This window comes from Coloeus monedula, assembly GCF_965178545.1.
Source record: "Coloeus monedula genome assembly, chromosome: 2".
Classification (NCBI taxonomy): domain Eukaryota; kingdom Metazoa; phylum Chordata; class Aves; order Passeriformes; family Corvidae; genus Coloeus; species Coloeus monedula.
Window position 1 is genome coordinate 63606011 of NC_138782.1, and position 72089 is coordinate 63678099.

Genomic DNA, 72089 nt, shown 5'->3' on the forward strand with positions numbered 1-72089 from the left:
AGGTGGCTGTGGCTGTCCCTTGAGCGATGTACTTCACAGAGAAAACTCTGTCAAGAGGCTGTGAGCAATAAACTAGCAATTTGCAGGGAAGTCTGGGTTTGGACTGCAACCTCACATCCTACCAGGGATAACAAGAGTATGGTGCTAAAATAACACAGATGCTCCTGAAAAATGCTGAGGAGTCAGACTCTGGCCTATACTTAGCACTGTGAAATTGCAGTACAACACCAACAAACTAAAACTCATCACATGTAGACCTTCTATTTAATTGAAAACTGAGAGTTTGGCTATTGCAATGTCAGTCTTGTAAGAATGAATGAATGAAGCCAAACAAAAAAAAGTCATTATGATTTAAAGTCTGTGAAATGCTGCTATGTACTGAAAATGTACAAACCCCAATACATAGTGTATCTGGGTTGGAAAGAAGAGGTCAGCAACAGCATTGGTATCAAATGAGCCTTCTGAGGTTGTGACCACAGATGGATGTGTGCTGTGACCGCCTTCTCCAGCTTCCAGAGTGTCTGGGAAAGGTGCTGAATTCACTGTTTCCTTGAGGAACTCTGTTTCTAAAGCAGAACCATTATGAGTCCAGATATGTGACCTCCAGAGTATTACGCTGCCAGAAGAAAATGTTGATCTCACTATGGTGATATTTTTATCCTGCTGAAGGAAAAGGGAAAGAAAAAAACAAAAAAAAGCTTCTTTTCCTCATAGACTAGTGTATGAAAACATTACTTGTCTTCAAAATGCTGTATCATAAAGAAATCATGGACTGGGGGAGAATTTTCTGTTCACAAGGTGCTTCACAGGCTCCATCATCACACAGCAATGCCCAAGTTAGCTGCTTGAAATCTTGGCACCAGCAAAATCCCCCAATCTTTTGCAAAAATGCAGTCTGGGGAGGCCTCTGACTTCCCTTGGGAGGGACATTTGAGAAGGATGGTTTGTGCACATGTATTCACATATCTGGGTTGCACAGGAGCCACTGCTCTTATATTTTTGCTGTTAATGGTTTGTATGTTTTTTGCTGCCGAATCTGCTTTGAATACATTGGAGCCACTGGCTTTGCGAAAGGAGCACCCCTGTTAGTTTACAGCTTGTAGGCTAGATCTGACCCCACAATCCTGCAAGAATGGGGGTCAGAGCTCTTGTCCTGTCTTTATGGGTTTTTTCTCACAGAAATCTTTTCTCTTTGGTAGTGGGAAAGGACAGCCCCTGCTCTTTTTTGTAGAGGAGCAAGAGTGGAACAGGGGGGCTCCCTTTCTCTTTGTGCAACCTCTCCCCTACTTTCTTCCACCCCAATCACAAGATAATCACAGAACCTGAGCTGAAGTAAAGTTAGGAATCAAGTAATCAGTCTTGATCCTCATATTCAAAGTAAGTGTTTACCTAAATTAAAATTAATATTTAAGATGTTTTGGGGTTTTTTAATCACCTCTTCATAATAAAAAGCTGCAGCTCCTGGAAGTGCAGAGCAAATTTGGTTACCTAAAGAGGGAGTTTCTTTTTTCCACAGCCCATCAATTTTTTTTCAAAATGGGATTAACTGTGTTATTTTGTTAATATCATGACTTGTGGCTAATACAAAAGGAATTAAAGCTTCAGTTAAAACAAAAGCCAGCACAGAGGCAGATGCTTCTGCATGATGTTTGTTCTCCCCTCACACCCACACAGCTTAGCATGCCTGGAGACACATGATGGCTTATAATGCAAGCAAGGACCCAAACTGGTATCACCAGCAGAAAGTGTTAAATACAGCTCCTTGCAGAAGTCCTCACAAATAGTCCATGGTTATTGAGCTCAGCTGGTACAGTCACATGTCGAAAGGTTGCTTATATAAGTCTGAGTTTCAGGCTACAGCCTCATGGGTATATTAACAAACCTGTCATCACCAAAAATTGAAATAACATGTATTCATGCTTTGGATTGGTATTGTGTGCTCCAAGAAATGATTTGTTTAGTTATGTTTGGAATACTACAGCTTTGGTGAAGGGAGCCTGAATTTGAAAAACTTTGTGCCTAGGAATGTCAGACAGCTGCAAATCTGTACTGTAGTGCTCATATGGAAACATCAGACAGCTGCTTTCCTCCTGATGTTTAGAAGAAAAATCTGCTGTGGTCTGGACTTCAACTTTCTCAAAAAGTCTGGGAATCTGTCCATCATACCTACTGTTTTTCTGCAACACTTGCAATAATGTCTTTGAAAAAATGTCAGTGACTTGTAAAATAATGTGTATCGGTAACACTGTATCCTCAACATAGTTGTTTTATAAAAGGATTAGAATACAAATGTATAAATAATTCTATTAGAGTATCTCCTAAACAAACTGAGCATCAACCTGCCTTTTCAGTGCATGGATCCTGGCAGAGGGGACACAGCACAGCCATGCTTGTCTACTTCCCTGGTGGCAGAGCCAGTTCTACTCTGTCTCATTCTTTCACACTGGAAGTCCCTGCTCAGTAGATTATTTACCAAGATGCTTTAGTCTCTTTCAGTATCACAGCTTCCAGGCTACTTTTTCTATCATACACCTGTGACTTCATTTTTTTTACCCTTGATCTTATAGTCTTGCATTTTTTTTATTCTTTCTTCAAGGCTGCTGTATCCCAGGAAGTTATTGATCAACTGATGACAATATCAATAGGTGATGTCATTTGTTAATTTTAGGGATTTTAATTTCATTGCTTTTTGTCATATTCCTTTCATAGTAAGAGTGCTTGTCATTCTAGGCTGTAAACTTGACAAAAACATCTATGACTATGACAAGCAACTCAACAAATTCAGGGGAAAGGTCAGACATTGTAATGATGACCATGTTGAGTATCATCTCTTGGAAACCTTACAGTAAACTTACCATCAAGTCAGCAGGCAATAATCTCATCCCTTAACCTGTGTACATTTTATATGCACACACTTTATTTATAAACTCTGCATTTCAACAGACTTTTCTTTGCTTCAGTACAAGCCATCTTGTTTGTGTGTAAGTGCCTGAGGGTGCAGATGGGAGTGTTATATATACAGGAGCAAAATATGTTGCATCAGTTTGAAGTAAAAAAGCTCAGCAGAATGCTTGAAAGTTTTAGAGATGGGTGTTTATTTCCACCAAAAAATGTTTTCCTTCTCAAAAGAAAGGTTACTTCTCCTACTTGTGTCAGGAATTTACCACTGACTTCAGTGATAACAGGTTTGGGTTCAATATTTTGCTGTGTTGAAAAATTCTGGAGATATTTTCATTAGATGGAGTAACTGTGAGATAATCTTAATTTCTGGGGAAGATAGATGTTACTGCTGTTGTCCAGAAGATGAGGAGATTTGGCATCCTCTTACTGCTACATTTTTGTTTCTTGTGTGTATTCATAGCCTTGACTGGCTATGCAGGCTGTTTGCACAGAAGGTAGGGCATGGGGATGCTCTCCCTTTCTGCAGAGCAACGCATCCCCCCAAAGGCACCAAGTTCCTCCTCCAGCTCTCCTTCTGTTTTGTGTTTGTTCTGCCAATTTTAACATTATAAATAAGAGGGGGAAACTAAACCCAGAGGTCAATTATGCTCTCTGAATCCATCTGTCCAATTAGGGAAAAAAGTGGAGATTGCTCATTTAGATTTAGAAAACTGGATGCCTATTGAGCTTTGTGAAGGCTGCACAGGAGGGATGCTCTTCAGTTTCTTACAAAAGTCACACAGGCTGAAAACCTATATCCACCAGCTGCTTTCTGAATGAGATTGAGACAGACAACAAGGCAGTGAGGGGTAGGGACCTGGAAGTGCCTTCCTCCCCTCCAAAAGCAGCCGTTGGCTTCCACACTGTCAAATAAATACATAAGGTGCAGAACAGCAGTTATGGGCCTAAACTGCTGCTTCCAAGATCAGCCACTTAACACAGCTTTCTAACAGGAAGAATGATGATGGATCAGAGTTAATTCTATCCAAAGGGAGAAGGAGAAAGGAGGAGAGAAAAAAAATTACGCTGATAGACATTGTAATTGGAAGGCTAAACAGACATCTCTCAGGTCTGATACAGCAAAAATGTGATCCTGCCTGTGAGTCAGGGTTTGGCTTAGGTGGTCTCAGAAAGTTAATTGTCACCTGGGAAGTGCATTAATCAGACAAAGACTTTTAACAAGTTCTGGGAAGAGAGAGATGCACTTGGCTTCCTGGTTTTGCCTTATTGAGGGTGCTCCCAGATGTTGATAGGAGCTGAGGAGCAAACAGCAAAGATCTTAGATTCATAGAACCGTTTGGGTTGGCAGGGACCTTAAAGATCATCTAGTTCCAATCCCCCTGTCATGGGCAGGAACACCTGCCACTAGACCAGCTTGCTCAAAGCCCCATCCAACCTGGCCTTAAACACTTCCAGGGATGGGGCATTCACCACTTCTCTGAACAACTTGTTCCAGTGCTTCAGCATTCTCACAGTAAAGAATTTTTTCCTAATATGTAAGTATTACATATCTATATCTATATATCTAATATCTAATGCCAAAAAGCATTTAAACTGTCTGTGTCCTTGTGACAGATAGCTGGACAGACACCGAGAAGTTTAATTACCTTAGCAAAGATATATATGAAGCATAAGCAACCATTTTAAAGTGGTACTTATCCTTAAAAGTATATGTGTCAAAAGCTATTCCTCTTCACAGAACATCAGCACCAGAGCAGATATACTCAGTGAAAAGTAAAAAAACTGAAATTAGGTTAAATTCAAATGAAAGGAAATTAATTCTTCCCCACACCTGAGGAGCCATGACTGTGTAGAAATTCCATTGCTGAGGTATCCCCTTGTAGGACTTCCTGTGAATCAGTGCCCAGGATTACACTGCACCACTGACTGCAGCTAAGTGCCTCCTTTAGCAGAGGTGCTTGTAAAAGAGGGGAAAAGACAACACCCACAACCGAGGGAAATGAGAAACTCTTTGCTGTAAAGCCTGCTGGCTTTTCTAACTGGTCTAATAAAACTCTTGCCCTCCAGTTTTCTCTCCCAAGAGAAGTAAGAAGTTTTTATGAACTTGAGTCAAGGTATTTGGAAATTTGGCAACGTCTGCAGAAACCAGCCTGCTGATGAGGAAAAGAAAGCTAAATCATTCTGCTTTTGCCCTGAGCACAGGGTTGGATAAATATTCTTTTTCTAACAATGATTTTATTTTTGTCTCCTCAGGCAAGTAATTTAAAACATCAACAGACATGACTCCAAACTCATCACAAGAATATCTGAAAGCATACTAGTCTTTATTTATACTAGTTTGAGATCAACAGAACTTTTAAAATGTAGATTGTAGGTAGCATAGCAGAGCTCCAAAACTATCCTAACTTGAGCCAAAGTCAGGCTGCATCAAGAAAGAAAGGTAGAAAAAGGTTCACTTCTGTACTCACCAGTACGAAATTTTGCTTCCAGCTCTGGTGATTAATGTATATTACTTCATAAGAAGAATTTACATCTCCTTAAGTATGCCTATCTGAAAGCAAAACCAGCTGTGTCTTCTTCTCTACTACTACCTGCAAAAGAAAAGAAAAATTCAAAACAAACACATAAAATGTATAGAATGAGAATTAAAAATTTCTAAAAGCCTTCATGCAGTTACTCTGTTTACAGTGATCAATTAAATTGTAGGCATTTTCCACTTTAAAATGTAAGAATAATTTTCAAGTATTTGGAAAATAGATCAGGGGAAGAACAAGAGAGGAATAAAACTTTGAAGACCAATACACAATTTCTGGTACATTTACATGCCCATATTGCTATTCTCCCCAGTGCATCTTTAACCAACATTAATAAAATAAGCATGATTCTTTGTCCTCCCACCTTAGTTAAGGAGGTTAAGACAACACAAAATTTGAAAGTTTTTTTCTTTAAGATAAATGCCTTAAACACATCTTTAAGAGCAGCCAGGTTACCATGTGTGCCTGAGGGAATGTTTGATGCTGATGGAGGTGTGGGTGGAATGTGTCCACCTTGCTCTTCTTGAAGAAATGGACTTGGGTCAAGACAGAAAAGTTTTCTGACTCCTTCTACCTGTGCTGGCAGTAATGCTCCCGAGGAGCCCATCCTGCTGGCTCAGCATTCCAAAGACAACATCCAGTTCAACCCAAAACCTTTCCTGCTCTCAGTTCCCTATCCACATTGAACACAAACTGGATTGTCAGTGGAGCTGGTTTTATTCTGCATAGGCATTATTCCACTTTAAAAAGGTTCCAACTGGATCTGCAAGCTGCTTCTCTAACCCTTTTGCATTGCATTGATGTCAAAATCTGGATTCATGCAGGTCATTCCAATGACAAAAATCATTACATTAAAAGGGTAATAAAAGGTGTTTTATTTACATTTCACAGGTGGGAGCAGAATTCTTGTTGCCCTCTACTAGCAAGTTGATGTAGCTAGTGGCTATCTACTTTACAAAAAGTTTATAAAAGACTTTGCATTAATTAGTGTATAATCACTGTTCAGCACTCATGAATTTTCTGCATGGAAGCTAAATTACATAAGAGAAGAGCCAGCAGGCAACTAACTCAAAGCATGCCCCAGACCACAATGTACATTAGAAATAGGCTGAAACCAAACTTTTTATGCCTCTGAGAAATCCTGCTGCCTGAAAATGGACAGGGCACACATGCTAGGCTGCTCCCTAGCAAGAACACCTCAATGCCAGAATACACCAGCAGGGCTAAATCAGGTGTTAGGTCATTACCCATGATCAGGCTAAACCTTTATAATTAATTGACTCGTTAAGGAACAGTAGAGAAGCACACACTTGAAAAACAGGATGCCATCCCGAGGGATCTGGGCAAGTTCAAGAAGTCAGCTCAAGGGAATCTCGTGGGGTTTAACAATTCCAAGTGCAGGATGTTGTATCTGGCTCAAGGCAACCCCTGGTATCAACACAGGTCAGAGGATGAACAGATCAAGAGTGGTCCTGCCAAGAAGAACTTGGGGGTGCTGGTGGATGAGAGGCTGGACACGACCCAGCAATGTTCACTGGCAGCCCAGAATTCCAGTTGTATCCTGGGCTGCATCCAAAGCAGCCAGGAGGGCCAGCAGAGATGAGGGAGAGGATTCTTCCCCTCTATCTGCTCTGGTGAGACCCCACCTGGAGTGCTGCATCCAGCTCTGGGGTCCCCAGCTCAGGAAGGACATCAATCTGTTGGAGCAAGTCCAGAGCAGGCCAACAAGTTGATTCAAGGGTGGGAGAATCTCTCCTGTAAGAAAAAGCTGAGAAAATTGGGATTGTTCAGCCTGGAGAAGAGACATCTTAGGGATGACCTAATTTTGTACCTTAGGGATGACCTAATTTCCAGTACCTCCAGGGAGCCTACAAGGAAGATGAAGAGAGACCTTTTACAAGGGCACATACTGGCAGGACAAGGGGGAATGGCTTCAATCTGAAAGAGAGTAGGTTTAGATTAAATATTAGGAAAAAATTCTTTGCTGTGAGGGTGGTGAGGCACTGGTTGCCCAGAGAAGTTGTGGATGCCCCATCTGTGGAAGTGTTCAAGGCCAGTTTGGATGGGGCTTTGAGCAAGCTGGTCTAGTGGCAGGTGTCCCTGCCCATGGCAGGGGAGATGGAGCTAGCCAATATTTAACACAGGCCATTCTATGATTCTATGACTTTTTAATCAGTATTTCAGTATATGAACCAGTAATGCAATAGTGTGAGGGAGCAATGGACAAGCTGATATTCAGTAGTGTCAGTAAGAGTTTTTAAAAAAGAAAAACACTTGCTGAATCTCTCTGGACTTGGTTAGGTGACTGCCTTCCTCCAGAAGAGAAGTAGTGAAATTGAGCTCAGTTCAGAGAAAGTGGTAACCTGATGTCTCCCTGTGCTCCTGCCAGCAGCATTACTTATAGGCCAAGATCAGATTTAGACTGATTTAGACTGTGTTTTTTTCATTTGTTTGGTCTCCTAATCATGCAAAAAAATTTCTGGTGAAGTTGCCAAACTCTCCTAATGTGAGTTTTGGGAATTGTACAGCCCTGCCCACAAAGGGCCTCTTCTAGTTCTACTAGGAAAGTTTTATTACATGAGTATTGTTCTTGGGATTATAAATAGCAGCAAGTTGAAAAAGGTTGGTTTTGTCACAGTATTTGTAGATCAAGTGTTCAGCTCTGTAAAACTGCTTGGATTATTTATTTTAATGGAAAAATATTTGCTGGAAATTGGAAAGCAATAGGACTGCAATTCCTGCACTTCTACTAGTCTAAATGTTGCCATCATGATGGGGTATGCAGTGCTGCTGGGTATGGTATATTGCTGGAAGACAGGATGACATCACCCCCAGGTTTTGGTAGAAAGCCATAGGGCTTGGGATGTACAGGCTTCAGAGCTGCAGAGAAGCAGCAGACTGACCCTTGAGCTCTGCAGAGACAAGATCATTTAGTCCCACAGGAGATTTCAAGAATTCCAGTACTGTTTCCATTCCAACTCTCAGGCTCCAAAATGTCATTTTTCTCTGCATAGGCAAAGTGAAGCTCAGGAGCAATCTGGGGTTAGTTCCAGAGCCATGAAATAGGGATGCCCTGGCCACTGGCTCTGCCAGCACAGGACTCCCATGCTGGGCTGGGTGGAACTGTCCACCCTCCAAGGCCTCTGCAGCTCACCAGAAATAGCACAGCTGCTTCCCATGAGTGCTACCACTTCTACCAGACCCACTATAACAAAACTCTGGCTTCTCTTGCCTGAGATACTGCAGTTTGTCCAAGGCGCTAGATAATCCTGCTGCTTTGGCTTTTGGCTGAATGACTGGAAAGAGCACAGCCAACCACAAGTTTGCATGAATTGGGGTTTTCTTTCTGTGCCTGTTTGCTGTGAGAGGAGCAGGGAGCTGGACATGCAGGGGGCTGTCGTATGGGGAGGTGTGCAGCTGTACCTCTGACAGTGCACACCTATCTCCAGCTTTGCTTCCCTCATGGCACCTGCACCCAGGCTAGGTGGGAAACCCTATTTCTGTCTGCTGTGGCTGTGCAGCACAGCATGCTGTGTAGGACAGTCCATTATCCTTCCCTGTACTACAACATCCTGTGTTATGTACAGGCTCCTAAAATGACATCAGTAACATCCTTACCAAACTGAGATGTGCTGGAGTACTTCAAAGTGAGCATTTTGCACTCTTTTGTACAAATGCTTACACAATGGATGCTATAGGAAGCACTAGTTGGACTTCAGTGACCACTCTTGTGCTTTAAAGGCAGCAATTTTGTACTAGATGTGTAATTCAATTGTTCTTTCAAAGAGGGAACTTGTAATCTCCACATGATTGAAACTTTACCTAGGGGTTTCTGTTATGTAAGAACATAATGCAGTCTTACAAGAAAATTAAGAAAAAACCTAAATCTACGAAACATTCTTCATTCCTTCATCATCCTTGCCCTCCGAAAAGAAAAATGTGCACCTTTGGAACTGTCCTAAGGATCCCTCCTTTAGCACACAATTTTACAAAGGCTGAGTGCCCCCCATCAGGTGCCAAGGTCACACCTTTGGCCTTGACAGGGCCTACCACACACTTGCAATTTCTCCTTAAATTAATCCATATCCACTTGCAGGTGTTAGCAATTTTGTAGAAGATAATCTAAACACTCAGCATCTCACAATTGTCTGTTTTGTCAGTCATCTGAGTCTGTACCTTTGAAGTTACTGCTATAATTGGAAGAAAGGTCACACTAATCTATTCCTTCTAAAGATTGCTTTCATTTCACCAGTATCTAATTATTTTTTTTCTCTCATTTCTTATGATGCCTTAGGTAAAAGTAATTTTTGGTGCTTATCCTTTCTTAAGCATTTTCTTTTCTAGAAGTCGTTTTGTACTTTGATATATCCCTCACATCACAGTGGGTGGTTGTATTCTGGCAACCCCAGTGATACTAGTGAAATATTGTCATGTAAATCCAAAAAAAAGGAGCATTATTAATGTCCTTTATGTACTAGTTTGATTGGTTTTCACTGAATTAGTATGTCATTATGGTTGAGTACCAGGCTCTTTCTCTTTCATTTAAATGTGAAGAAAACACATTTCAAACAGTGTAACTTCCTTTAAAAACCGGTTTCATACAGCTCAGAGCTTTCAAGGGCTAATATGACTTCTTGTGGACCTTAATCTTAATCTTAACCTTAATTTCCCGTTTCGGGTGCCATGCTATTTTTTTGCTCCCATCCAGATTTGCAGAGGGCTGGGGAACATTCCCCCAAAAGCATCTTTCGGATCGTTGTTCTCGCCCCCGCAATGGCGGTGGTGCTGTGCGCAGGGGAAGGGAAGGCAGCTTCTGCTGCGGGAGTGTCGGGGACCGCACGGCCGGACTGGCCGAGGGGCCGTGCCGCCGGGGAAGGCTGCGGGGGTGTCAAGGGACTCGAGTGGGGTTTTGAGACGTGCTTTTGTAGCCGCCTCAGTGCAAACCACTCGGGGGTTCCTCGTTTTCCACTTATAACGCAAAAAGAACTCTCCCGACGGGGGATCTCCTGCCTAGCTCCATCCGTCCCCGCCGCATCGTGCGCTCGCACTAAGTGAGGAGGCGGCTGAGAGTGGGGAAGCGCTCGTTTGCCTCCGGGCTTCCTCCCGTGGAATTTTTCCACCGGAGTTAGAGCTGCCGGAGGGCCGGGGAGGTCCCCCGTCCACCGCCTTCCCTCCGCTTCCCCGGTCAGGAGGAGGATTCTGGCTCGCCAACGCCAACTCCGAGCATCTCGGCGAGAAACCCCCGCGGCGAGCGCACGGCAGGTGCTCCCGGCGCAGCGGGGTCCGGCCCGGCCCCGACGGGCGGCGCGGGGGAGCAGGGGGCGGCCGCCAGCGCCGGGCCGGGGCGGGAGCGAACAAAGCGCTGCCGAGGGCGCGCTGCCCCGACGGGGCCGGCCGGCGCGGTGCCGCCCGCAGCGGGGGCGGGGTGACCGGGGCACCCGGCCCCCCTTCCCGACACACACAGACACACACAGACACACAAACACACCCCCAGCACACGCACACCGCGCCCGGGCACACGCCGAGACGCAGAGGCGGCCGCTGGTGCGCGGCGAGAGGATGCGGCGGCTGCGCCCCTGGGCGCTGGTGCTGGGCGGGCTGCTGTGTGCCTGTGCCGGGGCCGGGGCCGCTGCCGGGGCCGGGCCGGCGATGCGGAGCTACCCGCACAGCGCGGTGCTGGACGGCGCGGGCGCCTACCGCCTGCGCTGGGGCCGCCGCGGCAGCGCCCTCGCCCTCCGCCTGGAGGTGCGCACCCGCGGCTACGTGGGCTTCGGGCTCTCGGCCAGCGGCGGCATGGCCTCAGCCGACATCGTGGTGGGGGGCGTGGAGAGGGGCCAGCCCTACCTGCAGGTAAGGCCCTGCTCCTTCTCCTCGACCGCCTGCCCGGGTCCTCTTTCGTCCGCCCACCTTCCCCCTGCTGTCTCTCTCTCGGGACGCCTCTCTTTCCCTGCCCCGCGTTTCTTTTGCAGCCTTCTTGCCCTGCATCCCTGTACCTCTTCACTTCTTCCTTCCACCCTTTGGGTTTTCCCTATCGTTCTGCGTTCCTTTCCCCGGGAGGAGATACTCCTTTTCGATCCGCTCCCTGCCAACCTTCCCTCTAAACTTTTACAAGGATTTCGTCAAAGGTGTCAGGTTTCTTTCCTCTTTATCCAGAAAGTGCAACAGCCCTTTTCTCTCTCCTTTGGGCACTCTCTCCTGCCTGCCCGCTGAGCCTAGACCCTCGGAGGAGAGGGGTGGGAGGGGAGAGTCTGTCCCAGGGAGGTGCGGCACCTTTCCCCTCACCCTGCCAACATCTGGCGGAGCTTGGCCGTCCTGGTGCCAACTTCCTCTTTGTAATCCCACTGGCATGAGGACAGCATCCCACCAGCTTCCAAGCCTGCTGACGTCCCCTTCTGATGGGGCACAACTGGTGATGCTCCTGTTCTTGGTGTTCCTCCTCTCCTCACCTGGAGGTGTTCTGACCCAGGTGTTGGAAAGGACTTGCAGAGTAACCACTGGGACTCCTGGTACATGTCCTTGGTCTGGTAAAGCAACCTCAGAGGGGCCCAACTCTAATGGCTTAATTTTCTGAAGTAGTCTAGATATAGTCAGGGCTACATCTGGGAACAGGAGTGTGGAACAGAGACCTTGCTGGTGCTCCCAGTGAGTCATCCCCTCCAAGAGGCACTGGTGACTGGTGGGGTAGGAGCCGTGAGAGGGGAGGGGACCCACACCTTTGGTCTCCTCTCATCAGCTTGAGATCCAGCCAGGAGGAGTTGCTCTGGGTTCGGGGGAGCAGGGACAGCTTGTCCCACAGATGACTGAAAGGGGAATCAGGCCTGGAATGATATGGTGTCGCCCCCAGTTGCTTGAATAATAACTTAGAAATGCAATTTAAGAGTGGTTGTTAGAGTATGGTCTAGGAGAAGTTGTCTGTCTTTCCTTCATTATGTTAGAGCTAGTTGATCTTTGAAGCTGCTGCTTAAATTTTAAGAGGTTTTTCTTAAGCATATGGATTTTCATTAAAAATTCATGATAAGGAAACTAAATGCATAATATGATCTCCCTACTAGTTATCAAGGTTTTATAAAATCAAAACTTTTCCAGAAGAATAGACCTTTTAGTATATTTTTTCCTTCTACTTTTTCTATTTCCCTATTAGTTTCCTGTATGAAGTTTAGGCAAATATTTGTCTTCTCTAAGTTCAGACCAGTGATTTTCAGAATATTGGTTTCTCCATATTTCAAAATGAAGATAATTCCTCTTGAAGCCTAAATAAAAGACTAATAATAGTAAAAAAACCCCCTAGTCTGCTCATTGAGAAGTGAGCTCTTCACTCACAGAATGAAAGGCTTTCTGTAAGGCTTTACAATTCAGAAGACATCTATTAACCATTAAAAGAAACCCAAACTTTTTGCCTGGTTAGTTCATAGATCCTGTTAGGCTAAAGCAAGTCTTTTAGAAAGACATCCAAACCTAGTTTAAACATATCCAGTGGTGGAGGATCCATCACTTCCCTTGACAGTTTGTGGTAATGACGAGTCTCTGCTGTTCCTGATTGCCAGGATTAGTTTGTCTTGGTTTAGGTTTCAGCTAAGTATTTTCTCTACTATATTAAAAACTCTACTCCGCCTGCCTACCGCCTCCATAAGGTTATTTATATGCTGCAATCGAGGCAATCAAGTCACTCCTCAATTTTCTTTTTCATTAAATAAATAGATTGAGCTGTTTAGCATCACAGGACATTTTCCCTAGCATTCAGAGAACTTTTGTGGCTCTTTTCAGCACCCTTCACAGGTTTTCAGCATCCTTAAAAATGGCCCCATGCAAACTGCATTCTTCCGCAGGTTTTATCCACCAACATTCTGTTACAAATAGAAAAAGACTGTAGCAAATTCCTGCTGATACAAACCTTGTGGTATTTTTCCTGAAGCACTAATTTAGCACATAAACTATAATGCTAAGAGCTATGAGTTATTTTGTTGCACCTTTGATAGGTAAGACACATAAAAAATACTTCTGCCATGCTTGCTTGCCACTCTAGTCTTGCTCCATCCCCATTCCTTCTTCAGTTCTAGGTAGCATGGTTTCTTTCTAAACTGAATTGAGGTTTTTTTAAAAGTTGCTCAGTTAAAATATTTCTGTACTTGCACCAACAAGGAAAGGCCAGAAACAAAGATGATAAACAAAATTTGTCCAAAGGCTTTTTCTGGTCAGGCAGCAAAGATTGCTATAAAATGAACAACTTGTTCTGAGATGCTGTTTCAATAATATCCAATTCTTCCCTTTACTGGACAAACAAATACAGTTAATATTTTAAAAATACATTCTGTGTTAAGAGTATATCACCATAATTTAGATTATTTACTACTGAAAAAGATTTTTTTCATAGATAGCAACCTTGAAAGTATGTGGTTTTATGCCTAGCTGCACTCCATGAAATATGTACACCCTATAATGAATGAACTTACTTTTCTTTTTGGTTTTAGAAATATGTTTTTATTCCATGACCATCCGTTGGAAAGTGTGCATCGTGGTCTAAACTCTTAGAGGGGTCATTTTTTGGTTTCTTTGAAAGTTTTGAGATGCTTGTTAGTGGCCTGACGTTCAGATGTTCTGAAACACCTTTATAGCCTTTCAAGTGGGCATTGAAATTTCTAGTCCCTTGAGTCAATTTTGCCTTTCCCCCCCCCCCCCTCAAATTCTCTCTCCTTTTTTAAAAATAGAAAATGTTCTCAGAGGTGAGAGTTCTCTTCTGGGAATAAATGTATAAATGTAGTTAGACTACAACTGCCAGTGAGGGTAAAAGCACATACTTCTCAGTCTGTGGAAGATCCATATATTGAGGTAGAGGAAAACTGCCAGGCAGTATTCAGAGAAAAAAATGTTCCCTCTGGCATTTATTCCTCATCCACTCAGAGCAAATAAATGCTATTCCCACCATCAGCAGGCAGTGTTTGTCTTGAAAAAACCTGGTGACTCAAAGTCCTGGATAGCCAGGGCTGGGTTTTGCTTTCTCAGTTCTCAGGTGTATCCCAGATTTGAGTGGAATGAGCTGTTCATTTTGGTTTGCTTTTCCATGTTTGAGTTGTATTTAATCTGAAAGGGTGTCTGATGTAAGGAAAGACTAAAACAATTTGGAAGTCTGCAACTTAGTTTTGTATAAATATATCAAGATTAAAAGTGTTACAATGGCATGAGAGAAGAGCAAACCTTCATGGTGTACCAGAGTAGTTTTTTGAAGAGCCTTGGAATGATCAGAGAATTATACATTTACTGTCCTAACATTTCAGAACTTTGATATTTGAAATGGGAACCTAAACATATTTTGGGAGGATGTAGAGGACATAGCATGGATATGTGGATACATATATGCATAACTTTCATGTTTTGTCGTGAGGGAGGCACCTCCATTGAACAGAAGGAGAAAAAGGACATCAGTGAACAAACTATTCTCACACATTACTGAGAGCCTGCGGTGTCAGAGCAGCAGATTATGTGGCATTTGTGTGAGCATGTTTGAGAACAAGAAGATACCAATGGGGGTTGGTATTGGAAAGCTGGAAGCTGCTTTCGTCTCTCTAGGGAGGAGCTGGACTTAGGAGAGTTCATACTTAGCAAAATGTTACCTTGAAATATTGCCATGCTCATTTGCAGCATGTCTTACTCTTCATACAAGATCTTGGGGCAGCCCTAGATCTTGCATCTAGTTTTTTTTTTGGTTTTTTTTTCTCCTTTCTTTCTTTTTTTTTCTTTTTTTTTTCTTTTTTCCCTAATTCATCTCTTTTGTGCTTATGAATTGACACAGCATGCATTTTCTTGCTAGACCCATGCCTTTTCCTTGGTCTCCACCCCTGTCTGGAATTGTGCATCCCCACCCACAGCACGTAGCTGCTGAGAGCCCCATTTTGGGGAGAGTAATCCTCCTTGATGAATGCCTATTTTGTGCAAGTTATACAAGAGGGTTGCATTGTTAGAATCTTCTGTTGAACTTGCACAAAAATAGACTCTACTCAGGGTGAATAGGGACTGTGTGTCACTAAAAAGTACTTTATTATTCATTAGAGCCTTGCTTGTTAACTGTCACCCAAACTAAAGAATATCTGTTATCAAATGTATCCCATAGAGTTAGCTTAATTGCTCACAGGGAAGTACTTGGAAGAGATTTTAAAGGACAGAAAACAGTGAGCATTTTCAGTACTTCACCATACGCTGCTTTTAAGTGCACTCATGCCAACAGCAACAAAAGAAGTGTTTAGAAAACAACTTGAAAGGCACCGAGAGAGATGCAAAGCAAGTGCCACACTGACATATCTCAGTCAGTGTTTTGTTGGAGGTATTTCATGCCTTTGGGCATTGGGGCAAAATCTCCAGATGACTAATGTCTCCCTCTTGGCTTCAGTGTGGGGCATAAAGAGACACTCCAGTGTACATCTTCACTGGCTGGGTGCTTTGTAGTTCCCTTTCAGAGGTACAATAGTTAGGACAAGGAAGCAACAGTTGGCGAACAAAAGATGAGAAGAATTCTGAAGCTCTTGTAATTTGCAGGCCTTGGGGGGACTGTTTTCAAGAGTTTGGTTGGAATTGTATTTCTTTTTTGTTCTTTTTCTTTGTCATATTTTTTCTTCTCCTTTGGATTTTGGAAGCACCAAGAAAATGAATTTTTCTCACATCTCCCCAGAAATATGGAATTGTAGCCACCTTGAGTCATGCAAAGGCTTAAAAAGGGGGAATGATTTAATTCCCAATATAAACAAGTATCACAGAAGCAGGAGAGGGAAGAAGGGAGATTTTCTAAAGCAGATCCAGGAATTTTGGGAACAAGTATCACTAATAGTTGTGCTTGAAAATCCCCTAAGTGTTTTTAATCTTCCTCATAATTGAAGTAATTAAAGTAATTAAACCCAGAAAACTTGTACTGGATAAATGTGGCTCCTGTGTAAGGAATGTTTCTTGTGATAAAGTGCAGTTGTAAGATTGTATCGTGCAATATCTCCTCCTTACTGATTTTCTTTCCCTTAAAACACTTTGCTACGTGTTTTGTCTAGTCTCTTTGTGTTAGGACAGCCTTTAATCTAAAAATCCTATCTTCTGATATAACTGTAATATAAACTCTTAAATTAACATTTATTCTTGATGTAAAGACTCGTATAGGCCCTTGGGACTCCACTGCAATGTCAAATTATCCGTGCCAGTATGCGATGTCCTATTTCAACCTCTAGCCACCAGTGCCTCTTACACCTTCTTGTGCTAAGTTAGACAGGTCTCCACACTTCAGTGTTTTCATTTGTGTGCAGAAAAAGTGATATGTTTTATGCCTCAGGAATGTCACAGAAACAAAGTGATGCCATTGCCAGCTGTAGGGTACTGGGAAGCCCCCCCAGGCAGTGTTTAACTAGATGTAAGAAATACACTGAAGTGTATTCAAGTGACCCAGTCTGAATGAGAAAAGGCATATTCCTAAGTAAATAATTTTGTTTCATGTATAAAGAATACAAGCCTTCTTTTTGTAAAGAAAATGCGTGAACATGTACACACACATACACAGGCATGATCTGTTTCTGTAAATACACAAATGGAAATGTGCATCTTTGTGTACATGTGTATGTCTGCATTCAAGTATAGACACACCCACAACTATTTATCAGAGACAGAAATTTTCTGTCCTTGTCAGAGCTGGTAGTGCACCTGAAGTAAATAATCCACACTCACTCACATATGTCAGCCAGTTTAATTGTAGAACTTCTCAGAACTGCCTGCGTGAGTGAGATCCAGGTTTTCTAACAAGGACTGAAACACTTCATGCTAATCTGCTGTTTGGGCAAAAAAGCAAAACAAAACGAATCAACCCCCCCCAAAAAACCCCAAAATGCCACCCACCCCAGCAATCAGAAGCAAACAATAAAAACCCTGAAAAAAACCCAACACACCATGCCCTCCCCCTTTCCTCCCTCAAACTAGTAAATTAATTACAGACAGCTCATGGGACAGAAGATGTGAACTTACTGATCCCAGTTACTTTAGGAACTTATTGCAACTACTTGATTGCTGTTGCTGTACCCTTTGTACAGTTATTTTTCCATTTGCAGCCAATCTCAAGGTTGGTTCAGTCAACTGGAATGCTCTCAAGGTGTTCTTGAGAGCATTCTTCATCGATACTGCACATTGATGCTTTCAGGCTCCTGCTTTGTGTTAGGTTGCTGTGGGTGGGCTCTGCTTTTTCCCCAGCATAAGAGCATAGTAAGATCTTCGCCTGAAACTCAAGCTGAAATTTATTTGAGGTTGCAAAACAGTTTGGTTTGCTTATTTGTAAACTCGTGCTCTGTTTGGTTCTTGCCAAATACAGTGTAAAACCAGCTTCTTTTAGGTGGTAACATCTAGTGTGTACTGGAACCTTGAGCAAAAGGATTCCATTTAAATTGAATGCAACAATAAAAAAAGAGAAATGTTAACCACAGTTATTTTTTTGGAAACCCAGAAAGGCTTAACTCGGTGCTTATTTCAAACAAATGTTTCGTTCAGTTCTTTTCCTTACCATAGCAGTTTATCCACCCTATTTATACTAAGATAGATCCTCTCCTGCGCCAACTTTCATCTTTGTTACAGCTTCATGATCCTTTCTGCAAAGCTTGTTTTTGGTCCTGGTCATTGGCATCAGCTTGGTAATTCAGGGATGCTTGAAACTCCATGGGTTGGCTACAGAGTATCTGTGAGGACAAGTTGAAACACAGCTTGTTTTTCTGTCATTTTCCTTTCCGGGCTTGTCCCTTTTTTCACTTTTAAGTGTTAGTCTGCTGCTGAAACAGCAGTGATGGCCCAGTTAGAGAAGGGCAGCACATATAATTTGGGGTGGCTGAGTTTCTCAGAAGCCGAGCGCACAAGGCAATTGCTGCATGGGGCCACAGTCTGAGAATTATGTTATGCTCCTTGAGGTTGAAAGGTGATATATATAATTTAGGACTGGAAATGGATATCATAAACAAAACAATCTTGTACATTGTAAAGATCTGGGGAGGGAGTCCCATAAACACCTGTTTCAGTCTGTGATGACAGCTGGTAGGGCTTTTGGGGTCAGGCTTCCCTCTGCAGCTGTGCTTGCATTCTCGAAGGAGAAACCAGCATCTTTTCACATCCCTAAGAAATTACTCTCCTGTTTGTGGAGCAGAAATCAGAAACCATATAAACCACAAAATGTTTTTTTTAAGAAGGAGAGAAGCTAGTGGTATCTGAAAAATAGGATAACACGATCTGCTTCACATCTGGAAAAGAGCATAAACTATCTTGCAATGTCAGGAAGATTTTTCATTTTCCATATGTTGTTTCAACTTTTAGGTAATAAGAGGAAGGAGATAATTATTTGATGGATTGCACAACTTAGTCCAGAATACAATATGCCATTTTATGCAACATTATCAAAGGGAGTGCAGAAAATTTAAATGTTTCACATGTAAACAATTTACATAAGCAAATCCTGAAATAGACATCTTTGTTATCATGTGGAATGACCAATAACATTTCTGAAATGCTTTTTAAACACTTAGTCTTTAAATGACCAGAGATATTCATACTAGAAAAATAAAGTCACTTCACCCTTCTCTTTCACTAATTCTTGTACTTCTGTAAAGCTGATGTGTAGTTTGAAAACTTTCTCTTCATTAAACATATAATATATATTTTTTGTCTGTATAAGAAACTGAAAAATCTGGATGCAAGAACTGAATCACTGCATAAATCCATGTTGTGGATTTATCCACACACATGTGAGCATTTCAGAAATCCAGTTTAAAGGACTTGACAATTATTGTAGATCTCTGTTGGAACTCCATGAAATTCAGGGGACCTGTATCAGTATAATCTACCCTACAAAAGACACAGATTTTCTAGCTAACTGTGTGGGGTAGCAAAACCAGATCTGTGTAAAAAAAAAGATTATACCATGTTAGAGCCTTTTCCTGCCTGTTGGGAAGAATAAACTGTTCTAGTACGAAGCCCATTTTAGAACTATCTGTGATAGATATCAAAGCACTGTAATGCTGTGGATTAAAGCATCCCACTCCTTTCTTTACAGAATTAAGTAAGCGAAACTTGTGAATTTGGTTGAGTTCTGCGTTACAGTAGTGTGGGCCTGACAGAGTTTCAAATTAAATTTATATTTCCTTAGTTTAGCTGAAGCTCAAATGCCCAGCTTACCCTCTTTGGCCCCTGGTAGATCCATCCTCTGTACTGCCACTTTTCAAAGGCCTTCAGAAGTATCCATCTTTCTCCTCTGACTAGACGAAAGAGCTTAAGTGGAGTGTAGGCAGTCCAAATGTGGTGGTTTTGATTGCATTTGCACCAGGACTTTCGGCAGCAGGACTTTAATTTTAGTTTTCTACTCTGAAAGGAAGCATAGGATATATATAAAGGTACAGGCATATATCTACATAGATCTATCTAAAACTAACATTTTTTTACTTTTCCAGGTTGCAGATTTTTCCAAATTGCAGTTGAAAAAGATGTGACATCACAGATTGTCGCTGCGTCATCATTTTTGAAACCTTTTGTTCATTCTGTTTTGTACACAAACACGTCTTAAAGGCTTTTAAGCTCTGATGAGTAAATTGAGCAAAGTCTGCATAGTTTAACTGAAAATCTTCTCGATGAACAGATTTACATGGTTCCTGGACAATGTGGCATTATTTTGTTTCAAAACTGGGAAACAAACCATTTTTGTGTGAGAGGTTGAGCAATCAAATTTTGAGTTGTTCAGGCTTTTTTTTTTTTTTTTTTACATGATTTGATTTTATTTTTATTATGAACATCTGGAAAATTTTCAACAAAGCAACTGAAAACAGTAATAGCCACATCTAGCCACAAAATAATTTCAGGTGCAATCGTTGACATCAGCGAGGTTCTGTTCATTTTTGACAGCAGGAGTGGGCAGCCAGTGCCTGAGCAGGCAGCAATGTGAGTGCCCAACACAGCTCTCATTCCACGGGGAGCAGCCTGGTCCTCTCTGGGGGCCTGGGCTTTGGGGCCGCCATCCCCAAGGCATTTGCCCGCAGCCACAAAATGAGCCCCTCGTGGTGAGCCAGAGCTGTGACCTGACTGACTGTCATCCCTGCAAGTGAGATAATTACACTGACAGCCACGTTATCGAGGCATATCTGAGCTTATACCTTCATTACAGAACTTCTTTGCATTGTTTTTGCATTCTTGCCTCAGGCTCATGGAAATCAGGAGTATATCACAGGAGGATTTTTTCTGGTTAGAGCTGTGTCCTCTAGACTTGTGATGAAATGGTGAAGCTCACCACAAAGCATTTGAAGTTGCACAACTAGCTTTTCTTCACATTTCTCAGCTTCCCTTCACACTGGTTGCAGGCAGAGATTTTCAGTCTGTTCACATGAGTAAAAGCTGCTCTTGAATTTGTATTCCTCAATGTTTCAATGTGTGGGTGCTTTTACTAAGAATGTCTTCCTTCAGTGTAAGGTAGGATGTCAGCAAAGATACCACACTTCAATAAAAACTGATGTTCAGAAGGTTACATTTCTCATCCAGACAAACCCTTACTAACTTAAAGATGGAAGCAGGGATTCCACAGAAGAGTGTTTTCAGAGCAGGAATGGTATTATGTATGGACAATACATTGCCTCTTTCCAAGTTCTAATGCAGGGCTAAAGTGAAGCGTTTTGATCCCATAAAGTACCCATCTTCAAAGAACCATCCCAAAACAAGTCTATTATTTCTGCCTGGAAAACAGCAAATCCAAAGTTATTTCTCTAAACAAATACAACTCATCAGTTCACTTTCTTTCAGGTCCCAGGCCCCCTTTTTGCTCTTTTTAGTGATTATTTTTCCATTGTGCCTATTCTCTCATGTAAATACTTAATCATTTGTATTTATAAGATGTGGTGATAGGAAAAGAAGAACTCTCTGGTGTCTTGCCCACACACAGGTTTCTAGGGTAGAATTAAGTTTAAGATTACAGCTTTTAAATGACCCTTTAGTGAATTAATGAAGTTTCAGTTATTTTTTGCTGGTATCAAAATACTTGGGCATAACATTTTACAGTTTTTCAGATTGGTTACCTCAGCCTTAACAAAAGTGGAAAGCTGGAAATCTCTCCAAAAGTGAACAGAGGTCCAAACAACTCCAAAAAATAAGTGCCTGCTGGGACCAGCCAGTGCTGCATTATTTTGCAAAGGACACCACACAATGAATGGTGTCTCCCCATAGCCTACTCGGTATGAGAAATCCATTGGTTAGTTAAAGGACCCCTGCCCATCCCAAACCAGGCAGAAACAGCCTAAAACTCAGAGGAGGGTGACCAGAGGAGGTGCATCTGAGGCCCTTCCCAGGTGGCCGGGTGGGAGGAGAGGGCGGGACGCGTCCCAGCTGCAGGGGGCTGCAGGAATCCGGGGTGAGGAGGTTAATGACCTGGCATTGCTGCCGAGATACTCTTTTGTGCGGGCCTCTGCAGAACCCCGGAGAGGGAGCATCTTTCTTACAAACAGCTCCCTTGCCTCTTCCAAAACCTTAACCTAATCCCAGCAGCTTTTGTATGAAATGAGTGCTTTTCGTGCTAGTTAAGCTGTGGGCTTTCTGGTTCCAGTCAATGCTCATTCAAGAGATTTGTTTCTTGTGGGAAAGAAAAAAACGTAGGAAAAGTTGTGGGAGTAAGGGAGCAACAGTATTATTGATGCAAATATTAAGTGAATTTCGTTCTCTCTATAATTTCTTCTGGAGTTCATGACATCCCAGTTATGATAAATAAGGTTTCTTGGTTGCTGGGTCCAGCTTTTATTTCTGCAGTTACATACAGGCAGTGTGTTGCTAAAGTTACTTAAGGCATTCTTTAAGCTCTTTATCATGGACAGTTGCTTTCTTGGAGATAAAAAATAGTTCAGTGCCACCTCAAATTTATCATTTGGTTCAAAACTGATACTACAAAATTTTACTTGTGTTGAAGGGCTTCAGTAGTGGACACAGAGTTTCATTTTTAATATTAGATTTTAATAATGGGTCACCTTTCTTTTGTAACAGGATTATTTTACAGATGAAAACAGAGTACTAAAAAAGGACCCTCAACAGGATTACCATCTGGAATATGCCATGGAAAACAGCACACATACAATATTGGCTTTTAGCAGAGAGCTGCACACTTGTGACACAAATGACAAGAGCATAACGGTAATAGCCTCTGATTATACGTAGACAGATGAAGTAATCGATACAGGATAAATGTATATGTAGTAATTAAGCTGGTAATTAAAACCTCTTTTTAGTACAAGCAGACAGTTAGAGAAAATCACTTTCCAAAATATCCTTTTGCTGAAATTAACTGGGTAAAATAATTGTGATAGCTTTATTAAACTATTATGTTTAAATTTCAGCTTTCTTTGTCCTTCTACTTTAATACATTATGTTCTGTAATTTCTAACAAGTGTACACAGAATTGAAACAGATACTTCTGGGCCATCAAGTCCTGTATGCCACTGTCACAATCATTCAAGAGAGGCCAAATTGAGAAATACTTTTAAGATTCTGCACTAACTTGATCTTAGTAGTTGATGTTAGAAACAGATTTTTTTTAAAATTGAAGAAGATACATTTAAAGCATGTTTGTTTTATTTCTTTATTCAAAATTAAAAGTTAAAAGATTTTATGGTAAAACCTTCCATGGTAAAATAATTTTAATGGTAGATTCTTCTGTTGCTCTAGGGAGTGCTGTGCTAGTTCCTAAGCATAATTTTAAATTAAATGAAGCTGATGACTTCTGTATTGGAAGTGACAGATAGGTTGGAGAGATTTTCAAGGCTTTTTATGCTTTGGCTTGTTTACTACTTCTTTTGGAAGCGTTACTATAGGAGTAAAACACTATATTCATTATCTGTGTTTTTACAATATATGCAATAATAGCAACATGAGGGGCTGAAAATGCAGGAAGCCAGCCACAGCTGTGTAAACCACCAGTTTTCCAGGCAGTCAATGAACCTCTGCTTTGCACACCTGCTCCAAATTCTCAGTATAATTTAGCATTTTGGGACACTTCAGGATTTATTATAGCACTTTGTCTCATGGGTCATTATTGCAATCTGAGAATGGTTTACAGAGAAGTGATCTGTGCAGTGGCTGTAGATTGATTTTTAAGATGTAAATCTGTTCTGTAATTGAATGATAATTTTCCATAGTATCTAAGGACAGCATTTCACTGAAGGTATTCACATCTTCACAGGCCTAAGCCTGGCAAATTTTTGGGGGGGAAGCATTCTGGTTGCTGATCAAATAAATTACATCTGTAGAAAAATGTTTCCAATGAATTTAGTTGGTTACTTTTTATGAGTCTGTTCTGCCATTTGAAGATATGATTTCAATTCACAACATTAGGGAAGGAATCTACCAGAGAATGATTTAATTTCTGTGTATTTCCAATTAACCCTTTGAGTTTAAAACATTATTTATTTCAAAGGCCAAATTATGTAAGTAGATGACTGCTCCTCTGGAATACACTGTCATTGTTTAAATACACTTATATCACAGCTATTGTAGGAATCATGTGAGCTGTGTGAGGAAGGTGTTGCTCATATCCCTTGTGGACATTTTGTTTTGTTTTCTCAGGAGAGCACAGTGCGGGTAATATGGGCCTACCACCACAAAGACTTGGGAGAAGCAGGTCAAAATTACCATGGATCTAATCGTGGTACAAAGAGCCTGCGTTTACTGAACCCTGAGAGAGAGGAAGTCTTATCTGCCTCTTTGCCATACTTTGACCTGACAAACAAAGACGTAAGTTACTCCATGTTTTGGGTTTCTGTGGAGACCGGAATAAGGTGGTAACCAAAGCCTTGGGCTTACACAACAGGTAGTGTGACTTTTGTGTAGAGATTAAATATGAGGATGAAATTCTTCACTGTGAGGTTGAGGCATCGGAACATGCTGCCCAGAGAAGTGGTGGATGCCTCATCCCTGGAAGTTTTCAAAGTCTGGTTGGATGGGGCTTTGAGCAACCTGGTCTAGTGGAATATGTCCCTGCCCAAGGCAAGGGATTGGAACTGGACAATCTCTAAGGTCCCTTCCAACCCAAACCATTCTGTAATTCTATGATAATACTGTGTTCTTGCCCTTTTTATTAAGACAGGTGCCTGTACCAGACAAGGACACAACATATTGGTGCCAAATGTTTAAGATTCCCGTACAGCATGAAAAGCATCATGTGACAAAGGTGAGTGATTCAGACTTACCAAATTTAGAAGAATTTAGATAAAAATTACATTTCAAATCAGTTATTGCATTTTGAAGTTTTTTCCACTGCTTACTGGAGGGAAAACAAGACCTCTTGTCTGTCTTCACAAACATGTATCAAGTGTGTGTTTATGTGTGCCCAGGACCTGGCTCAGGTGTGCCCTGACAACCTGTATGCACAGTGACATACCCCCTTTCTTTCAGTTTTTTTCTCTTCTCCTTCATCCTGTCTCCCTTAAGAAAATGAGGTTGAAAATTATTTCTGTCTGTAAATATTTCTGGCAAGGACTAAGTAAAATTGTCTAAAAGCACATCAAGTTTCTACTTTTATATAGGAATTTAATGAATTTCTTTTAACAGATGTTTATTTTAAATTAAAAAATAATTAAATGGTGATGTTTGTTCAAATGAAGGGCCAGGTCCTTATTTGATTCCAATCACCTTTCTTGTGATGGCCACTGTGAAGCCAGGTTTCATCAGCTACGAACACACATCAGTATTTTCAGCAGTGTAAAAGCCAAAGAGTATTTAAAAAAGAGATGAACATTACAGCTTATTTAAAAAATAATGAAAATACGTGAGTAAACATTCATACAAGCAGGATCCTAGGTGACTTGAAAACCCACGTGCACAAACATGTTTTCCTATAACACATTTTCTAACTTTTCTTTCAGTTTGGAACTGAAAGCTTAAGAGTGCTGAGGGAAAGATGGTTCTCTCATTTCTTCCTGAAAGCAATATACTGAAGACCTCATGAAACAACAAATTCTTATTTTTCTAATATGCTGAAGATAGCATATTAGATATGATAGCGATAGTTCTGGCCCTCATTTGTATCTTTCTCTGAACCCAAAAATGCATTAAGTGTAGAATTCTATTTCTTCTCTTTTGTTACAATTGTTAGTCATATTTCTTCAGTGCATTCAGTAAGACTGAAACTTGAAATTAATTCAGAGACATTTAACATGCTCTCCAGTGTCTGTATGATAAATACCTATAATTACTCTAAAATATTGTGGGTTTCTGCACTTAATCAGAATGAACAATTGCAAGGCCCAAATTTCTGCCTTCGGGTACTTGATCTTTAATCACATTTGAAATTTATGACAGCTATTTTCACAGATCTGTATGAAACGGAGAATTTGCTTGTATTACAGTATGTATGTCAAGATCCCTAGTTTTCTGCTTTCAAGTGAGAGAGCTTCAAAATGGTAGTATCAGAATCAAGCTTTCCATGTTAAATTTGGTGGAAGTTGTAGATACTTGCTGTTCTGCTAAAAATTCCCTAGAATTATTCATTATTTATAATTTCTGAATTTATTTTCTAAATCCTTTGCATGACTGCACATACAGTTGCTCAGTCTTTAAAAAAATTGTGGTTGGTTGAAGCTAAAACAAGATTTTAGCTCAGAAATACACTAACTGATTTTTCAGAATAGTTTTATATTCTTAATTTTTACTATAATATATAAAGAACACTAAAATTTTAGAAGTTGCATTTTCAAATCAGAATATTTTTTTATAAAGTTAAAAATTAGAGTACAATTCTCAGTGATTTTCCATCTTCAGAAGAGCAAGAAAATTTCATATTGTTGCTTAAAAAATGTTTAGAGAGAAAAAAATGAATACAGAAAGAGAGTAGATTTAAGTAGGAACACTTCCTTAGCCTTTCTTTTCAGGGGCAAAATTTATATTTTCCTATAAATGACTTTTTTTAGATGCCACATAGAGGGTTGTTGCGGAATTGTATCTATGTGCTCTTGCAAACTGATTAAACATTTCCTAAAGCCTACTGATACACAAAGGATGGGGCTTATGGCTACTGGGGAAGATATTAGCTGTGCAAACAAAGATTGAATTTCACAAAGGGGAGGGCGGATGAGCTCTTTGGCCTGATCAAACTGTCTGTGTTAGTTAAATACTTACATAGATGTTGATTCTGGATTCCTTCTGCAGCACAGTTTTCACACAAACCTACACATCTCATTTTTACAGACAGGAAAAAAAAAAGGTGTAGACATGGTGCAAATTTGTCTGTGGCATAATTTAGTCTACTTCAGTAGTGTACATGTGAGCTGGCTTTGGCCATTTCTTGCTCCTGTGTGATTTTGTGGAGCACTGAACCGCGCAGTTTGGCACTTCCTGGACAGTGTGGGCTATCATCAGTGTGTGCTTAGCTGTGCAGATGTGTAAATCTGCTGCTGATCTGGGGTCTCAAGTAGGTGCTACAGCCACAATTGGAATTTTTTTTCTTACTGTTCCACTGTTCTCTGTCTTTCATTCCTTCTTGAAAATTGCTCTGAGCACTTCATAATAAAGTACTTTTTAAAATATCAGTTTCATCAGGAAAGCATGATGTTTTAATGAGGGAAACTGAAAAAGTTAGACCTGGCATTTAAGGTAGAGGCCAAGACTTTTAATTGTCTCTGGTTAACAAATACCAGATTCTGAATTCAAGTTCGGAATTTAAAAGGGTTTTTTAATTTCTATTGAAGATACATTATTTTAAAGGTACTAAGTTTTAAGCCAGAATATATTTAAGGTATTTACAAATATATTTTGTAAATACAATTTAATGGTGCAACAGCTGGATAACTGATAACACTTGGGTCTTAGGATTCACCTGCCATAGTTTTAGTTTCTTCTGTTAGCACAAGATGAAGAAATAATAACTAGCACAAGAGATCTCAGTATTAGTTGAAGATAGATTATGTAAGACCTTAGGTCTTTTCTATCTCTTTACACAATATTCATGTTACCAGGAATCACAGGTTATGGGAAACAGCATATTTTCATTGATCAAGCTGCTCTACACAGCATGTAAACTGTGCAAGAGATAAGACTGTAATCTTGTGTTGATCTCATGGGTAGAATAAGGGCATGGATAAGTAATTTCTCCTTATGCTGCATTTATCAATGGAGAAGAGATCTTCACTGCAATAAGGGGACACCTAGCCAGGTTTAGGACTTCTCTGTTAAATATTCTTTTGTTTCATATTTCTTGCAACCTTTTCCTCAGGGAAGAGATTGTGTCTTCCTACATGTTCCTGCAATGCCTTCTGTTTCTAATGCCTCCAGGAACTTCTGGAGCAACAACTCATAATAACACGCCTGCTAAGACATACAACAGAATAAGACAATTTCTCAATAGCTAGGCATAATAGTGACAATAGTGACCCAGATCACAACCAAAACTGGGCACTGAGCTGGTTTTGTGGCTCTAATGGTTTATATCACTCCTCAGCTTTAAGCTGCCTACCTGTCTGAATCATGGCTCCACGAAAATTTGTTAAACTTGTACAGATTTTCCCCCCAGTGCATTTTCTGCTAGCAGAACCAATTATGAGTGTAATAGGTAAATTTTGAAAATAATATATTCAGAACAGATGAAAGGGATTGCTTGGAGGTAATAGCAGGCATTCAAATCAGCTATTTGCAGGATAGCCCCACAGTGGTCCCAGAGTGTTGGACCTTGGCTGCTCTTCACATGGGAGAGCACAGAGCTGCCTGTCTGCAAACTCCTCCTGCAGCTAAGTGTGCATTGGCCTGTTGTGCTGCTCTGAGCTTCAGGCTGTGGTATGTGCCTCAGGCTCACTACCCGGGGGATTTTCACTTTTCTCACGTACAGAAGTTAGCCAGGAGCTTTCTCAGAAGTAGGTTTCTTAGAAAAAAGCATTCCACTTTCTAGCCCAGAATTTCTGGCAATGAGTTTAAGACTATGTCTTGCTAGGATTTTTGCAGTTTTCTGTATGTAAATGTCATTATTCTGACTGATCCTGAATATGCCTTTTAATCACATTCCTAAAGAAGGTTCTCTGGTTTCACCAACTGCACCTCAGGAAGGACTTCCACTCCAGCAGGACCTCTCAGAAGGAGGGAGAGTGCGATCCACTGGTAGAGCAGACACACAGGCATGTCTACACTCCTGTCTCTGCATGAAAATGTTGCTGTCTCCCTGCTAAAGCCATGCTGAGAGCAGGTCCCTGGGTGTGGAGAGCCCACATAGGCAGAGACACCACTGCACCAGGGCTGGGAGCAGGGCTGACAGAGACAGAGGTGGTCATCCCGGGGAGCACACTCTGAAAACAGGTCTCTGTAGCATCCTTGCCTTTGTAAATTATCTGGCTTGTCTCTTTCTTTTTGCTCATTCAATTAAAAAAAAAATCATTCAGTGGCAACAGACCGGCTTTTTGAAATCCTCTCATTTTTGTGCTGTTGAAAAATCTGACTTTCATGATTGTCACTGTGTGTGGATATGTCTGTGCTGACATATGTCTCTCTATTTTGAGAAATTGTAAGTCTACTTGCTGATAGTTAGTTTTTTTCTGCCTATTTGCTGAATTTAATTTTTCCTCACTATGAGAGGGAATCATGCAGATGTTTACCAGCAGCAAGAAAGTGAAAATGTGTTTTACATTTATGAGAAATACTTCCCAGTGTTTCAGAAAAATACAGCTCTTGCTTTATATTCAAAGCTTGTTCTTAACTACTTTTTCTACTTGTGGTTCTACAGATGCAGCTCTTTTTTATTACTATCTTTAGTTTAGGTTTCAATACTCCATGTCTTCTGTCACTTCAATATAACTGTATTGCTTATTCAAATAACTGCATCTGCTAAGGATTCATTACTCTGTCTTCACATTTACCTCAGGTCTCCCATGTGCTTGACTGTTTTTCTTGCTTCAATTAAAAAACCTTAAGATACAGTGTTTCTTCTACTGTCTCTAGATTTTCTGTGAATTTTCTGGACCTGTGATCTCCCTCTCAACCCAACAAATTGCTTAATGCTGTGTGTAAACTGCAAATTTACAGTATATACTGCTGAAAGCCTGGTATGTATATCCTACATGCCAGACATGCCATAATCTATTTGTGTGAAGCTTTTCGGCTTCAGTGTATAGCATGCCTGTGCTAGTTCCAACGCTGTAAATTTTCCCTCTATGTTTTCTTAATTTCTTTTAAATACACTGTGTTTTCCTCAAGAAAAGTATTTCCCCAGGCTTCATTAGTAATAATTCCCTAGTCAAAAACATGTCAAATATTGAATTTTACTCCAAGAGTAGAAAAAACATTTTATGTAAAATAAACTCCAAAACTGTGTAGTAGGATCACTTAGCTGTATCTGCGTGTCTTTTCTCTAAGAACTACTCATTTTTCCTTAGTTCTAAACTTTATAGGTTGTTTCCAAACTAGTATAGACAGAAAAATACCAGAAGAAATGCTGTGATGTGGCTGTGCCCAAGAACATAAAATACTTCTAATTCTGTAAGAGAACTTTTTAAATAGGACATCCAGTTTTAGAGGGCATTTGGCATTGGAAAGGAGGATAGCAGCTGCATTTTGTAAGCTCTTAGAAGTTTGGTTCTTGTAAAAAGCAATCCTTCCATGTGCATTATTTGAACCTGCTTATGAGAATGAAGTGAGAAGGTTTAGCTCTGCTGAAATGGGGAAGAAACCCCATGCTGGGGATGCTATGTGGTCAAAATTCAGTATCTTTTCAGTGCAACTCATAAATACTCAGGCAACATATTAAAGACAGTAAATTTTCAGCCGTAGAGATGGGCTTCCTCTCATCTAACTTGACTTATCTATGGGTCTGGGCCAGCTGCTTAATTGACCTCACAGTGGCAAAACTAGCTGTTTGTATCATCCCAAAGGAGTTGTCAGAAATGTATGAGCTCAAGCATCCCCTGTATGGTTCAATTTCTCTCTCCACTGATGGATGAGAGAACCCAGACCACCAGCCTGTATTAGATAAATAACTCTCAGATGAATGAATCAGGGGAGATATACCCCAACCAAAAAGGTCAGGGGAGAGAAGAGATTGTGATAAAAGCAAAAATTGCAAAATAATATTTTTTTTTTTTCAGTTTGCCTTTAGGAAAAATGATCTTTTCTCAAGCACAGCTCTGTCTAATTTTTTTGGCACTAAGCTTACGATGTGACTAGTGAAACAGGCCAACCATATAACCATAAAAAAACTTAATTATTTAGCATTAGCTGAGAAGGCATGTTACATTAGGCATATTTTTGTATCAGCACTAAAGTTTTCCATTGCTTATCTCCTTAGAAGAGGGAGCCTCTTTTCAATTAAAGAAAGGCCTGTATTAGAACACACCAGCAGCTGCCAGTTAATCTTCATGTTCTGTTTCAGGGCAAACTGATAAGGAAGTAAAAACTCCAAAAAACTTGTTGCCAAGGGTAACTCTGCTTTTTGACAGTGGAATGCTTCAGTAATACCAAAGACCCCAGTGTGAAAATACAAAGGGACTCCAGTTTAAGAGACTGATTGATTGGAAGCCAGAAGGGCAGCTTGTAGCCTGCAGTACCTAAATGAGGGCACCGATTTTTAACTTGAGTGATACCAGACAGTAACTTCTTGTTACTCTCTGGCCTGAACTTTTACATTTTGCTTAATGTGATAACTCTAGCAAATTGCATCATGCAGCCTGACATAAACAAATGTTCTATATTTTCCCGTGCATTCCCCTACAAAGCAATTTCAGCCTCAGTAAATTAGATTGGCAACCAAACAATCATCTTATGCTGCAGAGCTTGTAAGCTATCTGCCCTTTGATCTGCAGGGCTGGCTCTTCAGTGCAAGCCTGAATTGGCCCATTAGGCTTTGCAGTGCTAAAGATTCATGGAACTGAACAGGCTGAAAATTAAAAGTTTCCCAAGCGCTGTCTGAGGAAATAACAGAAAAATATTATTCTCTCATATTCTGCTAGATTATTGCATATGCAAAATTGCTTAAGATATTATTTCATTCTGTGATCAAAGATTAAATTATACATGACCACAGATTTTACTGTCCTACCCAACTTTATATTTCTTACACACTTTTATTTTGCAGTAGTTTTCTTTCATTTCACTTGTGTATCTTAACTATCAGAATTCTTAATTTATGCTGCATTATTTATTTCATACTTTGTATGCAAAAATAACCTGCTTCATTTCTGTCATCAGCAAAGTTGAATGTGTAGCTAATTTGATCCATTTTCTTCGATTTTTGCTTTCTAAATAGAAGCAACATCTATCCATTATGGCAATGTATTGACCATGCCAGCATGTGGTAGGAAAACGTGTGCTGTGTGATTTTCTGGTTAAATAATAGTAAGATGACAAGAGCCTTAACTTAAAATGTAACTAAAAGTAAGCATGGAAAAGGGGAAAGTACAGTTTTTTGAGGATCTCTGAGTTTTACTTCCCAATTCTGAGAGGATTTGTGGGGTGATAATTGTTATTCATTAGCCCCATTTTGTCCGGTGCCATGTCTTTATTTTTTCTTCCTCATCCTTAGTTTTGTATATGATTTTAAAGTAAGCCCATGACTAGGTGATGCACTGAAAAGATAAGAAAATTGGCCACAGCCAAACATCCAACACTTCTTATCATAGCAGGCAGCAAAACACTTCAGAGCAGCACTGGGCCTTAGATGAGCAATTGCAAAGCATCCTTTGTGCAAATACCAGAACAGCAGGCTCGTCAGTAGCAAACTGTCTTGATGGGTCTTGTGTAGATGGGTCACAGAACAAACCTAGCTTGGTCCTACTAGCATCTTGGCATTGTTTCTGAAGATCAACCTTCTAATTCAGACAAATCACATTGTAGCAGCATCTTAAGCAAATTTTTTATAGGGCAAACTTAATTGCTCCAATGGTCTGTAAATGGAGCAGAAATTTCTACTCTGATCTAATTGAAGTATTTCCCTTCAGTACCAGTCTTTTACTCTGCAACCACAGCTGCTGGGGGTAGTTTTCAGAAAATTATGTTCTGCCTCTCTCCATCTTTGCTTCCACTTGCAATGCACAGTAGTAACAGCTATGAACAGAGCACAGATTTGTCAACTCCACACTAATAACAGTGGAAAAATAGACAGACAATGGTCAGACAAGGCCTCTCTGCCATGTCCACACATAGCAGACTGCATTGGGTTTGCATGGCTATGTTTTGGTGGCAGAGGGCTACAGGGGTAGCTTCTGTGAGAAGCTGCCAGAAGCTTCCTCGAGTCTGGCAGAGCCAATCCCAGGTGGCTACAGGATGGATGTGCCACTGGCCAAGGCTGGGCCAATCAGAAATGGTAGCAATGCCTCTGTGATAACAGATTTAAAAACGAGAAATAAAAGAGTTGTTGTGCAGATGTAACTGTGGCCAGTGAAGAGCAGAGTGAGAACATGCAAGAGGAACAACTATTCAGACCCCAAGGTCAGTGGAGAAGGAGGGGGAGGACCTGCTCCAGGCACCGGAGGTTCCCCTGCAGCCAATGTGAAGCAGCTGTGCCCCTGCATCCCATGGAGGATCACAAGGAGGTAGAGATCCACCCACAGCCTGTGGAGGAGCCCACGCTGGAGCAGGTGGATGCCTGAGAGGAGTCTGTGAACCCATGGGATGTCTGTGCTGGAGCAGGGTCCTGGCAGGGACCTGCAGACCCATGCAAAGAGGAGCCCATTCTGGAGCAGGTTTCCTGGCAGGACTTATGACACTGTGGGGGGACCCACATTGGAGCAGGCTGTGCCTGAAGGACTGCACCCTGTGGAAGAGTGACCCACTTTGGAGCAGTTTGTGGAGAGCTGTTGTCCATGGGATGGACCCACATTGGAGAAGCTCATGGAAAACTGTCTCTCATGGGAGGGACCCCACACTGGAGCAGGGGAAAGATTCCTCTCCCTAAGCAGTGGGAGAAACAAGGTGTGATGAGCAGACAATAACCCCCATTTCCCATCTTACTCCATTTCTGGGGTAGGACATAGAGCTTGGGAAACAAGGAGGGGCAGGGAAAAGGTGGGTATACTGCTCTGATTTTGTTAGTAATAAATTCAGTTCAGATCCCCAAACTGAGTCTGTTTTGCCTGCAGTGGCATTCAGTGAGTGATCTCTCCCACTCCTTAACTCATGAATCTTTGTTATATTTTCTCTCCCCTGCCCACTTGTACAGAGAAATGATAGACTGGCTTTTAGTGGATGCCTGGCATCTAGCCAGGACCAACCAACTACACATACATGACATTAAAATCCACACAGATGACAAATGAACCACAGGTAGATAGTGAATAATTTCTCTTTGCACCAAGACTGATGTTTTAGCTGGCGTGGAAATAATTTACATCTTGGAATGAAGTACAGCCCCAAACCCAAAACCCCTACCTAAGAAAAGCTAAATATCTAACCAAATTTTTATAAACTACAAGTTAATGCTCTTTGGTCTGCTTTCTGCAACCCCTCATTACAGTGACCTCTCCATTACTATGTCTTTAGCTGCTGGGACTGAAACTGTCTTTCTGTTTTATGAGTGCCAATCATGGTTTTGGTTTCTATGGAATTGCTATAGTATAATTTTAATGCAGACTTTAAAAGAACCCTGAAAATAGAGCTATCTGAAAATAGCTCTTGTTGTGTGACTTCCTGCATGTATTGATGGGTGTTGAAGTCCTACAGAAGGGTACCAGAATCTGACTCTGTGTGAGAAAATGTGGAAATAGTATTAATGTGATCGTTACTTAACTGCACTTATTTTGTAAGCTCTCTTATGTTTGTATATTAACCTTGTAAATATAAATTTTTAGAGGATTATGAGCAATAATTCCAGAGAGTTGCTCTGGAGGCTGTCATGTCAAAATCATGAGCCTTGTGCTTATTTTACCCCCTGCTTTTCCTTCAAACTGTAGGTGCCAAGTTGTGCAGGTCGGTGGCTCCTCTAGGAGCTCAGCATCCAAGTGCCTGAGGTCTTTCCCAAGTGTGTTCCACTTTGGTAGCCCTTCACAGAAGTCAGCATGTCATTTTCAGAAAACATGTTTCCTGGTACTGTACTTCTGCATGTGTAAAACAAGAAAGGGGCGCACTGTCAATTCTCACATGTTCTGTCTTCAGGCAAAGCGGTGTCTTCACTCCAAAGCAGGAGAAAAAGTGTAATGTTATTTATCTGCATGATCAAGGGGATTGTTTTGCAGTTCTACAATAGAATTAAAACCTCTTCCATTGCTGCCTCAAAGAAATATACATTGCTGTGCAAGAATGGTGATTCCATGGACAAATGGGAGTACCTTCACCGACTGTATTATTTATACAATTCAAATTATATGTTCCTCGTGAATAAATATAAACTCTTTATTGGCTACCCATTTTGGCCTTAGACCTGAAACATACTTGCTTACATATTACTATATTATGACATTGTTTCCACAAGGAAGTAATGATGCTCATGATTAATTGCCAATTAATTCTGCTTGAAGTGTGTCAACCGTGCTGAGAGACTGTGGCCATCCTGAAGACCGCAACCACCTTGCCAGTGGCTCTGCTGCTTAGGAGCACAATAAGTGTATTTCCAGGAAGCCTAACCAAGTGAAACATGTTTTTGCTTGACCTGAGCTTTTTATGAGATTGCTCCTCAGGGTTATACTTTTTAGCTGTTGCTAAATGCATTATCTTAAATCTTCAGGCATACGTCAGGCAGAAACAATGTTTTATTGGTATTTCTTTGAGGTATACTTCTTGTTTTATGGGTGTTTCTTTGAGGTGTACTTCTTTTGGATTTAGTCTAAATTACTGTAAGTCTTTAAAGTCTGAAACTCCTTATGAGTGGCAGAGTTCCAGGTAATTAATTAGGAATAAGAACTTAAAAATGGACTTGATGGCAGAGAGGACAAGAAGTCCTTAACCCATCTCTAATTCTCATTTTTAAATGTTTGGGCATATTGATTATTATGTTTTTTGATTCCTCTTCCTTAATTAGAATATTTAAGTTGTTCGGCTGAGTGACCTGCAGAAATTCTGGATATACGGTTTACTTATTAGTAGGACTATATGGGGACAGAAGGATTTATGTAAATTTAGATATATAGCCTTCTCCAAGCTAAAAGCACAGCAACAGTTAACTTTTACCTGAAAGTACATTTTCTTTTCCAATAAAAATTCTGCAGCTTAAAACAGAGGTCTGGTAATTCCTTCTTAATGCTGTATACTAATAAAACCTAAATAAGAGCCTTCATTGAACGATGCAGTCACAGAGTAAACTAATCCTTTCTTTACACCAAGAGCAGGAAATATCTGTTCTTTGAATAAGATTTTCTGTTCACATGGTAAGGACCTTTCCTCTTCAGTGATGTTAGAATTTTTGTTCCGCGTTTGAAAGTATACCCAAAACCAGTTAAGACCAAATGCCAACAATAAGGTTTCAATCAATCAATCAATCAATCAGACAACACTGTTGTTTCAAATTAAAATTATGTCCAGTATTTGAATATGACTTTGGGAAAAAAAACCCAAAACAAACCCTCTACACATATTAGGTACAAATCACGTGAATTTCAATGCCTTAAACTGGATGGAAGTTTCAGTCTGGAAAATTTCCATCCTCTAAGGAAACCTTACCTAATCACATTATGAGATTAGGGCTGGGGATGGTTTCTGTTGCCTGGCCCTTTTTCTTGTCAACATCTCTTTTTTTATTTAAATACAAAAGTCAAGCACTGTTGCTAAATGCTCAGGTTATATTTTTCTCCAGCTGGAAGATGTGAAAAATGTGTATGAGAATAATTTGGGTTAACATTTTTATGTTTGAAGGACAATTCAAGTTAGGCAGTAATGCTCCTTGTTGTATCTCAGATGTAATCATTCCTGATGACCATGAGGGAGCCAGAAGCAGTGACTTTGCTCTGCTTCCTGCAATTAACTCACCAAAATATACACCTTTGTAAGTAGCACAGTATAAGCTCAGAGGCACTTGGAATAGAGAGTGATTTAAAGGGATTTGTTAGAGCTGATGACTGAATGTAGGATTGCGCAGTGAGGAAAACAGAAACAGGCACTTAGCTGTGTACGTGCAAATGATCAGAGGAAAGATTACAGCAGCTAGTCCATGCTAGACTGCAGCCAGTTGAGCACTGGAAGTGTCTCTTTCAGCTCTAACTATTCTGTGGCATTAATTTAATGCTTTCTGACAGACAGGGTAGGGTGGAGGCATGGGGAGGGTGGTCCCTGCCTGACCCCAGAATGCCTTAACTCTGGGCTGGAAGTCTGCAGCAGATTAGCATCCCAGATGTGACACTGGTGTGGGCAGGCTACTCTACTAACATGAGATAGCTGTTAGGCTGTTAGTGTTAAAATCCTGGTCTGCGCTGGTGTCATGGACTTCAACATCTACCCCAGCTTAGAGGCATGTTTCCAGCTCTTGAGTTTATGCTCAGCACAGCTCTGGGTTGTGTGCAAGAAGCAGTGTTAGGCAGCAAATGACTGGTGGTTTTCTTTCAGAATATTTTTAAGAAAATAAAACCATATTACTGAGAGTTTTTTCTGAAATAGGTGGATTTCTTTTCTGAAAAAGACACAACTTTATAAAGCCAAATATTCTAAGTATTTGCTTTTCTGAAGAAAAATCTAAAATCCTAAAGGAGATGTTTTAGATAAATATTTGATCATTTCACAATTACACTTTAAAAAAACTCAGAAAACATCTTGATGAATCCTAATGAGAAGAAATCACGTCAACCTTCGAAAAAGTTTTCTAAGTTAGATAAATTTTTAATATGTGTGCATGGTACACATTTTCAAAAGAAGTTCAAAAGCCAAAGTAATCTGTAAAAATGTAGAGGTTCTTCCTGATGAGGAATACAGAAAGCAGAGATCCTATAACTTGGTCTTCTGCTGCAAAAATTCCCAAGTGAACTCAGCCAGTGCTCAGCTTCACACCCATCACTTTTCGCTCTGAATTAATCAGAGACATGGCAAGCTCATATAAATGAATTAACCAACCACAGACTAGAAACTCTCCTAGATGCAGCAGTGCTAGTATAAAAATCAAATTTTTACTCTCCATTTTGAGACTTTAGAATTACGTTTTCTTCCCTGTGTCACCACTGTCTACCAACATGAAGTGTTGTCTAAGGCTGTGGCCTTATTCAGAAGTATTTACATGGCAATATACCACCATGCCACCGTGTGTTTGAAATGCAAGATTAAGTCGGAACTACCTGTTTGAGCCAGAAAACAAAATCATGATTTACATTTTAGTGTAGAAACATCGCTGCAAACAGATCAGAAACCTGTTGGCATTTCCATGCATAAAAATAAAGTCAGGTTTTTGTTTTTTGTTGTCTGACATTTGGTGGGCCACATTTTCTAGACAGGGACACTATGATGGACTATGGATATATTTGACTAACTTTCATAATTTGCACAAGCAGGCATAAAGAAGAAAACATGATTATTAACATCAAAGAAATCAGAGCAAATAAAAAGGTAGAAAAACAGGAATAAGAAAGAAAGACTTCCAGGTTTCTGGAGATGTTTTTAACTACTAGGAAATCTAACTTCTTGGACCACTTGAGCTGTTTGCATTTTCCTCCTGTTTAATACATCACACATCAGTATCTTAACCCTGCTTATCATCAGCTTGAGATGCAAGGCACTGTTATGTTAAAATTTTGGCTTGTTTTTTTAAGGAAAGAAAACCCAAAGCATGTGACAATGTTCGGTTTGTGCAATAGGTAAAGAAACAAAGAAGAGAGGAATAAAAATTGACGATGAGTAAGCCAGCCCTGGAAGATATAAACATTTTCCTTGTTCATGTGATGTCAGCCTGCTGACTAAAATAGGGCTTCTGTTAAAATGAGAGCTGAACAGCATACATCTTATCTGGTTTAACATTATAATGACTAGAAAATGTTATATTTTGTATTTTTTGAAAGCCAGCATTTTCACAAGTCCTAAGAGATTCTGTAGCATGAAAGGAGCTCTGCAAAACCTCTCAGCCTGCCTGATGAGTACCAACCAATCACCATGACTGTAACCCATACTTTTGGTTGCAGAAGGCAGTGCCTTCATTTACATTTGAATGCGGTGTATTTTAAATATCTCCTTCCTTGAGAGCCCTGGTTTGAAGTGCTGGGGGTTTATAGTACATCTATTACTTTTTACCTCTGTTAGTAGGAGCCAGATAGGTTCATGTATGTCAGTTTGCCCAGTTTGAAAGACTTTTTGGCCAAGCTTTCAAGAAGGGTGGAGAGGAGGACACATAAAGCAAATGATCATGAATAATAAACCTTGATGTTCTTCCTGCAGATCTCATGAAAAACAGGAGAGGTTGTGCCTTGTTGCATGCACTTATGTTTTGCAATCCCAAACACCTTGGGCATTTTGATGTAGGGTGGATGTAGGGCTTTTGTTCTCCATGCCTCTGGCAGTTAGGAAATGTCAAGCAGAAAATGCACTTTGCCTGCAGGGGAAGAAGTCACCGAGGTGCCTGGTGGTGCAGTATCTCTGCAGGCTTATTCACAACATGGCAAAGAGATGAACCGTGACATCTGGGTCTTCCTTGCATGTCAGCAACAGTGAAAATTCCACAGATGAGCCTCAAAGAATGAGGTAAAATGGGGAAAATAGGTAGTTATATGCATATTCCTTTTTAGTCTCCTATCAGCTTCTTTCTTGACTTCTTTGGCTAACAAGAGGTTGGTAGGAATTGGCGAGGACAAAGAAAGGAAATGCATTTCGAAGTCACAGGTTTCTTCATAATTATTGAAAATAAAATGTAGATTCCCATGTTCACTGCAACCCATCTAAATTACTCAATTATTGCTTATCTTATTGCTTGGTTCAAAATGTCATTTTAGAGTCCCCTTGTAATAAGAGACCAGAGCAAAAAAGGCTGTGTATCAGAGAATCCAAACAAAAATTAGCTGTTCAATTAAATCTGTAGAGTTTAATGACTATTACGTACCATGCCCATTTTTATCACTTTTTTTTTGTGTATTTCATTCCTTTGCTCTAGTGTCCCACTTCAAATTATTTTCTTTCTGTAAGTATCCTAAAAGTAGCACAAATTAATAAAATAGTCATGGTGACTCCTCAGGGCTGGTCCACTATCATTGTGACTGGAGACCAGGAAGAGTAGAGCTCTGAAAATTATGTCATCATTCATTGAGGCTGCAAGTACTCTAGTAATCACGCCACCCTGATTACAGATACTTGCTTTAACAGCTAATTTTACACCTACCCTTGTGCACTTCTAAATGCAATAATGATTTTCTGAATCTGGCCCCTCATTTGAGAAACTCGGTTGTTGTTCATCATCACTTGTAAGGATGGCCAGAAAACAAGATTTTTGTTTATTTGAGGAAAAAATGAAGTTTGGGAATTTCTTTTTGGCTTGAAGCAAGGTAATCTGTACAGCTGTTCTTTGTGGAAAGTGAGAGATGAAGTGTGAGGCAGCCTAAATAACCAACCTATTCTATAAGCTAAAATAACTAATAGCTGAGTAAATAGGGCAGCACTCACCTGGGATGTAGAATGGCAGATTTAAACCCCTGCTCCAGTCAATCATTACAATAGAGTATGGGACCATATTTTAAAATTTTCTTTTCTGCCAAAGTTATTCTGCTAAGTAAAAACAGTTAATTATTCTTCAGATCAGAGTAGTGTCTAAGGGCTCTGATCCTCTTCTGTAGGAACCCAGAGTGCCGAGAATATTTCTCTGCCTGTTTTGAAGGGTTCTTACCCCCCTGAACAACACTGTTTTAACCTCCAACCTTGGAAAAAACTGCCTACAATCAGACAAGAACTAGAAAATACAGTGGTGTGAATTAGGTGATAGACTACTATGTAAGATTGTCACAGGGTGAAAAATTTAGAGGTTTTAGGCTTCTCTTTGTCGTAAATAGATAAGAGCAAAACCCATCAAAATGGAGGATTGTTGTTCTCCAAACCTTCTTCTTCTGCTACTCCATATTCTGCAATAAAAGTAATTTGGGATGACTGGACAAAGAATTCTGTAGTTCCTGCCCATGTTACTGAATAATTGGTAGGAAAGTAAAAATAAGATACGTTTCTAGTAACCATTGGTTAAATTATCTTTAAAAGGCTGTGTAAATCTTGATAAACACACACTTCTCTCCTGCTTTCTGTGCTCTGTGTTATGCCTGGGTCATGCTAGTGGCTCTGTTCCTCTCATAAGACTTAATAAACAACTATCTGGAAGCAGTGAAAATCCAGGAAGAGTCTCTGTTTGTTCTCACGAACTCCTTGCAAGGGCTTTTAAAATTCCCTCTCCCACCAGGAGGGATTTGATTTATGGCACGGTTCAGTGTCACTCTTCCTTCTCTTGCTTCATTTAGAAATAATGCTGTGAGCTTTAGGGAGCTGGCCATTAAAATATTTCCATACCTTTATGAACAATTCAGGATTAATGAGATTTTCCTAAGATTTTTTAAATAGAATTTTGACCACTCTAATATTTTCTTTCTTTTTTTATTTATATGCTGTTTAAAAGGGGGAAGAGAAATTTTTCTTTAGCCAAGTTATAGTAAAAATGTGTGAAAAGCATAACTTCACAGCTGCTCTTCATTATTTTTTTCTGCATCTAAAAAATGTAAGTTTTCCTACAAGATGCATTGGAAAGATGTTTATGGATTTGTTCTAGGTTTTGTTTTTCTTTTCTTCACTTAAGAAAGCTGAACAAAACTGCTCTTTCAAGTGCTGTAATTGTTTAGGTAACTGATGCTAAAAACCAGTGACAGGATGTGAGTTTCTAATTTTGGTGATGTCCCATTGTTTTGAGGGGAAGCTGGTTTTGAAGTAGTGACTGTAAGCACAGCAGGTGCTGGGATCTTGTAGCAGCAGGCAGAACTATCACGTGTTGGGACAAAAGTTCTCTTCTTTCTTAGTAGATATAGGGATAATATTCCCATAAGCATTTCCTTGACTAACCATACAGTATGTGGAGCTTCAAAATTCTTGAGGTCTATCCTGGTATTTAATGTATAAGCTGCCATGTTATGAGTGTGTTTGGGTTCTGCAGTACTTGGGTAAATATGCAGATATATGATGGAGCAGAGGGAAGAAGCAACATCAAGGTGAAACAAATTTCTGAATCTTTGTCATTCAGTGTGATATATTTGGGAATAAATTCTTATTTCATGGGAAAACTGATTCGTCTTCTTCAAAAATACCTTTTACTTCTGTAGTGCAGTAATTCACAATAATGGTAATGCTAACTGAAACAGGGGTTACTGAGAACTATAGGGAACATCCCCTATGGACTATTTCAGTCTTGCCTCCAGAACAAAACTTTGGTGCATCTGATCAAATGGGCATCCTTCCACTGACTTCTAAGTGCTGTGAAGTGGGTTGAGCACTTCTTGGTGCACATGCAGCTACTCAGCAGCATCTGGACTCCCCGAGAGCCCAACTTAAATGTACTTGGCAGATTCATGTCAACAGAGGTGGCCTTGATGTGCACAGGTTCTGGCTGCTTTCTCCTGCCCTTCTTTTGCAATTGATTTAGCGGTGTGAACGAAATGCAGAGAGAGATGTTGTGTTGACAATATTTTAATAATGTAATAAACTGCACCTGCTTACCCTGTTCTGATCCTCTGGTAGCACATGAATGTGCTTGCAAAAGAAAATGGATGTAAATTTAGGATGTATATACATTCTTTTCCTGTTTAAAGTAACCTCTTTCCTAATGCTGAAAGGCAATACTGCATGGCACCCTGTGTCTTAAGAGTTACATTGCCAAAGCTTTAATTTTCTCATGAAAATATTAATCTTTATCCTATTGAACTTGAAGGTAGATATGATAGAATGGGATGAAATTTTTGAAAGAAAAAGCAAGGGAAAAACTCTTTTAATTTTAATAATGTCTTCTATATGATGATATTTTGTGAAATATGATCTTTCTGAAATGCAAAATAATTCTTTTCAGAAGTATTCATGTTTGCCCCAGGGACATAATCTCTGACAGAGATGATTTAACATCATCCATCCAAACAGAGGGCAAACACTTACATGGGAATTAAATAATTTTAGCCTACTCTTAAGTTCTGTGGTCTAATTATACTGGGGGCACTGGAGCACCACTGAGAGCCCTCCAGCTCATCACTGCCATAAAAAGGCTGGAGCACCCAATCTCTCAAGGATGACTTCATCTTAATAAAGTCTTTACAACTGAGCAGATTAAAAAAAAAAAATTCCAATTTCTTCTAGATGTCAAAAAAATTTGGAAGTCCATTTTGAGCTGCTGAGGAATGTGAGGTATACCTCTAGGCTCACCCTAGATTTACAGAATCTATGGGCAGCTGTAATTTGAAATAGCACAAAAGAGGCAGAAACAGGGATGAAAAACTCTGAGTAGTTCAGGCACCAAGCTGGTTCAGCTGAACAGACTTTCAGCTGGTTTATATCCCCTTCCTTAGATATATCCTTTCCTTGGAATGTGGCTAAACAAGACTGGGCAGTGAGAAAGACAAGTGACCATGCAAGACTAGGATGGGAGAAGAGAGAGCAAGCAAGATTGTAACAGAGGTTTTGCCCAGATGCAGAATTTTTTTCCTGCCCCACATTGATGCACTTGGGCAAAATGAAAATTTTGGAAACTTCATTCCTTCAGTTTGCAGAGTGCTGAAGTTACATCTCAACTACAATCTAACATTGAGTTTCCTCTTTTAAAATAAAAATACCATAGAACTTTTAGTCCTATCTTCATACCTGCATTGAAATAGTCACGTTGAGATATGTTTTCTTTTTTCTTTTCATTTTACCATTGATAGGTTGAGCCATTGATCCAGAAAGGCCATGAGAACCTGGTGCACCATATCCTGCTCTACCAGTGCAGCAGCAATTTGAATGACAGTGTGCTGGACTATGGGCATGAGTGTTACCACCCCAACATGCCAGACTCTTTCCTCACATGTGAGACTGTCATTTTTGCTTGGGCCATTGGAGGAGAGGTAGGATGAACGTCTGTCTAGCATGGTTCATCAATGGGGTGATGTGTCACCATGAAATTTCTTCCTAGTATATTACTGATTACTTAATCTGTCTGTTTTTAAGGGTATGGGATTACAATCCCTGAATGCCTCACCAGTAAATCCTGAACCTCCTATTGGCCTTTCAAGAATGCAATGCAATGATCATCCTGAGTGCCAAGCCAAAAGTAATGAAAATAATATAGAGGGAGTGGAGTTGATGCCTTAGGGGAGAAAGATAGCTTTGGAGCATGGAAATCTGTCCCTGTATCAGCTTGTCCCATCTGTGGAAATGCCTTCAGCAATGACCAGTATCTGCTACCTGGAGGATGACAGAAAGAAAAGCAGTGTTTCTAGGTGACTTCATACAAGACACAGAGGCATGACTCTCCAAATGAAGTTATACATAAATTTCACTAATTTTGTGCCTCACCAGGACCTGGTTTCAGTGTTGCCCCATTCAGGCATATTATTCTGAAGTTTCCTGCCCAGTTCAAAGAAACATCATTTCAGTGTAGGAGAGATCCTGTGTCAGTGCAGAGCCAACATAAGGACCACTTTGCTGATGGCAGTGGGTCGGTCATATCTACAGAAAATATAGGCTGTGATGCCATGCTCACCCCAGGCTGTGTTTTCAGTTTATTTCATGTTAATTTAGGCAGCAGTTAATGCTTTCAGCTGACATAACACAGCATGACTGCCAAAAGAATCCCAGCTCTTTACACCCTTGATTCACTGTGTGACCACCCAAATGATGGTTTGGGCACAGAGAGGGACTGGGGTGATGATAGTTTCTGGAACCTTCGCTTGCCAGCTGCAGTCCAAAACCATCTGTAAACGCTGCAGCGTGAGGAAGCAAGAGTTGTTACACGGACCCATGAAAAGAAGTTTAATCCACTATGAACACTTTCCCTGGTGTATGCTTTGTGCATTTTTGCCATCAGCTGTGCTCTGACCTAGTATTTGTACTTTCAACTGTCTTAATCTAAGTGAAATTAAAAACTTGTATAAATAAGTTATGATTTGACAAGCCTCATGGAGGCTTTTGCAAGGATGATCCTGTTGTTAAAGATCTGTGCAGAGGAATCTGACAGATCTGGGTTACATCCAGGTTTGCCCAAGTACCCAGCTCACCAACTTCAGTTTACCCTTGTGTAGAATGAAGGTGATAATATTTTTGGCCATATACTACAATTAATTCATTAGCGTCCATCAAGCATCAGAAATCTGGAATCACGAATTGCACATTTCAGAAAGTTAGAATGTCAAATTGCATATTAAAATATTAGCTATATACTATAAAATGGTGCACATTCATTCCAATAAAAGTGAATTTGGTAAACGAGTTCACTTACAAGATACTGGTGTTTTGGTTTAAATCATGCGTGAGCTTTTGAAGTAAATCTTCCAGTTATCACCACTTACAAAGCTTTGTTTATCATCATGAGTGGTTTGAGAACTTGCACAAGCCTTTCTGGGATGGAGTTAAACCAAAAGTGCAGGGGTGAACCCAGCTCCTTTAGCAATAAATGGGGTTCAGTGCATGGGACCTGACCAGAACTTGTCCAAAGGAGCAGCATCTGGATGGGTCCAGCACAAGCTGTTTCACTGTGCAGAGCTACTTCTTTTGCACTATTGGCTTGCTAATGGAAATGTAGCCACGAAGATCAACTTTATTGGTCAAACCATTTTACTTAGAATACAGTTATTTGTGCACAAAAAGCAAGTTAACTACATGCAACCACAGTATTCCCTGGAAATTACTACTTTTAGAAACTGGGAACATTTAAAATGTTGATTCACTTCTTCATAAGGGTTTTATTGTCAGACTAAATGCTTGATGATGCTATGTTTATATGTTTAAAATTGAATTTTCCTTTTCTGCTCAAACAATAAATACAGAATAAATAATCATAAGATCACAGGATAATGCTGGTTGGAAGGGACCTCAGGAAGTCTCTAATCCAGCTTCCGACTCAAAAGTAGTAGAAGTAAGGTCAGAGGTGAGATTATACTCTTTTGCTCAGAGCCTTTTCCTCTGGGAAGCATGGGATCTACTATTTTATATTGACATAGTTTTTAAGTTTATTGAGTATATAATAAGTATATTTTATCACAATGCCAAGTTCAGAAAGCTGTAAAAGAAGTTATATTTGTAAATTTTTTCATTAATATGATCATATCATTGCAAAAATGAGTCCATGTACTTATAAAGAGAAACTAACTCTTAATTGTGGCAAAAAATAACTTAACTCTGTAATGATTTCCCTGTGTATTGATTTCCAGGGCTTCACCTACCCTCCTCATGTTGGCTTATCCATTGGCACAGCAGCTGACCCTCTGTTTGTCCTCATGGAGGTGCATTATGACAATCCATCATACACAGAAGGTTTGTAGTCTCACACGCTTTAAAATGTGCAGGACTGGAAAATGCACTACACACAAGTCCTCATCCCTGCACTGCATGGCAAACAGAGCAAATAAAAAGCTGAGGGTTATTTTTCCCTGATCAACAGCTCCTGGTTCACAGTGCTTTTCCCATTACCTTTGAAATTTTTTTTTTGAGTATTTTTTAAAAAGAAGGTCTACCTGAACTGTGGACAGTTTCTGAAGTAGAAGTATAGACTCAGGTTTCTAGACCATTCTCTGGGTAAAGTCAGTTTATCTTCAAAGACAGGCTTTTCATTTATAATTGTGTTTTAAAATTGTTCTTTCTGAATTTAATTTATATTTAGAAGAAATAAAAGGAAGAAACCAAGGATCCCAGGAAAATCAGGAGAACTTTGAAGATGCCTTTGGGAAAGATATATTTTGTTCTGAAACAGAAGTTTATTAAGCTACTGTACCTGAGAATATTGTAGTGATTGCTATACATGAACTGAGTAAAATCCAATGCAGCATAGTATACTGGCCTTTCTTTACATCCCCATGTGTTAAAATAAAATTTGCTGTGTGGGTTATGGTGTTCTGCCCTACTGTTGTTTCCCATTTTCATCTTTTAAATGAACTATCTTAATTTCTTTTTTATTTAGTGGCAGACTCTGTCCTTTTGGCATGCAAATTTGCATGGGATGCAATAAACTTCATTTGCATCCTTGATATTGTATGCTTTTTCATAAAATGTTGCATGAAAGCCCAAGAAGTCACATGCTGAAAAACTGTGTCTGATTTGGCTGTGTCCCTAAATTCAACATTTTTTTTGAATTGACTGTGCTGTATGATAGTCTTCCCAAAAGACCTAGGAAAATTCAGACAGCATAGGCAGAGCAGGGTGTTTGTAATCCAGGTCATACTTCTCCCCCTTCATGGCAAAATACACAGTATAGGATTGTGCCAGGAGTGTGAGAGAGTAGACCTGGGTTCTCCATCTGCTTCAGGTGGGGAAAAATGAGTTCTGACACAACAGCAAACCTGCCACTGGGTCACCTTCATTTGTGTGTTTTGGCACCTGCATTTTCCCAGTTTGGGTCTTGTGGTGAAAGGCTGCACTGTTTCCCTCACATTGTGACCTGGGCTAATGTTTTCCTAAGTGACTCAGGTTGGTAGTGAGCCTTGGCTCCCAGTTAGGAAGAGTTCAAATATTTTTTAGTTTAACATGGATGGTTTTCACTTTTTCTGGTTTTGTAGTCCTTAACATTCGCTTCTCATTTGAAAGGTGGCCTCTTTTGAGATTGTTTACCAGAAACTGACATACCATAAGAGTGTCTGACATTTAGATGCTAGCAACAAGCTTGAAGCAGGAATACCACAAAGGAAAAATTCAAGTTGATGAGGTTGTACAAATACCTCCAAGAAGGGAATGAGTATGGATTCCCAAATGCTAAAGTTGGGATGTTGTGGAACAGGATATATCACCTTAAAAGTGATTTGTATGTTGCAGAAGGTCTCATGGCTGATTACCATTCTTAACTGACTATGCACAGTTCATATCCTTTGTTCCTTAAAAATCATATGCACTACTCCGTCTTAGGTATTTTAGTGACTGGGTAGTGTCCCTCTGCCATTTGCTTATCTTAAAATAGACTGCTGATATCATATTGATGTAAAATTTGACTTCAGGCACTGCTATGTCTGTTTTGTTTTTCAGAAGACTAATATAGGTCACTAGGAAGCATATTACCTTCTCTGAGATATTTGATATGGTTTTTTGCATTTTTAATTTTCAAAATTGAAATTATTTCAGTTACTATTCCAAAATACAAAGAAATAAACAGACGAACTAACATGTGCAAACACAAATTAATCCTTTTCTTCTGTATATCTTGACTAACAAAAATGACTAATACAAGACAAGTAATTCTAAGCATTTAGATGATAAAGGCAACAGAAATTATTAATAGATACGTAAACAAACACATATGGCTAAACATATGTGGGTGAACAAAATAGATTTGTATTATTTTGACTCTTAAAAACACAGCCTCCAAACAGCAGGCTTTGGTTCTTTAAACTAATTTTTGAAATCAAGAGAAGCGCTTGAGTCAGAGCAACATTAAAGTACTCTGCAATTCTCTTGTCTACTTCACTCAAAGTGGAGTAGTTCTGGGATTTAGTAGGGCAATTTTCATGTTTAATTGATGCCTTCTTAATTGGAGAGATTTTAAAAGGGATGTGTCATCTCAGATACACTGTAATGTAGCAGGCAATCCAAAACAAAGGAAAAATATAATTAATGGTAGGACTCAAGATGAAGAAATAGATAAAATTTTCAACTAGAAGACAGCACGTGGCTTGAAAACTTTAAAGAGAAAAAACCACTTCCTGCATATGGCTTGACTCATTTCAAGGTTATTGAGGTTGATTCCTTGATTTTCCTTCAGAAAACTTAGGACATAGCATGAAAAACATGAAGCAATTAGGTTTGGGTTTTTTTCTTTTTTTAAACACTGATTTTCAGCCATGGCTGACTGTGTTCTTTTGTTGCAGGCATGATAGATAACTCTGGTTTGAGGCTGATTTATACTCCAGTTTTAAGGAAATATGATGCTGGGGTTATTGAAGCTGGTCTTTGGGTCAGCCTCTTCCACAATATCCCACCAGGCATGCCTGAATTTGTGTCAGAGGGTCACTGCACACTGGAATGTCTGGAAGAGGTATGTCTCTTGACTGAATCCATTGGTTTTCATTCATAGAAATAATTGGGAGAGTCACTTGAACTTCTTGGGAAGATTGAGAGTTACAGTTAAAAGATGTGAGCAAAGGAGTCTGGTGGTCCATGTTGTCCTCCAAAATGTTGTGGTTTTGAACTGGGTATTTGGCATGCTCACTACTCAGGCTGTTTTACTTATTTGAGTAATAACGAATGACACAGGGCTTGCAATGTTTTAATTTTGTGTTCAATATGTAAGCATACATTACTTTCCACTGCAAAGCTATTAATAACTTGGAATAGCTAGCCCAGAAAAAAAAGTTGAGACTAATTCAGACTTGGATGTGTGAAAGGCTCCTAATGATGAAGCGAAAGCCTGAAAGGTGATAGTAGACCAACCACAGAAACTGAAGACCTGAATAGGTTTTGTGGAATGGTCCATGGTACAAAATTATGCATTTATTAAGTACTTGGTTTCATTAAAATAACTTAAATATCTCTGCAGGTAATGGAAGCATTGTCTAAAATCTGTGGTGACTGCATCATGGGAGATTTTCATATACTTTGTCATTTATAAAGGTTGAATTAATAACATGGTTTACAATGAAGGCTACATTAGATACAGAATTTAGATTTGCTCCTGGTGGTGTTAAATATTGCGTATTGTCCTGGCATTTTTCATCCTTAAAACACTTGAGTAACCTATTATCATGAGGTTTCTGACCCTAGGGCTGCTCTTAAAAGGTATTGTGATAACGGGTTATTTCTACCTAGAGCACTGAACAAGAATAAAATTTGAGCATACTCAAAATTTAGAACAGTAGATCTCAGCTAGAATGGGAATGATGTCAGATTTGTGTCAATTTGGAAAAGTTAATTTGCAAATATTTTTGACCTGGAAAAAGTTTTAAATATAAACTTTCAGTATTTCACGACCAGTTCACTTAAAGATGGAAAGTAGAGGATGTTACAACTACAGCCTCTCAATTTTAAGTGCATCTTTCAGCACAATATTGATGATGGCATCATTCATAACTGCATAGAAATTCCTTTTCACAATAAACACTCCCATTCATTAGTTATCAGCCATTAGCAGTAAATTAATGTGCAGGTTTTAGTACGATTCCCTTGAAAGTCTTAAAACTATTGAGAATTATTTGCAGTCCAAATGATTTTCATTTTAAAAAATGCGTGCATTAGGAGTAAAAACATGTTTTTGTTATAAAAAATAACCACAGAAAAAACCTAGTCTTTTTTGTACATAAACCCTGAATTTCAGTTACAGTTTTGGTTTTGCCCCAGACTGCATTTTTCAGTAAACGGAGTGAATGCAAACTACATTAATTAATGTACTTTCACTCTGTTTGCACATGGCATTGCATTACTTTGCATTTGGGAACACTGATGGTGTTGGTTTCTCTTGGCCAGGCTCTAGGTGCTGAGAGACCTGCTGGGATTCAAGTGTTTGCTGTACTTCTCCATGCTCACCTTGCTGGCAGAGCGATCAGGATGCGCCACTTCCACAACGGCGAGGAGCAGAAGCTGCTTGCTTATGACGATGAGTTTGACTTCAACTTCCAGGAGTTTCAGTACCTGAAAGAGGAAAGAACCATCTTGCCAGTACGTCACTCTTAATTCTTTTCCTGAAAGTGTTTAAGAGATCACGTGCCCAGCATTTTCTCACCTTTAGGATTAAATTGCCACAGAATTTCTTGGTATAGCATCGTAGAATTATTGGATGTTCTATTAATTTTTCCACTTATCTCAGAGTCACTAATGTGTTAACACTTCAGTGTCTCAGGAGTGTCCACATGAACTGGCTTGGTCCATCAAATCAAGCTATTCTTTGGGTATGTTTGATATCCACAATAACTTGATTTGAACTTTACTACCACAAAGGTTTGAACAAAGCAGATTAGAAAATCCCATATGTGCCTGGCTGTACCATCTTGGTGCATCCAGCAAGAAGAGTAATGGAAATGCCACCTCCTGGTTTTACAGAGCTGTGGGAACCAAGTAGCAGATCTTCAGTATTTGCACACAGCAAGTACCCAGCCTTACAAACATGTTTAAAAATCAGCCAAGTCTTCTGTTTGTTTCACACTTTTTGTTGTTGGAAGTAAAACTCCATGATCACATTCCACCTGATGTTTCACTAGTAACCAAAACCCTTTGAAAGAAGAAATCATAAAATTCTGTATCATACAACATCCTACAGTATTCCTGAAAATAATGTAACATAATTTGTAGGAATATTCCAACTACAGTTATATTATAAAACAGTAGCTATGCATAGGTATTGCATGACATGAGTCTGTATTTTTTTGTGCGAGTCACTCATTTAAAAATTATTCACTCTTATTTTGTTAGTTCCACCCAGCATCTTTTTTAAGTTCTGGCATGATGACAGAAATTTTAGTGCTGCAAAGTCTGGGTGCTCCAGATCTGGCCAGCAGAGCAGCTTGTCCTGGTGCATGTAAAGAAGCATGTTATTTAATTGCCAGATGCAAAATGTTGAAAAATGGGATTTGTTCATAATTGGAACCACTAAGGGAGAGGGATCTGAAAAGACCATTGAAATGACTGAACTTCAAGTAGGGTCAGGAGCCCCAAGGTTTAAACTTCAGGGGCTTTCTTCAATCCCCTTTCTCTCTTATATCTCTTCTCCCACACTGTGAGACTTTGATATTTGTACTTTAAAGACAAGAAGCTAAAATGCTAACTTTACAGTTTAATTTCTACAGAAAAATCTGGATGTTCAAGTGCAGAATTTACTCTTTGAAGTCAAATTGCTTGTAGTCTAGGGACTTCAAAGACAAACCGGTGTTACCTCCTTCAGGAAAGAAGGTTGAAGGGTTTAGGAAGAGGGCTGGCAGAAGATGACAGGTTTGCAGAAAAAGCCTGTAATATTTTTAGGAAAATCCATGCAGATTATAGCAAAAAGGCCTCTTGAAGTTCAAGAACACAAGGAAATAGACAACAGAAAAACTATAAACAGTATTTGATAGTAACAGAAACTTGAAAAAAGAGCCAGCTCAACTAGAAGATGGAATTCTTTCTCTGAAGAGAACAGTTTTTTATGCCTTTCATTGTTTTCATCTTATGCAAAATTACCAGTGCAGCTTTACAGTCATCATCTGGTGTAATTCAGAGAACAGTTTAATCAATTAACTAATAGTATAATTTCTCATATAAGTTCTTGTTATTCTCTGTTTCTATAAGCTCTCCCAAGGTTATATCCTTCTTTCAACTTGTGGAGTCAGGTTATTTTCTTTCTTCACACAGTAGCATTCTCTCCTCCATTTGGAAGCAACAGATCTAGTCTCACGGAAGGAACAATTTTAGTGAATGTTATCCAGTCTGTAAGACAGAGCTGGAGACCTCAGTGGCAGGAACAGCATATTCCCACTGGAAGCAGTGACAGTGTGCCAGTTCATGCTACTTCAGAAACCTCTGTCTCCACTTGGCTGACATGAGGCTGACGCACCTTCTTCCAGCAGTCTGGAGTACAGATTGTGCTAGCATTGGTCTGGAGAAACAGCCTGTAGGAAAGGAGAAATTCTCAGCCTTTGAAGGGTGATCTGGCTTTTTTTAGGGAAGTACAGTGGTTGATAAGGGAAGATGATGATACAAAAAAAATTCCACTTGATTATCTGGTGATTTTCTGATTTGTACTTGATTAGGTACAGGGAGTGAAAGTATTACCAAATAGGTAGATCAATTTCTCAAGACACCAAAAAGTTAATTGTATGTACTTGAGAAGGGAAGTATTCAGCCTTTCCCATACATATCTGTCAATGTAGTGAAGTCTTTGCCTGCCACTCCTCTACTCCGAGGCTTGGCAGAGAAATAGTTGTTTTTGTGATGTGGAAAGCCTTCTTTTCCTCATTTGCCAAATATTTCTGTTGAAGTTGGCAGGGTAAATTAGCCTGGGTAAAGTAGCACTGGAGGAGTTTTGGAGCAAGAATCATTTGTATACATTGTCTACTACATAATTTTCCAGAAAATGGGATGATAACTGGGTACCTTCATTGCTATTTTAAACGAAAGCCAGACAACACTCTTAACAAGACTCTGCTTTAAATCCATGGGGGATCCCTGAGGATCTGGTGTAATATGAATGCTAACTGCCAAGGCCTTAACATATGGCAATTACCTAATCCTTCACTCTTTCAAAAAGTCATATCCACTGCTCTGATATTTATTTCTTAAGTGCTTGCTGTCATCTGTGGTTACCTGAAGCTGGTGTTGATAAACTTCAGAACTGTGAACTTTCTAAATTTTGTGTTTCAGGGGGATAATTTAATCACAGAATGCCACTACAGTACTGTGGACCGAATTCGCATGACATGGGTAAGCAATATTTTAGTGGATCAAAAAAAATACACAGATAATATTGGGGACTAAAATCTTTTTCATAGAACACTATTAAAAATGAGTGAATTTACTTGCTAATGGCTGTGTGCATATAATTATTTATTGTCTTTCCATTCACAGATTCTTAGGTTTTAAAGTCATCTGAACTACTGTGATCTTAGTTTGATCTCTTGCATAAAGCTTTCATATGACTAGTTTATAAAAATAAGTAGGTCAGCTCATAAAAACTCCTTAAAAGTCAAGCTTTTCTAGTATAAGGAGTGTTTTCTTCACAACAGGTATTAACGTGCAAATTCTGTGTACTCTAATGAATTATTTTTACGATCTTGTTACGCTTTTTTCCCCAAAGTTGTAATTGCCAGTTCTTATGTTTTGATTTTTAGATAAGCTGTGACCAGGATGTTTCTCCACTATTTAGTTTTGTGCCTAACATAGAATCCAGGCAGAATGAAGTCCTTTGGGTTGAAGGGGAGTTGAGAAACCACCCCTCCCTATCAAGGGTGCCCAGCTCTGGTTTGGCACACGGCAGTGCACAGTGTCCCAGAAGCAGCTGGGATAGGTTAACAGAGGCCAGGCACTGGCCATTACAATGCAGCCACTGGGTTTTGGAGGTGAAGTAAATTTGGTTACTCGGGCATGAGCTGGACTGTGCCAGTTGGCTAGGAACACACAGAGTGATGCCAAACCCACTATGTCTATGGGAGGGATATAGCTGCCAGTGCCAGGGTCTGATCCCACTTCCTGGGGAGGGGCTGAATCCAGACCTCTGGGAAGTGAGACCTGAGGGGTTTCTGCTTTGCAGTTCCTGGCATCCAGAGAGCACAGGGATACTTCTTCCTGAATCTAGGCACATGCAGTAGTTATACAATGAAAAGCAAAAGACCAAGAATGAGGGCTTTTGAGTTTTTGTCCTGTTTTCCTGTGTGGTGACCGCACTAACTTTTGGCTCAGGTGTTTTGTTTTCTCCATGCCTATTCCTGTGGTTCTGTGAGACTTGTGGAACTTTCCCCACACAGGATTTAGGAACATGAAGTTTATAATCTTGTCCATGTTTACCAAGAGTAATTTTAAGTTAGTTGTTTGCCCCACAGTTCTCAATGGAAGACTGTCTAAGAGTCTATTTCTTCTGCTAGCTAGAAATTATATTCTAATTAGTGATTTTATAATGCATGTTCATTTTTTCTTGAGTCAACATTACCTGTTAACATAAATAATTATTTTCCTTTTCACTCTTTATCTGCATATGTACTTACAAGCAGAGTCCAGATAGATTCATATTCCATCCCAGCCTCCATTTTACTAGGTAAAGCTCACTTAATTTCTTATTAAACAGATTAATTATCCTACAAGGTTTTTTCTTCTTCTGTTCCGCTTTGAAGCCCTTTTCTGAAATATGGTAGATCTAAGTACCTTGGGGACAACTGAAAGAAAACCTGAACTTCTCAGACAGTACACTTCAATATAATATGAGCCTTATTTTATTCACTGTTGTTCTTTCTGATGTCTTTTAACTTGGAAGCCATTGCTTGAGCTTCCAGCGTATTGTAATTAATCACGTAATAAACTCTTGCTACTTGATAACCTCCTGTAAAAGATAAACTTGTTGAATTGGACCTCCTGATACACCTTTCATTAGCATATAAATGCTAATCAGTGATTTAATGTGTGGGCTTCCAGTGCTACCTGATTAAAGAAAAATCCGATTTTCAGGGTGGTCTGAGCACCAGGAATGAAATGTGCCTGTCATATCTGCTCTATTACCCAAGAATCAACCTGACCCGCTGTGCAAGTATTCCAGATATAATGGAACAGCTCCAGTTCATTGGCGTTAAGGAAATCTATAGACCAGTCAGGTATGTAAAACGTTTATGAATATGTGTATCACCTCTGTTTCTGTCTGTGGGATTCTTGGGTCATTTTTATATAACTTTTCTTTCTTTCTGGTAGTGCAACATGGCCACTCATGCCACTTTTTTTTTTTGGTCAATATGCTCTGCTGCTATGTATTTCTCTTGCCAAATTATTTCACATCATTTTTTTTGCAGTTTTTATTTTAAGGAAAAAATATTGTTCACATGGATTTTGGTTTTTTTTCACCACAATCATCTGTAAAAAGTCTATGTACCACTGTTCTAAATCTATCAATTTATTAAAGCATGTCAATGTTTCATATATAAAGAGATAATTTTGAAAAGGGGTTTGTGAGCATGGTTATTGAATTTCCCTGGGTAGATTTGTTGTCAGCAATTCTTTTGACAAAAATATGCTCCTTATAGTGATTAAAATTAAAGTGCCTCAACAGCAGATTGTAAAGAGTGAGAACAGTCAAAAGAGCAAAGTTCCCAAATAAATGAAGTACCGAAAAATAATCAAACAATAAAAAGCAGAATGCACTTTTTGTGTGAAAGAATTACACTTCTTTGTTTGTTACACAAAACTAAGGTAATAGTAAGATTTTAAAATCAAATTGATAGACCGATATTGTGTCACCACAAAATTTAAAAGTTGTCTTTGGTTAAAGAGTTTATATTAACAAACCCTATAAACTATTATTGGAAAATAATTTGATGTACAGGCTTAGTGGTCTTAGTTCTGAAATTTATATTCAAAGAAGAATTTGAAGGAAGTCACAGTGCAATCAATGTCTACATGATTTTCCACACTATTTCCATTTACAACCTCTTTTAATACAGGGAGAACAGAAGTTCTAAATTAGTCCTGTCTAAAAGAGTCTTTCTGAGCTTAGAAAGAAAATATTCTAACAAATGTATGCTCTCTTGAGTGTTCATTCATGATAACTGTACTTAAGGAAAAAATGCACATTTGGCCTGGGGAAATAATGATGTTCTGAATAGAGTAAGTATGCAGACTGTCTGCCGCAAATGGAATAGTAATTAGAAGAGGAGATTAATAATGCCTCTAGTATTTATGACCTAATCCACAATTCTTTAAGCTCTGTCAGCCTAAGGATATGTGACCTGATACACATTTCTCTTGTGTCAGTCTAACACTGGAATTGCTTCACTGACTCTAGCAAAGTCTCTCTTGACTTACACATGAAGGCAAACTAGGAGCAGGATCAAGGCATTGTGGCTCACTTTAAAATATTTTTCCTCTGTCTGGTAACAGAGACAATGGTTTAAATCATGAGGAGCAGAGATGAAAGTGATTGGGCAACAGTAGTGGCCCAAGTACCAAAATAGGTAGTTGATTAAAATGACGTCCTCTATGCCTAGATGTTGAGGGGAGCAGAACTCTGGCACAGGCAATTTACCCAAAGCAAGTGGGAGACAGCCTACTGCAAGATAACACAGATCTGTCAAAACTATTTTGAGAAGATAACTCATGCTCCAAACGCAGTATTAATTAGGTTGCTTGATAAAGTTTTAGATACTTTTATTCTTCTGCAAGCTGTATTGATTTTGTGTTCATAAAAGCTTGATCCCTCCACCATGTTGTTTCCATTCATTCCAGCAAAGTCAAACAAGGAGAAAGCAGAAACAGTGGAAAAGGTTTGGGTTTGGTCTTTTTTTTTTTTTAAGTTTTCCTTTGTTACTATTCTTTAGTTTTCTTTACTAAATGGAATCTCATTCCTTCCCTTTCCACGTCTTTGGCTGGTGGGAAATGAGATAGTCCCCATTTGTTCATGGGGACGATTCCCACACTTGGGCAAATAGGTTTTTCAGAGAAGAGCAGCAGGTCTCTAAACCACCCCTCCAAAATGAGCCCTTGCAGCCAGCTTGCAGGAACACGCCAAGGCAATGTCCACAACACCAGGTATTATCTGCTGCCAACCAGTGCAAATCAGAGCAATTCCTGTGCTAGGCTCAGCTTTGACCTGAGCTCAGCAAAACCATCTGGAAGCAGCTTTCTGATGGCAAATGTTTCTTGGCAGCCTGGCCTGCCAAGCCTAGAAGAGGGTGTGGTTTTCTTTTGGCTTTGTTTTTTTGAGAAGTTACAGCAGAAGATCTGTTTTATATTGCCTGTGCATTCAGTTTGTAGATCAGAGAACAACAATGTAACTCTTGAAGTCCTTCATTTCTAAAAGCATCTGGCAGCAAGTACTAACATGCTGACAGCCTTTCATAAGTCTGTCAAAATCAATAAAACTGCATCAGTTTTCAGTAGAAGAGAACTTAGCTGAGAATGTGAACTAGGCATAATATACATAGTAGTAGTGCATTTATTTTTCTGAGGAGATTCTCCAAAAGCTTTTCCTCGTCAGTTTCAACTTGATAGTATGTATGTATCTATCTTTTTTTTAAATCTAATTGTTTATTTTTCTTTAGGACTTGGCCTTTCATTATCAAGAGTCCTAAGCAATATAAAAACCTGTCTTTTATGGATGCAATGAATAAATTCAAATGGTCCAGATCAGAGGGTCTCTCCTATAATCAACTTGTGCTTAAACTACCTGTCAATGTGAGATGTTCAAAAACAGATAATGCAGAATGGTCGGTAAGTCCGTGTGTTGAAAAGGAGGCAAGAATGCTATAAAACTAATTTGATTTACTGTGTTTCATTGCATATGAATAAATATCTGGTTATACTTCTTCAGGATATTTACACAGCTATATTGCATTTACATACAATAACAAATGATGAGAATGTTTTAGCAGTGCTTTCACCCAACTTGAGTTTTAGCAGCATTTTAAAAGAATAGAAAAGTTGGAGCTTTAATCAGTACTTGGGATCAGTAATGGGAGGATGGAGTCTTTCAGTGGGTCTGGAGCTGATCAGAGCACAAACATGTGTGTCTGGACTAATTGGCCAAGCCAGGAAGCTGTTCTACCTCACTGTTGCCATGGTCAGGGACTTATGTTAGTGTCTTGAAATGGATGATTCAAAACCCCTAAATCAGGTTGCATTTCTGAGTCACCTTCTAAGGGAAAGCTTATTGACTGCATAACAAAGAATCTGCCTTCTTAACTTGTCATCTAGACAACCTAAAGTTGTATGAACAATCTTCCAGTAAGTCTTTTTATTGGTCCTAGAATTGTCTATAGTATTGGACCATAAAAATACATTTGGATAGTCTGTTTCCTTTGTGCATCTTTGTTAGATTTTATCTTCCGTAGTTTTACTTTCCTTGTTGTCTTGATGAAAAAACCTTATAAGATAAAAAATAACACCCCAGTAAATTATTACTTTTTCTAAATATCTGCTGGTATTTTACCAGGACTGTTGAGAAAAGTTGTCATCTTTAATGTTGATGTGTGTTTATAGAGAATGGCTAGTGCAGGTAGTATCATCCCTGAAGGGAATACTTAAAAATATTTATTGCTCTTTGAACTCCTTTACAGACTCCACATTCAAGGCCCTTCTTTTTTGAGATTTTCTGCTCAGAAGGGGTGACAGTCTCATTGTACTGGCTTTTTTCCTATTGTGATTTCAGTCCAGTATAGCAGAGCTGCTATGAGATACTATTGATTAAGTACTTCCTAGTAAAAGACTTTTGCCTCATTCTCCTCACCCTGGAAGATAGCCTGTGCTGCCTCATAGCATGTCACACAAGTCCTTTAAGGTAGTGAAGAAATTGCCCTTCCTACAGCAGCATTCTTGGGTTTTTCCAACATAGGTCAGACTGTTCTGCCCATTGGATGTCAAAGAAATACTGTGTGCTGTAAGTAATCAAAGAGCTTCTGGGTTTTTCTAGTATTTGTCCCATGGTAGACCTCCTGTGAAAAGTGGTTGTAGGCAGACAGTACATGTCACTGTTTGCCAGTTTTGGTTAAACTTCTTGACCTTTACAGCTGCTGGTCAGTAGCAGTTGCATAGTCACTCTTTCACTGATTGTTTGTCAGAGGACAAGTTAAGATGATGAAAAGTACACAGAAATTTTATCAAGAGGATAGGCCGGGTTTATTTAATGGTATACTTTCTGGAAAATGCCGTTCCTCTTTATCTTACAGGATGAAGGAACAATACTTACAACTTAAAGAATGTAGTCAAAGAATGAGCTCACTGGAACTGGGAGTTCTTAGTTCTTCCTTAATCACAGTTTCCTTTTTCAAATGACATGGACATATTCATCAAAGCTAAGATTAGAACTCTTTCCTTTCCCTTCCAGTATTAGTGATATTACACTTAAACGATCATCCTCATCAAAATCAAGAACAGATTTAACCTGAATGGTCAAACAATCCCTGAGTTGTTACAAGACTGAAAAAAATTGAAGCAGACAACTGAGTTGAAAATACCATCATCCTTCTATAGAGTTGGTCCCTATTTCAGTTTTACTTTTGTGTTTTGTTTGCTAAGATTAAGTCAATATTTAGTTGGGGTTTCTTTCCACAGTACAGAATAATAGCAACATAGATAAAATCCCCAAAGCAAGCATATGCTGTACAGGTGGGCATTCAAACTTTCAAAAATGTGCCCAGGAGCTTACTTTCTGCAGAGCTTATTTTCTTTGACGTGTGAGGAGTAAGTTTAGGAACAGCAAGCTGAGCAGTGTACACAAATGTCTCTAATTTCATGTCAAAACCATAACAAACATGTAGTTACATCCAATTCCATAAAATTGCACTGAGTTCTACGGGAAGAGTGAAAAATACTCAATATATATAGCAATATGACACTGCTGCATGTGACCTTGCTTCAGCAAGGACATGGGACCAGATGACCTCCAGAGATCCCTTCCAACCATTCTGTGATTCCGTGGAATAATGCGTACACAACTGCTTTGGACGTGCAAGTGTGAGCCTTTCATGCAGAAATGAATGCATTCAAATATCATCCTGTATCCCTATAGCAGAGTGACACTGCCACTGCCAGCTTTCATTTTTATTTGACAGAAGGATGAAAACAACAACCAAACCATCCAAACAATCCCACAAAGCAAAATAAGGTCATTCAAACCAACAAACCAAAGTGTAACCTTGCTTTACTGGAGAGGATGCCAGTGTGTACTGCTGCTCTCAAGATGAGAACGTTGAATATGCACACTGGCTGATCATTTGGCATGCAATATATTCATATTTTTACTGAGCTTGATGTTTCCACAGTGAGAGTCACAATCCAAGTACAAAACTACCAATAGATTCTCAGGCAAGCTGCCAATCATCTTGAGAGTGAAAAGAGCTTACTGATCTTATGTGACAAAACTCTGATAATTTTTTGTTATTTTAATTTCAGATCCAAGGCATGACAGCTTTACCTCCTGAAATAGAGAGACCATACAAGACAGAGCCAGTAATATGCAGCTCATCTTCCTGCTTAAGTTGCAGTTTATTCCTCACCCTGTTGTTTGTTGTACACATCACAGCCAGTACCATAGGAAACACTGGGCCCTCTGTATAATAATTTTTATTCATCTGTGTTCTGTATGCCATGCAAATTCTGATGTGTTTGCACTGTTGCTATTGTAGATTTATTTTTTTACATATTAATAAACTAAATTTGCCGGATCAAAACAAAATGTATACATCCTCTGGAAACTGTGGGGTTTTTGGTTTTCAATGTAAAATATGTATGAAATACAGTAGGTACACTGACACATTGAATATTGAAATCTTTTCCTGTACCGTTTTCTTATATTTTGTTCTGACTCTTTCACGTGGTGCTTTCAAAGTCATCTATGTATATGGGTAAAATTAATAAACTAAAAGCAACCTAGTTAACCACATTCAGCCTGGTCTGTGCTGTATTATTTTGCCTTGGTTCTTGACATCTGCAGGTAATGAAATTACTGCCGTATGGACAGGTCTTGCAAACATATATTTGGGTTTGTCTGACTGACACATGCCATAAAGCTACGGGAAGGATTCATTCAGGGAGGACATTCCTGGGAGCAACACACTGCAAAAACATCTCTGCTCCTGAGACATGGCAGCTATGGGTGTTAAAGGGATGAAAAGACAGGCAGAACTTCAAGTCTCCCCATAGTGAATCCTGTACAAATCCTTTGGCTTGGTTGGCATTTCTTTTTCCTGATCCCAGGCAATTCAGGGTGTTTCTTCTCTCTTAAGATACTTGCCCAGTGAGTAAATCTTTGGTGAGAAGTAGGCACTCCTTTTCTAGATTTGATCTGGACAGCAGGAGCAATATACATCTATCTCACATTTAGGCTCTGGCATGCACAGAGAACCAAGCCTGCCAGGAGCTATTGTTAGCACACACTGAGCAGCACAACTGGCCAAATAGCTGATTAAGAAGTAGTTTTTCTGTACAATGTTTTTTTTTATATTTGGAAATCACAACTTTTTGATTTAGGTGGTGTTGGGTAGGGAAGATTCCTGAAAGAGACACAGTTTATTGCTCCCCAGTGAAATTACGGCACACAGTAGAAAAGGACTTTGAACATTTAAAAAAAAAGTTCGTTTTTGTAGCCGTGCTGCAGTTACAGTAAGCCATAACTTTTTCAGTAATGCATAAACTTTTCTGGAATGTGGCTGTAAAAATAAGTTATTCTGGATGCTGAGAGTGCTTCCCTGTTCGCTGCAACACCTGCTCTACAGTTAACCTCTGTAGACTTAGTTACACACAGGCTTTGTTATGTACATTTTATGTCATTAAGCACTCCTGTGCACTGTGGTGAGTCCAGAGCAGATCGAGAACCTGAGCTGAGATAAAATGGTTTTCTGCCCATTTTTGTTCATTGACTGTTAACTTATACCAGCTCTCTGTAAAGTTCCTCCTCTAAAGGAGGGCAGGCTGTTTTGAGAAAAAAAATCACATAAGAAGGAAGACGAGGAGAGGATTTGGGAACCATCTTCGCTGAATTTGAGAAGTGAAAAGGAAGACATCACACAGCTGATAGGGCACCTCTGCATGTAGCCAAAATGACAATGCATATGATAATTGACAGGAGAGAGGCACTGAAGCAGCTAATGCCTCAAGCAGAGATGAGAAAATTAATCAAGGATAGATTAATTTTCTAGGAGCTATAACAATCTCATTACAGAACTTATGCATAAAGGGAGTTTAAAATGAGCCATGAAGGTAAAAGTTCACAGGGCCTGCTTTATCCTTCTGACGCTGTATCCGTACTTGGCTAGGAAAAACTCCCATGTGGGAAATTTCTTTACCATTGTTGGGCAGCTGCTTGCTCTAAATATACCTGGACAGTGATATATTCTGTCATTCTTCCCTTTGGTCCTGGATAAGGTAAGGAGAAGGCGTATGCCAAACAGCAGATGGATTTTTTGGGATTAAACTCCTGAAATATTCAATATAATATTCAATTCAAAACCCTTTTATGTTTCAATAAAGAAATATAACTACGTAGGTGTCTTCTTCCTGCCAGCAGAAGAACTATGCTCTTCTGTTTTGTGTTCCCAAATACAACTGGTTGAGAAACAAAAAAAACAAAGAGCAGTCATGGTGAAATATAGGCAAAAACATCTTCTGAGTGATTGTTTGTACAGATCTGTGCTGAATGTGAAAAGTGAAGGGTATCCTCCATCTAAGATATCATGGAGTCTAGGATGCATCTTATTGTAACAGCAGTCGGCAGGGACCTCAGCCTTTCTTATGCTTAAACCCATTTCTAAGATGGGCATGTTTGAACAGCTTTTCTTCAGAGAGCAAGGGGAAAAATAACAGGGAATGAAATGAGAGAAGAGCTTTTGTGTCGGACAGGGGAGCCCTTTCACATGCAGTGTTATGTCTCATTTGCTACCACTGGCATCCATCCTAGGTTGACTTGGTTTGCAACAAATATAAAGCAGATCCAGGGTTATTTTCCATTCTGTCTGTTCTCTGATTTGATGCAGTTTCTTATCTACAGGGATTTCCTTTCTGTGGGCACCCATCCTAAGAACATGTGAACAGATGGGTGTTTGTTTTTGCCATGCAGTATGCCACAAGATGATGTAAAGCAAAGCCAGCTCAGAAAGGATGTCTGTGAGACATAGCTGACAGCTTATCAGGAAGACCTGTCATATACACTAAATACTCATTTTTGTTTAATCCACAAGTGTTTTATGGCTTCTGGAGGAATGGAAAGGAAAATTCTGCTTCACAGGTAAATAAAAAGAGAAACTGGTGATAGAGTTCTGGGATATTTCCAAATAAAAGGATCCAAGACAGATGTGAGCACATTATTAAAGAAACTTAAAACCAGAAAACAAATAAAAAAACCAGTCTGAAATTGTTGAAAATTCAAAGGATAAAAGTGAGACATGCCATGAGCTAACTCTTTGTCACTGAAGAAAAAACATGTAGAAAGCACACACCTAGTCACACTGCACATGAAAAAGCTCTCAGACACAGATCTCTGTGGTTTACTCTCATTATTGAGTTCTAGTAAAACATATGTTCTTGCTTTGTGTTTCTACCCAAGGCATTCAGAATAATTATAGTTAAAAGCATATACAGTAAATACTATTATCAAGCAAACCATGGTGCAGGAGATGTGTATATACTGGAAAATCTATGACTGGTAGATGATGAGCACAAAAATTACTAAGCATAATACCTTTTTTAACAATTATTCATTATTTTCTCTCTGTGAAGAAATGTGTTAAAAGTTTCTTGTGAGAATCTAAATACATAAATATTTTAGTGGGATTAAATATTTAGTGGGTTGCATTCTGGAATAAATGCTGAAAATCCCACTCTGATTTAATCATTTCCCCCACACAATGGTCCAGCTGCCTGTCACCTGCAGACTGTTTATAGATACACAATTTATAGTATTTAATCCCTTTTGGGTCTATTATTTATCCATTACAGGGCTTCCATTTAATGAACATGTGGCTCTCCTCAAATATTCCTCTTACCTAAATCAACAACCGTTTGGGATTTTGCCTGTGTGTGGTAAAAACAGGACACAGGAAGTCTGAGAAGGGAGCATTGGAGTTTATGTAGCTCTGATATTTGTCCCTGTAGAGGAGGATGTCATTCTCTGATCTCATATCCCATCCTGGAGGCCCATCATACAATCCCATGTCAGCCCATCCATGGCTGAATACAGTGACATCTAGGCTGGGTGCAAGTGTGGACCAGCACAAGGGTGAGAGGCACAGCCCCAGATGGTGGGAGTGCAACTCTATTGGGCTTAATTCCCTTCACTGAGGAGGTCTGGCTTGTTTAAAAGAGGCTTTTTGGCTGTATTATCTCAGATGCTAGAGGGGCACAAATTTAATAAATAAAATCCAGCAGAAATACTGGCCTCATTCTCCTCTTTCCTCCCATCAAGAAGAAAGCGACTATTTTTAGACCAATTATTACTATTGGGATGTTTAAGAATTTTCATTCCTTCTGCCCTTTGCCTCTTATTTCTGGTTTTTGGTACATCTATGTCTTCCATAAGGGTGAAAGAGAGAGAGAAAAAACTTATCCTCAACCTTTTAGCAGAGGGGAAAGCTGGGGGAAGAAAATGACAGCTGCGACACAGAGAGCTCCTCCAGCCTGCTTCCTCCACCCCCAAAGAGGTTTCCATAGGTCATAGGTGCCCCCAGGAGCATTTGCCATCCCCACAGCAGTGTTCTGTAGGTGCACTGAGGCAGACACAGGCTGAACAAAGGGAACAGCCATGAAGTTTCCCTACTTCAGCCCCTGCAAACTGCTGATGGTGCAGGTGCAGTTGCCCCATCTACCAATACCTAAGGCCTGGTGCTTAGGGTACTCACCTAGGCAAAAGGTATGAGAGCATGTAATGTTTATACATCAAATCAAGCAAAGTAGACTATTTACTGAGACTGAATTTTTAGTTTTGTGGTGACTCTATTTTACAGGAAAACCATAAGATACCAGGTAAACATTAGAAAATTTATGACTAAAAATGTGACTTACAATCTGCTTCTGAGCATACTACCAAAATATTTACTTTAAGCACATATCTTTTTACTCTGCATGCAACAGACTCATGTAACAGGAAATCTGGGGCTTCACGTTTGCTCAAGGACAACATATTGCAATTTCACTACCAATGGCAGCTAAGACTGTGGTGTGGAGGTGAGCTCTGAGGGACAGAAAGCTCTTCTTGAGAAACACAAACAGATTGTGTAAATACTCCTGGGGACTCAGAGAGTTATTGGCAAAGTAAATTGCCTTTTGTGAAACTGCTCTTTCCTTTCCTATGGATGCCTCCCATGGGTTGCATATACATCACCTTGTAAATGCTTCCAAGCTCCTTGCATCCTAGCAAGCAAGAAACCATCTGGGATCTGAATGTGGTTCTCTCACTAGAGACACCAGACCAGACCAGTTGTAGTTTATAACTCTGCTGGGAAATGCCAAAAAAAAAAAAAGAAAAATTACTGTGTCTTTTAGTTTGAGAGGCTTGAGCAAGTGTTTCCTGAGCACATTGCCATTATTTAATCATGATTTCAACTTCCCTCTTTGCAGTGATTTTTAAGAAATATAACAGTATTTTTTCACTAAAAAATTCTAATCTCTTGAGAGAAAACTTGGCAAAATCCAAGCTGCTAACTCCTTCCCCTGCTCTAACCTGTGGACTAGAGAATAAAAGTTTCTTATGGCTTGGTACAACCCTATGAAACATTTTGAATTATGAAGGATAAAAATAATGTGAAAATCTCAAATGCCTTTAAGCACACATTATCAGTACGAGAGAAAATATGTTAAAAATGCTTACTTTGTTAAGACAAATAGCATTTCTGTGGGTCTCCTGTTGGTTTCATGGAGAGTTTATGCCCTTAGGTCTCAAAGAGGATGTTGTGCAGTATATTTTTCTTTCTCACAGGTTGTCTTAAGACTGCATGACTAGCTTGTCTTTAGAAGATATCTCAAGATGTTTAAGGGGATAAGGTTTGAAAACCTCTTCATAACCTGTGCAAAACCTTGCAAAGCATTTCTGGGGAATACAGTAAATGTATATATATCTATGTATTTTAGATAAGTAACGAGTAACAAGTAACAAGTAATAAGTAACAAGATAAGTAACAAGTAACAAGTCTGCACCATTCTGAGCAAAGCTCAGAAGCTGCTCAAGTGTTGGCCATTATTTGTGGCATCATGTAATAAATCTGAGAGAAGCTATTCCTGGATTGTGCCTCTCTGGGAGACTGTAAGTGAAATACTGAACCTGGATGCATTTTTAGATTTGACAGGTTGGATTTGCTGCTGGTGTAAGGTGAAACAAATCCATTATAGAGCTATAGGAACCTCCTTCAGCAGTAGAGGAGTTAGTCTTCCAAGGCCAGCAAGACAGAGAAAAGTAGGTCAGAAAGTTGAGAAAGGCATCTCAGGAATCAGACCGTGGGGAAAAAAATTAAAGATAGATGTGTCCAACTGAACATACCCCCAAAGGTTAGTGCTTTTTAGCTAGGGTGTGGAAGAACTGAGCTAAAGCGAGAAGAGAAAAGATCCCTAAATATGAAACCTGCAGGTATTTTTGAAAAGCATGATGGATGGAAAGAACAATTGAGTTCATAGCTAATGTCTGGAACCAAGCTTAGGAGTCCCAAGTTCAGTAGTCTATCCATGCCATCACAAGAAATATGCCTCCAAACCACTCAAGAAAGGGTGATGATGGATAAATCTGTGAAAATGGATACCACAGGGAGACAGAGAACTGCCAGAAATATACAGAGAGTATATTGGTGCAGAAGTGAAGAAATTATTAAAGGGAATTTTTTGGGGACAATTAGGAAAACTGAAATTATGGAAGGCTGGAAAAGACAGTTAGCCAAGACTTTCAGGTTATGAAATCTGTCCATCTTGTTCATCTCCTATCTGAAGTCCTAGCAATTTTTTATCTGGGACAGGTAATCTTTGATATGGCAAAAACTCTCCACTTTGAAGGACATTCCTGAATCAGCAGTAGATAATATGGTAACAAGACAAGAGCTTTCCCTTGTAAATAGAAAGATAAAATTCACCTTTTCCAAGGACCTCTTCTTTCTGTAAATGTCTGTGTTAAAGGCCTAATATCTGTCTGCCAAAACTGATTCTTAGAAATGGTTCTTTTCTGGGTTGTTTGGTTGGTAGGGTTTTTTTAAACGAGACTGGGTTTTTTAAGAGTGTGTCTCTATTTTGTTGTAAAAGTTGCTTGTATGACATTGCAACACGCTAAAAATTTTGGAAATTGCAAGGTGAGGAAAAGATTTCATATTAGAAAAATATTCATACTAGATTCTCTAGTCAGCCTCAACCCCAACAAAGTGAGTAAAATAGATCCATCTATACAGTATCCTCATCACGGTTTAATTTTCAGTGAAAACTCTCAGTTTTCAAATATTGCAACAACAGGAAAAATAGGGCTGTTCTCTTTCCGTTAGTAGTTGCTGGACTAGGGGTTATCTTCATTTCTTTGGATTCAGTTCGCAGCTGGTTTACCGCTATAATTTCCTTTCTCTGGCTTCCCTCCCACTATTCCTATTCCAACCCTATCTAGAATTTTTCTGTTCCTCTGCTACCTTAAAACATGTAACACAACATCTCTGCTAATCATGGTGTTACTACTAAGGTTTTAATTTTTCTTTTGTCTTAAAAAAAAAAAAAAAAGGCCACTTATTTTACTCTGTCTGGCACAAGGAAATTGTTCTCTTGCTTCTTTGGCCCTGATGAATACTTGAAGTATTCTCTGCTGCTCCTGCCTGCAGAGTGGGATAACAGCAGAGGAGGAATTTTAAAGTGTTGACTTCTGGAATGGTAGCAGGTAATTGCCAGTTTCCCCACAATATGCTGTGGACCTACCTCCCTGCCCACCTGCTAGCCTTGAAGCAATGGACAGCTGAGGTACCCAGGCAGGAGAAATGGACTTGCCAAACTTGTGAGGCTCTTCATGTCTTTTTTTTATCACATCCAGCTTATATTTAGTACACTGCTTAATTTATGGAGGAGGGAGGGCTCTTTCCTATAAACAGAAGGAATAAAATACTTCTTTCCCCTCCTTTCATGGTTTCCTATTCAATTTTGCTTTAAAACTTGAAAAAGAGAGAACCAGATAGAAAAAATAACTGCTTATTGAACAGCACTCTCTGCTGCCCTCTGAGAGATCTGCACATGGTATCAGCTCAAAGCTTTTCAATAAAAGGGACACTTCATACCATGGAAAAAACAAAGAGCTGGTGTTAAGCAGTCTTTTATGTCAGCCCTAAAGGCTGCTGTTTGCCCTCCCAGGCAAGGGGAAGAGCTCACTGGCAGTGAAGGAATGAGGGAAGGCCCAATGTACACTCAGGCATTAGAACTAGAACCCCATCCTCAGCCCCCATCTGGCTTATTGCCTGCTGAGGTAGCATCATGTGCAGGTGCAGAGGTGAGAGGGGAAGAGCTGAACTCAGGCAGTACCAGTGTACTTCAGAAAATACCTTTACAAAAGTAGAAAACCCCCCAACAACAGCTAAGCATCTGCCTTCGTCAAACAAGTCATTTAACTAAGGTGCTGCCTAGGGAAAAAAGCTGGGGCATTTTATGTCCAAACTGTTACATCTGTAATTTGTACCAGTATAAAGATATTTGCCTACTCCCAAAAAGGTAAAAAATGGTACAAAACCAGAATCAGACAGGTGCACTAACCTACAACAAGCTATACTTACTTTACCATTTTTTAAAGTGTTTAAACCCCTCCAGAGCTAAAGAAAAGCTACTATGCAGACAAAACCTCATAACTAAGAAAGCATCATTTATAATCAGTTTCTAAGTTTAATAATGTAAATATCAGTATCTTAGAGTATCAGGCGACCCCAAAATGACAGGAAATTAAAAAAAAAAATAAATAAAATTTAAAAAAGAAGAAAGAAGAATCAATAAGGCAGAAATATTTAAAACTAAGGTCCTGCCATCTTGTGGTACCAAGGGAGAATTACTCGAGTTCTTCAGCCGTCCTGGTCTTGCTTCCCTGGCAGCCAGCAGCGCCTCAAACACCCATCACTGTTTAAAGTACTGATGGGCTGTGGGAGAGGGAGGGGTTAAAATACTGTAACGTTTCAGTTGTCACCTAATGGGAACTACTAAAATACTTTTATCAGCTTTATCTGCCTATTTTATTTGTCCATTTCACCTTCCCATTAGCACACAGGGTGCTTACTCTACATTTAAAAATACCATAACTATTTGGGTTTGCTGTATCTGGCATCCCAAGAGGGGTGAAGCTGCTGCTTCTGCATGTCCCCAGGTCTAGCCAGTGGCAAGACTGAGCGTGTATCCCCAACAGGCACACATGCACAAACATGAGGCATGCACACATGCAAATACACAGATTTGCCAAAAGGCAACACCAGCAGTGACACTTGCACAGACAGCAAAAACAGCCTAGCCCTGTTCCCTCCTCCAGCAGTTCGTGATGAAGACCCATCAATGGGAAATATTTCCATATACGTAATGTGAATCCCTCTGCTGCTGTCCCCCGGACTGACAAGCCCCAAAGTCCCACTACCCTGCTCCATTTGCTGGTGTTTAAATACACACACACACACACACACACACACACACACACACAGACACCCTCCTCAACTCCCAAGCAAGCCCCCTGTCCTGCTCACCAGCTAAACCAGCATGATACTGTCTGATAGTGACACACTGACACACACACCCTCTCCCAATCTGGGTGCTGGTACCTGGACACATGACCCATGGTCCTGCTCCAGCTCCTGACACTTACACCCCCCTACCTACACACATGCAGAAGGAAATAATTAGAAATGGAGCTGAGTGAGAAGCCAGGACAGGATGTGCTGATGCAGTGCAGGGGGCATGCCCACACAAGCACATAGACCAGCAGTCTCCCAGAAGTGCCCCATTTCTTTGATGGATTATGAGGATTCCCCACCAGCACCACAGCTCTGTACTCCCTCTGTGCAAAGAGATGAGACAACAACAATGTATCTTTTCCTATTCCGAATAAGCAGCTGCTGAATTTCTTAAAACCTGCCAGACCATTCTCAGCGCTGTTCATATTTCCCTGTATTTATTCTCTACAACTGATAAGGCAGACATCTTGTAAAAACCATAGATGAAAAGGCCTGACTCTGCAACCTGGGAGATGTTCTTAATTTTTTTTTTCCTGCAATTTCATCCTTAAAAATGGCAAGACAAGAAAATCAGACAAAAGCCTCTAGGTGCTGCCCATGAAAATACCAGCTGCTTTTCCCAGGTGTTGACAATTCAGCAGCCAAATGTCCACAATTCAGTTTCTCCTGGACAAGGAGAGAGAAGCATCTGCAATTTTTGGTCAGCCAGGGAGCATTCCAAGCACACAGTCCAAAGTTCCCTGGTTCTTGCAGACAGCTGAACAACACTCGCCCAGAAGTGACAGATATGGAAGAGGGGAAAAGGATGAATGACCCAGCAGCAGATTTGTCAGACATCTGCTGTCAGGACCCCAGTGAGGAGAGACTGTCAGGCTTGCTGATTTAGTACCTATACATTAGAATGTGCTCTAGGCCCACCTGTCCTACCTGAGCATCCCTTTCCTTTCAGCCTTCTTGATAAACTCAATCCCAGGTTTCAAATGAGAGGGATACTTCAGTGACTTCAGGGAAAAGGGATCAGAACATTTTTACTGTGTGAAAAACAATGTATTTTTAACTAACCTCTTACTTGGAAACCAATGAATCATTTTGGCTGAATTTTTCCACAAACAAAGCAGCCTAAAGCAGACACTAGACATGGAAAAATTTGTCCAAATGAAGCATTCAGAAATATTATACACAACTGAAAATAGGACCTGCAAATTGGAAATGATGGGGAAACCTTAGTAGTAACTGATACTGTTCAGCAGTTTTAGAATAATCCTGCTGCAAAGATGAGTAATTTCATCAATGCTGATATTTACCTCTCTTCTAAATCATCTTCTGTGGAGATATATAGCAGTAGCTGAGACAAATTAATGAACTTTTCAGAAGCTAATACTTTATATTACCACTCACTGTTATCATCCTGTTCTTCAACATTCTGATCATATGGGGAAGAATTGGCAAGATTTTTCTGAATTGCGATTATTAGAAGGGAGAACTACTAAAAACTTGAAATTCAGTATTTTTGTCGAGTTTCTTGCAGGCTTTTCCAGACTCTACCACAAATGTTCATTCTTAATTCAGTTGTGAATGTTAACAAATTCTGTGCTACTTTTGTGTAAAGAAATATAAATCACCTGATGTATCAAAATCAGTTAGTTTGCCTCCCTTTCTCTTCTGCTCTACCCTCAAGTAACTTTTCAGTAGAACAGGGTACATGCCAACAATAGATTATCAAGTTGTTTTTTTTAAATAGTAGGTTAGCAACCAGTTACTTGGAAAACATTACATATTGTTTCTACTGTATCATGCCTTCCTTGGAAAGGTTCATGCTTGCCCAAATAACAAAATAGTAGAAAAGAAGACTTATGGAGGTGCACACAATATGTCTAAATCCATCTCCCTGCTGACTGTCCTGGAGTGAGCGCTCCCCAGCTCCCCTGCCAGCATGGGGCAAGGGCCTCTGGCTGCCAGCCTTCTCCCACAAACCAGAGGCTGGATCACAAAAACAAAGCCAGCTTGTTATTGCCTCCAGAGCTGAGACAGCAGGTCCGAAGGTAAGAGGGACCATTTTATCCAGTTCTGTAGCTTTATTCAGCTCTTTCGGACTGGGTTTTGGACTGTTTTCCATTCATCTTCCTTTTCTGTTTTCAGCTCTGTGCCCTGGTGGGTAGGTGACTGGACACATGGGCTCCCTCCTCCCTGTGTGCCTGTTTCTGTGCTGCTGGCAGTCAGGGAAAAAGCAAGTGGGCATTGCATCAAGAGTAAAATTGAGCTCATGACATCAGAGGATCCAAGGAACAAAATCCCTATTCAGGGTGAAAAACAGGGGCAATGTGTAGCCTTGACTTCCACAGAGAGCCCAGCTGAGAACTATTTTAACCAAATACAATAAAACTAATAGAGATTTATGCTACAGCTGTCAGTGGTGAAAATACTCCTTCCTCCTTCTTCCCACAACAGATCTCTGGTTGTATCTGGAGATCACCAACCAGCACCTCTCAAATGAAGTCTCCTCTTCTAGAACTTGTTTAGCAGAGCTTTAATAGTCCTGTTCAGAGCATGAGAAGGAAAAATTCAAACCAGAAAATGCAAGACAAGTAATTTGGTGCAGTGGCACAGGGTTAGACAGCAGACAGACCAGACAACAGCAGGAAATCATTCTGCTCACTGTTTGGCTCTCTGATTTTTAAGATTTTCTTTTCATAAATGTGAGTTATCCAGAGTCACTGCAGATGAGAAGCATCATTAGAGCAGGAAGGGGCTTCCAGGATGCTGTATTCCCTGCAACAACTCTCCTAGGTACCCATATCAGTCACTGACACTCATCCTTTCTGCAACTGTGCCCTCAGTGAAAGATATCCCTGCATCTTCAAGA

At 39.8% G+C, this 72089-nt stretch overlaps 1 protein-coding gene across 1 annotated transcript; it reads left to right on the top strand.

Moving 5' to 3' along the window:
* Nucleotides 1–10994: 10994 nt before the first annotated feature.
* Nucleotides 10995–60146, top strand: MOXD1 (monooxygenase DBH like 1; the record flags this gene model as incomplete). The annotated part of the gene is made up of 12 exons (XM_082302312.1): nucleotides 10995–11285; nucleotides 22440–22586; nucleotides 24015–24182; nucleotides 24535–24618; nucleotides 43181–43360; nucleotides 45665–45767; nucleotides 48305–48471; nucleotides 49896–50087; nucleotides 52761–52820; nucleotides 54555–54697; nucleotides 57134–57302; nucleotides 59982–60146. The coding sequence occupies 12 exons, from the start codon at nucleotides 10995–10997 to the stop codon at nucleotides 60144–60146; spliced, it is 1869 nt and encodes a 622-aa protein (XP_082158438.1).
* Nucleotides 60147–72089: the final 11943 nt, after the last annotated feature.